General features: G+C 34.5%; 1 long non-coding RNA gene across 1 annotated transcript; it reads right to left on the bottom strand.

Annotated features, from left to right (window-relative positions):
- Positions 1-24105: 24105 nt before the first annotated feature.
- LOC141553507 (uncharacterized) lies at positions 24106-57742 on the bottom strand. The gene is made up of 4 exons (XR_012485483.1): positions 57561-57742; positions 29673-29756; positions 29415-29577; positions 24106-24398 (listed from the first exon to the last, which is right to left on the bottom strand). It is a non-coding gene; the product is annotated as an uncharacterized LOC141553507 (long non-coding RNA).
- Between the last annotated feature and the right edge of the window lie 14347 nt (positions 57743-72089).

Below are 72089 nucleotides of genomic sequence, written 5' to 3' on the forward strand. Positions count from 1 at the left end.
TTTCATTGATCATATATATATATCACATTTATATCTGTATCTATATAGGAAATTGCTTTTTTCCATTTATTCTTCCTTAATTCCTCCCTCCTTCCTTCCCTCATTCCTTCCCTCTCTTCCTTCCTTTCTTCCTTTCCTTTTTCTTTCATTCCTTCCTTCCCTTTTTCCTTCCTTCTTCTTTTTCTAACTTCCTTCTTTATAATTCAATAAAATAACCATAATGAGAATAATTAGCTAGCATTTATGTAGTGTTTAAGACTTGCAATGCACTTTATAAAATGTTGTCATAGTTGATAATCACAGCAATCTTGGGGGGTAGATGCCATTGTTATCCTCATTTTACAGAAAGTAAAAAAAGAGGCAGAGAGGCTAAGTGATTTTCCTGGGATCATACAGCTAGTCAGTGTCAAGGCAAAATTTAAATCTAGGACTTTGTGACTCAAGTATTCACTACAGTACTGAGTTGTCTCAATCTAATCCAATAAATTTTTCTTAAATGCTTTTACTATGTGCAAAGCCTGAAGGTACTATGACTGTAATAATAATAATAATAATATAGCTTTAATCGTTTTAGTCAGAGACTTTTCTAAGAACACACTGGAAACTTTTTGGATTCCAGTCTGTTAGAGAAATAAAAAGGAGAATTAAGAACCACAACATAAAAAGGTTGTCAAACATGACTCAAAAGTTTTGTTTTTACTAAGTTTTAATAGTGCATGTCCACCCCCATGCTGTATCTCTGTGATGTTTCTCAAGTTGTAATTAGCAAGCTGTTTAATTTGACAGAAATAGAGATGTTTTCTGATTATCTGTAAATTCCTGCAGTGGGTAAGAGTCGGGACATTTAAGTGGCAGAGGCTTTCATTTAAGGCTAAATCACTATGGATTAATCTAAAGCTGCATTATCTTGTTGGTCCCTTTCTCTGTTTTTGCTCCATCCCCTCCTCTTTTTTTCCTCCTCCCCATCAACTTTTCAACTGCTTAGGTCCATTCACAGTGATTTGTGGAATGGTTTCACAATGAGGCAAACCAATACCAGAAACTTGAAAACAAAACAAAACAAAACAAACCTTTAAACTGAAACTCAATCAACAATAACAAAACAAAACTTCAACTCCCAAATCCTTCTATGCTCCCCTGTCACTTTTATGTGAAAACCTAGAAGCCTGGAGAGTTCTTTTATGTTGGGTTTTTCCAAGTTACAGATGAGTCAGTGAGGAAATTGCAACTTTATCTAGTGCCTAGAAACCTAAAATTACATTATAGAAAGACTATTGACTCTAGAACCAGAAAACTTGGGTTCAGATCCTGATTCATGTGACTTTGCTCAAATTCCTTAAAGTCCCCTGGGCCTCAATTTCCTTTTGCGTAAAAGGAAGAGAATTGGACTAGATCGTCTCTAAAGTCCTGAATACTAGAGCTATGATCCTATAAACCCTCAAAAGGAGAGAAAAAAAATTTAAATCTGTGAATCTTAACCTCCCTTATTAGTTATTATTAATCCCACCCCATTAGTGTCTCTGGCATCTAGCATGGAATCATTTTTATATATCCTGATATTATATATCAGGATAAAATTAATTAAAATTAATGGCTGTTCTGATGTTCACAGCATCCTGACAAAGTCATATACAAGCACATTGGGTTTTGGATGTAGCCAAAAGAAGGAACTGGGCCTCAAGAATTAGAAGACTCAGGTTTATTTGTTCACCAGGTATAAGGGTTCTTTAAATGGATCAGCACAGCTCAACAGGAGGTTTGAGTGTCCTGGAAATAATTTTCTGTGCCTAGGGACTGCCCTGTGTCATATCAAGATACCTTCCTAACGGGAGACAGTTCCCTCTCTGATTGGCTGTGTGTGTGTGTGTGTGTGTGTGTGTGTGTGTGTGTGTGTGTGACCTTACAGATCCTTTTTAAGCCCACTGAAGCAGGAGGCCCTTCTCTTTATCCTGGGGTAGCTGACCCGAGTGGATGGATAGTGGAGAGAGATAAGGAGCTTGATAGTGAACATGTGGGTCTCCAGACCACATGTTCAGTAGGGAATTAACAAGTCAGGGCATTATATGAGCAGGTATAATAAAGACTTTAAGTTTGCACATGGCTGTTCTTGAGCATGCTATCAGTTATTAAACTATGATTCAAGAAATCGTAGCCAGAGATCTCTGAAGGCCTCAGAGGAGGTGAGCTAGGTGGAATTAGTTGACATTGCAAAGGTCAGTGGCCAGAGATACCCTAGAAATTAGGAAATACTGAGTAATTCTAGGGATTTCACAGATGAAGTGATTATTCAGGGCTAAGTAATAAAACAATATTTTATAACCAGGCAATTAAGTGGGCAGAAGATTGTGGGAAGATGCATGAGGATGGAGAAGTAATGGTCCCTGCTTTCCTGGAGTTTGCTATGTAAGACTGGGATAACTATAGCCCACAATCATATCTGATAGATATACTGCCTGGTAAAGACAAAATGCCCTGTTCTTGCCATCTCTCTATTACAGCATTTGAGATCAAAAGGCAGAGTTCTAGTCTGATTTTTTTAAACCTAAATACAGAGCTTTAATTTTATCTCAGTGACAGTACTACTATTCATAATTTTTCAGAGAATAAAATTCCCTGATTTCAGCTTCTCTTTATGCATATATATATATATTATTTTTTATATATATATATATATATATATATATATATATATATATATATATATATTTTTTTTTTTTTTTTTTTTTGTTCCATTCTTTCTAGTCAGAAGATAGAACTTCTTAGCTTTCTTCTTGAGTTACCTTCCTAATCTGTTCCCTTTTTCACCATGACCTGAAATCCTGATTGGTAAAGCCCTATTTGAAGACCATCATTTCAAGAAAGGCTATAGTCATGTTCACTTTCCAGCTCAACTCAGCATCCAGATTACTCCATTTCCTAAGCAACCAATTTTTCCTTTCTCCAAAATGTTTTGCAAGTAGTTAAATCCTTAGCACTGAAAATAAGTTGAGCTGTTTCTGTTATTCTTTGAAAAATCAGTTCTACAAGTATGTGTTGGAGAAGACATAACTTTTCAACAGTCTAAGTTAAAAAGATCTATAAGCTTTGGTGGTTTACAACCTCAATACTCCCTTCATGGCTTCCTAAGTTTGTAAAGTAACAGAGAATACTAGGGATTTATTTAGGTTATTAGCTATGATGATTGAGTTTGCTATGCTTGCATGGTCCAGGTCTCCTGATGTTTCAATCTGCATAGCCAAAGTCCCAACATCTTTTCTGTGCCCAGAACATTATACTCATTGAGCAATTTTTTCTTTCTCTTTTTCATATCTAGGTCTTGGTGTTTGGCTACATATTTGATGTTGCTCCCCTCTTTTTGCTTTCTGGCAATAGGACATTTCTCCATTTAAAAAAATTCTTGTTTAATATTCTTCAAGGCCAAATTCATTATTAAAAATAGCATTGGAAGATCTTCTCATCAAGGTTCATCCCTGAACTTGAGCCAACTTCTCTATGCCTTACCCATTTAAACATTTTAGAAATGTAATTATTTGGGCTACAATAACACTCTTAAGATTAAAAATAAAGATTTAATAGTTTGGCATAGAAGCCAAAACAGCATCGTGAAGTAAATGATAGCCATATAAATCCACTTTTTCTTTTCTTTATATGAAGAAATACTCATGTTCATTTGTTTTTAATATTAATAATAACAAAAAAGAAAAATTTAGTATATGCAGCAAATTATTTCTTTTCTTTATATGTATTCTATTATATGTGAGAATATTTATTTCTCACTTTTGTATTTAATAACTGATTATTGACCAAGGTTTTTCTCCTTTTCTACTTCCTTATCAAGAAACGAACCCATGTGGGAAATCTCTCTTAAAGATTTATCCAGGCTAATAACCAGTCAGTAAAAGAAATTCTTAGTTTGGTCTAAGAGCATATTTCTGTTCATTGTGTTTATTTAAACAAATCTGTGGGGAAATATTTATTTTCCTTTTTTGTCAGGACAGGTGATATGGAAATTGATGATTCTTTGACGAAGATTTGGATACCCCAAGTTCCATTCCCAAGATCCTTATTTTATATTGCCCACCTCCCATAATCAGGATTGATTGGTACCCTTTAGGAACACCTACTTTTTGAAAGGCAGATAAATTGTGAGTCCACTTTAATGAAAAGCCTTTGGTTTAAGAGAGATGTCCAAATGACCATCATTTTGTTAATAATGTGCTGGCCTTACTTTTTGTTGTTTTTTTATTTTTTAATTATAGCTTTTTATTTGCAAGATATATGCTTGGGAGGGGGCGGAGCCAAGATGGCGGAGAAGAAACACACAACTCTGTGAACGTCCTTACTCCCTCACAACCAATTAGATAAATCAGCCTCAGAAATAGCGTTGGAATGATAGATACCACAAGGAAACACGACTCACCAGCTGAAGAGAATCTGGAGTTTCAACAGAAAAGGTCAGTTCCCAGGGGAGGAAGAAGAGAGGCCAGCACAGACGGCTGGGTGCTAGCATACTCTGCCCATTGCGCTGGGAAGGGCTCTGGGATCAGAGAAGCCACTGAGATAAAGGAATCTGGCACAGGCTGTTAGCTCTTCTATGCTTATAATACAGCAGTTCAGAGGAGAAATCTAAATTACTTTAAAAATTCAAAGATAGATTAGATCTTCCCGGATCCTGGGGGTGATTCAGCAGGTCTCAGCACTGGGGGGTGTGTCCCCTAGCTCCCACCTGAGACTAGTTAAGAGATTGAGAAGTGGGTGGATACAGCCCAAGGCAACACACACTGCCTAGCTCAACTGGAGTGTGTGGACCTCAGCTCCGGAAGTCCCAGAGAACCAGAACCTTTGAACTAGGGACCGAGGTTTCTGGCAGACACTTCCAGTTTGAGCACAGGGGCTTTTCATGTCACCTGATACTGACATCCATGCACCACCGGGATGCATAGGCCGGGCTTTGTGTCGCCTTTACTGTTCAGTCTCAAACCTCAGGGAGGCCGCTAGAACACAGCGCCCTCAAGGCACAGCAGTGTTAGTCACCTCTGAGGCACTTCCAGGGAGGGGGTGGGGAACTCTCTCCCAGAGCTCTCTCTTAGCTCAGGAGTGGGAGCCGCTGCATCCATCCGGTCTGGGAGGAAGCTGGTAAAGAAATAAATAAATAATTTCCTACCCCAGGGACAGACCCCAAAAGATTTTTCAAGTATGAGCAAAAAGCACAGAAAAATCATAGATTCCTTCTACACAGAGAAAGAGCGGGTATCCAACCCCGAGGAAGTTAACAGCAGAGAGTCAGCAGATAACAACCTAAAGGGGAATGATTCCTGCCCCACATCACATAACTCTCCTAGAAGAGACTATTAAAAAGTTAAGAGAATTTGAAGAAAAATGGGGAAAGGAAAGGGAAGCTATGATAGAGAATAACAACGTCCTGAAATTGGAGTTGGAAAAAATAAAGAATTCACAGGAGATGCAGGGAAACAAAATTTGTGAATTAGAAAAGGTTAAAAAATCACAGGAAAGTAGGATTTCTGAATTGGAAAAGATAAAAAAGTATCAAGAAAATAGAATTTCTGAATTGGAAAAAGAAAATAATTCTCAAAAAAATTAGGGAAATGGAAAAAATTCAATAGAGCAAAATAATTCATTTAAAAATGAAATTGGGCATTTACAAAAAGAACTAAAAACTGTGAAAGAAGAAAATAACTCCTTAAAAGTCAGGATGGAACAAATAGAAATGAATGATTCACAGAGAACCCAAGAATCAGTCAAACAAAACAACAAAAAAAATGAAAAGCTGGAGAACAACGTCAAATACTTACTGGGAAAATCTATAGACCTGGAAAATAGATCTAGGAGAGATAATCTGCGGATCATTGGACTTCCCGAAAACTATGACCAAAAAAAAGAGCCTAGATTCTATTTTACAGGAAATTATCAAAGAGAACTGTCCAGAGATAATAGAAACAGAAGGGAAAGTAGATGTGGAAAGAATTCATCGAACTCCTTCTGAAATAGACCCTAAAAAAAGAACACCACGGAATATTGTGGCTAAGGTGCAGAATTACCACACAAACTTGCAAGCAGCTAGAAAAAAACAATTTAAATACCAAGGTGCCACAATAAGGGTCACTCAAGATCTGACTGCCTCCACATTAAAAGATCGAAGGGCCTAGAACCTGATATTCCATAAGGCAAAAGATCAAGGACTGAAACCAAGAATGAACTACCCAGCTAAGTTTAGCATCTTTTTCCATGGAAGAAGATGGTCATTCAATGAAATAGAGGAATTCTATATGTTTCTAAGAAAAAAACCAGACTTAAACAAAAAATTTGATCTACATCCACAAGACTGAAGAGAAACAGAAAAAGGTACACAGAACCCTTGAGAACTGTAACTCTGTTGTGGGTATATAAAAAGTACTCATGGATAATTTGATTTTACTGATATAAAAGAAAAAACGGGGGGTGTAGTAAAGGGAAGGAGGTCGTTTCAGAAAAAGGGGAAGGAATGATAAAAAGAGGGAAACTACATCCCAGGAAGAGGCATAGAAAATACAGCATATCTGAGGGAATTTAGTGAGGGGGAGAATCATTGTGTGAATCTTACTCTCATCAGAAGAGGCTCAAAGAGTAAATAATTGACATATTTGTTTTTCAGAGAATTTTCTCTCACCTCATTAAAAGGGAAGAGAGGAAAAGGGAAAAGGAAAAGGAGAATAAGTGAAGGGACTTTGAGGGAGGGGGGAGGGATACTAAAAAAAGGGAGGGCTGCGCGTCACAAGGGCGGTCTGTAAATTAAATATCGGGGAGGGGGTTCGGGGGGTCAAGGGAAAAAGCATAATCTGGGGATAATATGATGGCAGGAAATACAGAATTAGTAATTTTAACTGTAAATGTGAATGGGATGAACGCTCCCATCAAACGGAGACGGATAGCAGATTGGATCAAAAATCAGAACCCTACAATATGTTGTCTGCAGGAAACACACTTAAAGCAGGGAGATACATACAGAGTAAAGGTAAAAGGTTGGAACAGAGCCTATTATGCTTCAGGTAAAGCCAAAAAAGCAGGGGTAGATATCCTTATCTCAGATCAAGCAAAAGCAGAAGTTGATCTAGTTAAAAAAAGATAAGGAAGGAAACTATATCCTGCTGAAAGGTAGCATAAATAATGAAGCCATATCAATACTAAACATATATGCACCAAGTGGTATAGCATCTAACTTTCTAAAGGAAAAGTTAAGAGAATTGCAAGAAGAAATAGACAGTAAAACTATAATAGTGGGAGATCTCAACCTTGCACTCTCAGATTTAGACAAATCAAACCACAAAACAAATAAGAACGAAATTAAAAAAGTAAATAGAACATTAGAAAAACTAGGTATGATAGACCTTTGGAGAAAACTGAATGGCAATAGAAAGGAATATACTTTCTTCTCAGCAGTTCATGGATCCTATACAAAAATAGACTGTATATTAGGACATAAAGATCTCAAAATTAAATGTAGGAAGGCAGAAATAATAAATGACTTCTTCTCAGGTCACAATGCAATAAAAGCTACATTCAGTAAAAAGTTAGGGGTAAATAGACCAAAAAGTAATTGGAAACTGAATAATCTCATCTTAAAGAATGACGGGGTGAAACAGCAAATTATAGAAACAATTAATAATTTCACCTAAGATAATGACAATGATGAGACATCATACCAAAATCTGTGGGATACAGCTAAAGCAGTAATAAGGGGAAATTTAATATCTTTAGAGGCTTATTTGAAGAAAATAGAGAAAGAGAAAATTAACGAATTGGGCCTGCAACTTAAAAAGCTAGAAAAAGACCAAATTAAAAACCCCCAACCAAAAATTAAACTTGAAATACAAAAATTAAAAGGAGAAATCAATAATATTGAAAGTAAAAAAACTATTGAATTAATAAATAAAACCAAGAGTTGGTTTTATGAAAAAGCCAATAAAATAGATAAACCTTTGGTAAATTTGATCAGAAAAAAGAAAGAGGAAAATCAAATTGTTAGTCTTACAAATGAAAAGGGGGATCTTTCCACCAATGAAGAGGAAATTAGAGAAATAATAAGGAGTTACTTTGCCCAACTTTATGCTAATAAATTTGATAACTTAAGTGAAATAGATGACTTCCTCCAAAAATATAGGCTCCCTAGATTAACAGAGGAGGAGATAAATTGCTTAAATAGTCCCATTTCAGAAAAAGAAATAGAACAAGCTATTAATCAACTCCCCAGGAAAAAATCCCCAGGACCAGATGGATTCACATGTGAATTCTACCAAAAATTTAAAGAACAATTAGCCCCAATGTTATATAAATTATTTGAAAAAATAGGGGATGAAGAAATCCTACCAAACTCCTTTTATGACACAGACATGGTACTGATACCTAAATCAGGTCAGTCGAAAACTGAGAAAGAAAATTATAGACCAATTTCCTTAATGAATATTGATGCTAAAATCTTAAATAAGATATTAGCAAAAAGACTTCAGAAAATCATCTCCAGGATAATACACTATGATCAAGTAGGATTTATTCCAGGAATGCAGGGCTGATTTAATACTAGGAAAACTATTAATATAATTGACCATATTAATAATCAAATTAATAAGAACCATATGATCATCTCAAGAGATGCAGAAAAAGCATTTGATAAAATCCAACATCCATTCCTACTAAAAACTCTTGAGAGTATAGGAATAAATGGACTATTCCTTAGAATAATCAGGAGCATATATTTAAGACCGTCAGTAAGCATAATATGCAACAGAAATAAACTGCAACCTTTCCCAGTAAGATCAGGAGTGAAACAAGGTTGCCCACTATCACCATTACTATTCAATATAGTACTAGAAACGCTAGCCTCGGCAATAAGAGCCAAGAAAGAAATTCAAAGAATTAGAGTAGGAAATGAGGAAATCAAACTATCACTTTTTGCAGATGACATGATGGTATACTTAGAGAACCCCAAAGACTCTGCTAAAAAGCTATTAGAAATAATTCAAAATTTCAGCAAAGTGGCAGGATACAAAATAAATCCACATAAATCCTCAGCATTTTTATATATCACTAACAAAATGCAACAGCAAGAGATACAAAGAGAAATTCCATTCCAAACAAATGTTGAGAGTATAAAGTATTTGGGAATCCATCTACCAAAGAAAAGTCAGGAATTATATGAGAAAAATTACAAAACACTTGCCACAAAAATAAAGTCAGATTTAAATAATTGGAAAGACATTCAGTGCTCTTGGATAGGCCGAGTGGATATAATAAAGATGACAATACTCCCCAAACTAATCTATTTATTTAGTGCTATATCAATCAGACTCCCAAGAAACTATTTCAATGACCTAGAAAAAATAACAACAAAATTCATATGGAAGAATAAAAGGTCGAGAATTGCAAGGGAACTAATGAAAAAAAAACTCAGAGGAAGGTGGTCTAAGTGTACCTGATCTAAAGCTATATTATATAGCAGCAGTCACCAAAACCATTTGGTATTGGCTAAGAAATAGACTGGTCGATCAGTGGAACAGATTAGATACAAAGGACAAAAAAGTGTACATCTATAGCAATCTAATCTTTGGCAAACCCAAAGATCCCAAATTTTGGGATAAAAATTCATTATTTGGAAAAAACTGTTGGGAAAACTGGAAATTAATATGGCAGAAATTAGATATGGATCCACACTTAACACCATATACCAAGATAAGATCAAAATGGGTCCATGATTTATGCATAAACAATGAGATAATAAATAGATTAGAGGAACAGAGGATAGTCTACCTCTCAGACTTGTGGAGGAGGAAGGAATTTATGACCAGAGGAGAACTAGAGATCATTATTGATCACAAAATAGAAGATTTTGATTACATCAAACTAAAAAGTTTCTGTACAAAAAATACTAATGCAAACAAGATTAGAAGGGAAGTAACAAATTGGGAAAGTATTTTTAAAGCAAATGTTCTGACAAAGGTCTCATTTCCAAAATATATAGAGAACTGACCCTAATTTATAAGAAACCGAACCATTCTCCAATTGATAAATGGTCAAAGGATATGAACAGACAATTCTCAGATGAAGAAATTGAAACTATATCCACTCATATGAAAGAGTGTTCCAAATCACTACTGATCAGAGAAATGCAAATTAAGACAACTCTGAGATACCACTACACATCTGTCAGATTGGCTAAAATGACAGGAACAAATAATGATGAATGTTGGAGGGGATGTGGGGAAACTGGGACACTGATACATTGCTGGTGGAGCTGTGAAAGAATCCAGCCATTCTGGAGAGCAATTTGGAACTATGCCCAAAAAGTTATCAAACTGTGCATACCCTTTGACCCAGCAGTACTACTACTGGGCTTATATCCCAAAGAAAGAGTGGAAAGAGACCCATATGTGTCAAAATGTTTGTGTCAGCTCTTTTTGTTGTAGCTAGAAACTGGAAGATGAATGGATGTCCATCAGTTGGAGAATGGTTGGGTAAATTATGGTATATGAAGGTTATGGAATATTATTGCTCTGTAAGAAATGACCAGCAGGAGGAATACAGAGAGGCTTGGAGAGACTTACATCAACTGATGCTGAGTGAAATGAGCAGAACCAGAAGATCATTGTACACTGCAACAACAATACTGTATGAGGATGTATTCTGATGGAGGTGGAAATCTTGAACATAAAGAAGAGCCAACTCACTTCCAGTTGATCAATGGTGGACAGAGGTAGCTACACCCAGAGAATAACACTGGGAAGTGAATGTAAATTGTTAGCACTAATATCTGTCTGCCCAGGTTACATGTACCTTCGGAATCTAATGCTTATTGTGCAACAAGAAAATGGTATTTACACACATGTATTGTATCTAGGTTATATTGTAACACATGTAAAATGTATAGGATTGCCTGTCATCAGGGGGAGGGAGTAGAGGGAGGGGGGGATAATTTGGAAAAATGAATACAAGGGATAATATTACAAAATATATATATATCTATATATATATATATATATACATATATATATATATATATATATATATATATATATATATATATATATATATATATATATATATATATATATATATATATATAAAGATATATGCTTGGGTAATTTTTCAGCATTGACAGTTGCAAAACCTTTTGTCCCAACTTTTCTCCTCCTTTCCCCCACCCCTTTCCCCAGATGGCAGGTTGACCAATACATATTAAATATGTTAAAGTATAACTTAAATACAATATATTTATACATGTCCATACAGTTATTTTTCTGTACAAAAAGAATCGAACTTTGAAATAGTGTACAATTAGCCTGTGAAGGAAATCAAAAATGCAGGGGGACAAAAATAGAAGGACTGGGAATTCTATGTAGTGGTTCATAGTCATCTCTCAGAAGTTCTTTTGCTGGTTCAATTCATTACTGCTCTATTGGAATTGATTTGGTTCATCTCATTGTTGAAGATGGCTACATCCATCAGAATTGATCATCATATAGTATTGTTGTTGAAGTATATAATGATCTCCTGGTCCTGCTCATTTCACTCAGCATCAGTTCATATAAGTCTCTCCAAGCCTTTCTGAAATCATCCTGCTGGTCATTTCTTATAGAGCAATAATATTCCATAACATTCATATACCACAATTTATTCAGCCATTCTCCAATTGATGGGCATCCACTCAGTTTCCAGTTTCTGGCCACTACAAAGAGGGCTGCCACAAACATTCTTTGTGCTGGCCTTATTAATAAAATGATTACATTACCCTGAAACTACATCACTTGGAATTTTTTGTGATAGTACCAAAATTTAGAGGTCACATATAATATTTATGCTACTTCAGAAACATTTAAAACAATTGAATTAAGTACCTAGCTAGCAAAAATCCTCAAATATTCCACTGGATCAATGATTTCACCAATTTGGGAATGTCTCAAGTATTCAGATAGCAACCTAGCCATGATTGTGTATCTTGCCAATTTTGGCCTATGTCCTATCCAAATAGAGGCCTCTTTTATGCTCTCCTAATATTGTGAGATTACTATTATTCTGGCTGACTCATGTCACCACTTATTCTTGGCACATGACCAGACTATCTTTTCTTCCTATCATAAAATTCCTTTTTGAAGAAATATTCATATTATTTGGCATTTTTATTGATCATTTGCCATATCTTACTCACATTTATCATGAATTTCTGCATTTCCATCTACTATATGATATTTAAGTTATTCAATGTAGTTATATGCCATATCTTGTAGCCATAGGATGATACTGTCAAAATTAGAAAGTATTGAAAAAATGAAAAGTTAGGAAGTGAGGAAATAGTATACTTCTATCCATGGTAGGGTAAGTATACAATTCTTTCCTACACAGAGCCAATAATTGCCACTCCTGCAATTGTTTTATGTTCTACAGTTTCTGTCTCTAATCCACTTTCTACTGCCCTGGGACATGTATTTTAGCATTTCTCCATACATCTCCAACCCTCAATAAATATCTCTTAAAGAGTACATTTGAGGGCATAATTCCTATTGTTTGCTTAGAGAATTTTTATGAATCTGCCTCAGGTGCCAAAAGTACTTACAGATTTTTCAGGCCCTCTGGCCCCAATTTTTGCCCTGACAAAAATCCTTTCAAAGTCAAAGGTCATTTGATTTCTCCCTCCCCTGAGTTCTTGCTATCTTTGTAAACATTACAAAGATTGCTCATACATGGCCTCGTGATATTTTTCCTGCTGCTGACTTGTACTATTATTAAACCTTTCACATTTTTATTTCCCTCCTTTCTGTTAGACTGTAAGGTTTTTTGAGGGCAGGGACTGTCCTATATTTCTCTCTGCTCCACGGAAAGCAGAGGCCAGCACAATACTAGGCAAATTGTAGATGCTCAGAAAATGTCTGTGAATTTCATCTGCTCTAGATTTAAGAAAGCTGGCATTGGAGATTCAAGATCTGATCATATGATTGAATGCTAGGAAATGGGGTAGATAGTAAGATGGAGTTAGGGTAATGTATAAGTTAAAATAGCATTTAATTGGTTCAGCCATTCTGGAAAGCAACTTGGAACCATATCTCCAAAGTGTAGTTTGAACTAAGTGATATCACTACTAGGTCTAAAGCCCAAAGAAATCAAAGAAAGAGGAAAAGGACGTATAAGTACAAAAGTATTGATAGCATTTTTTTTTGTGCTGTTGTGCAGTGAATTGTATGTTGAGGGGGTACCCATCAAATGGAATAGTTAAACAAACAATGGTATAAATGAATGCGATGGAAAACTGTTGCATTGTAAGAATAAAAGAAAAGGTTTTGGAAAAACCTGGGAAGATTTCTGTGAACTCATGCCGAGGAAAGTGAATAGAATCAGGAGGACTACTTATACAATAACACCAATTTAAAAAGAACCAACTTTAAAAGACAATGCATTTGATCAATGCAATGGCCAATCATAATTTCAAAAGAATCATGATGAAACAGGCTATCTAACTTATAGAGAGGTAATGGATCAGAGTACAGATTGAGATGGGAGAGGTAAACTGTAGCCAATGTGGGAATTTATTTTGACACTTGCTTTTTTTACTTGAGAAGGGAGGCAGAAGAGAGCACAATCATTTAACTTAATTATTCAAAGCAGTACAATAATCCAGGACAATTTCAAAAGGCTAATGATGAAACCTACTCTCTACCTCCAGAAAAAGAACTGATGCTGTTTGAATTTGAACTGAAACAAGCTATTTTTCACTTTCTTTTTTTTGAGGCTTCTTACATAAAATGACCAATATGAAAATGTTTTACATAACTATACATGTATAATCTATTTCTGATTGTTTATTATCTCAAAGAGAGGGAGGAGTGGGAGGCGGGGAGGAATAAGATTTGGAAATTAAAACTTTGAATAAAAATATTTTTAAAATTTAAAATGTAGCATGTAAGTCATTGGCTTAGTTGAGCATATTGAAAATGGAACCCCTTAATTTAATCTTACAGTTCATAAAATCATTTTCCTAAATTCAGTATAGGGAAGGCACAATTGGACAGCAGTTTTTCTAAAAGAGATCTGGGGATTTTAGTTGACAAGGATCAATATGGATAAGCTATGTTGTGTGCTATGACATACACACACACACACAAAGCCTAATGTGATCTTGGGCTCCTTTAAAAGAGGCAAACTTTCAAGACGAAGGAGGCAGTAGCTTCTCCATATTTTGTCCTAATCCTACTAGATCCAGTGTATCATATATACTTATGGATATCATAATAAAAGAAGTATATTAAAAAAAACTCATAATGATTCACAGGTTGACAACTAGAATAGGCTTTGAGTCAAGTAATACGAAGATAGGATGCAGGAAGTGGGGTTACTTAATCTGGAAAAGAGAAGACTAGGGATGGGCGTAGGATATGATAACCATATTCAAATATATGAAGTATCATAAGGAGTGTGTGTGGGGGACTCAGATGGCAAAACTAGGAATAATGAGTAGAAATTGCAAAGAGATAAATTTGGGCTTTAACTTTCTAATAATTAGAGCTGTCCAGAAATAAAAGATACTGCCTTGAGAAGTGGTGGAAGTCTAAAAGGCAGTCTTCAAGTAACATTTGGATGAATGTTTTTTATATGTTATAGTAGGTTATAGTATAAATAGTTATAGTAGAAATTCCTTTCAGGTATGAATTGTTGAAGTCCATTCTCACTCTGAATTTTGTTATTCAGTAATTTCTTGTTAGACAAGGAAAGTCACTTTAAGAGTATGTAATTCTAAGAAGCGTCAGGTGGAGGAGGATGGTTTAGGAAAGGGATGTTTAGGATCAGGTAAATGGCCCTGTGTCCAGATAGCATGGATTTCAGACAGACAATGCTCACCCCAAACAAATCTGCATTTTAGGTCTCAATGTTCAGCATTTTGTAATAAGTTTCCTTGGGTCAGCAAAGTATAAAAGAAGAAAGTTATTAGGTCCAAATCCTTTACTTTGATGTACTCATGAATAATTCAGGCTGATCACATATTCCCATTGAATTAGTCCTTGCAACCTCAACTGTCACTCAAAGGTAACTTCTTGTACTGAAATTTTGCTTTACTTTTTCTTTTCTCCTTTCTCAATGAAAATCTTTTCATAGGGGGTAAAGGCCTCTTCAAGCCAATCACAAGCAGACACCAAATACAACAGGGTTCAGAGTCCACAGACTTGATGGGAATGTCACAGCTGCCTAATCTAGCTGTCTAATCCTAAGGGGGAGATCTACTGAGAAACATGAGTTGATTCTACTTCCTTTCTTTCTTGACTCAATTAGTCCATGTAGCTAACTTTTTAGAAAGTGTTTTGAAGTGCACATTAGAGTTGATCTTTTATTCTCCAATGATTGTCAGGTTTTGACAACATGAATACATTAGAATTGAGCAAATTTTAAAAAAATAACCAATCATAAGGGTAGAGCTTCCAATAATAGATTAAAGTTTTTTGAGAATGTGTTTATATTCCAGAGTGATGTTTTTTCATTTAAAAGCCACATATAAATAAATTCATCATTTTGAAAGTGTCCATTTGATGGGAGAATTTGAGTATCACAGAAAAACTGATACCCATTTCCTGATTCCAGGTGGACACTTGCATCATGGATATTAGAAGGGAAAATGGTTTGTTTTATGTTTAATTCATTATGTGAATCAGAAACTAGAACCATTAGCTAGAATTCATAGAGCTAAATGTGTATTGAACATATAAGGAAGAGCTTTCTAACATTCAGAACTCTCCACAATGGAACAGATTGGAAGTGCTCAAACAGTAATGTTGAAGAGACAATTCCTGCATGTGATGGGAAGGTTAATTTTTTTAGCTCAGAGTTTATGGATAAACTGCCATTTATGTTCCAAAGTATTTAAAAAAATTTTTAAGGTCATTTTTTTTTCTGTAATCATGAAATTAGCGGTGAAGGTTAGTCAACTGAAAGCAGGAAAGGTCAAGTTCAAGCATCCAGAGCCTCTTTCGGTATCCTTCACTGTGTCTGGCAGCCCTAGAAAAAGGAATATTCTAAAGAAGAAGGGAACTTAATTATCCTATCCTAAAAATAAGGCATCAGAATGCAGAAAATCTTTTCAATGAAGAAAATTCTTTTTAAACACTTAAAATTTATTTATTTAAATACTTAATTCATTCATTTATTAAACTTCATTTATTTATTGTATTCTTAACTTAAGAAATAAAACAAGTATTTCCATAGCATAGTATAACAAATAAAAAAGATCATTGCATATGAAATTGCAAATCTATTGATACAACTTGCTATTCCTTTTAAATACATAATAAAATTATCATGTAACTTTTGTCCCCTTCTTTTTGTCCCCCTTAGAAGTGTGCATAGAATTATTTACATATATACACATATTCTTCCTTCATGTGCCATTTGTAATCAATTTGTATATTTGTAATAGTCAAAATGACTTAATCATTCTAAGTTGTTCTTTAAACTACATTGGCTTTTGCCATATACAATATTCTCTTGGTTCTGCTCAATTTATTCTTCATTATTTTGTGCAAGTCTATCCTTATTCTAAGATTCTTGAGTTCAACATTTATCACACAGCAGAACTCTAGCATAATTGTACATCACACAGATTGTTCAGTTATTCTCCAAATGATGGGCATTCCCACAACTTCCAGCTTTTAAAAAAATTCTGAACTTAGTAACAAAAAACATTTCTATGCACACAGAAGAATATGAAGAAGACAGTTGATTCCATATAAATCTGTTAAATTCTGTTTCATATGCTTTCTTTTTAGAAATGTGTGTAATAAATTTTATAAACTAATTATCTTGTCCTTCTGGGCTTTCTTTTGAACTTTCGTTTGTTCTCTTTTTTGTATTTAAAAATCTTACAATGGCCTCCTTGCATGAGGGAATAATTGTTACTACTCCTATCCCCAATTAAAACCTCAGAAAAGGGCAAAAATCCTTTTTTAACAAGCAAAGTTAAGCCAATTTAATGCACCTTGTAGCCATGTCCAAATATGTGTTATCTTTGTACCTTGTGTCTATCACCTTTCTGTTAGGAAATGGGTTTCATGTTTCATTATTGGTCATTTGGAAATATGGTCGGTCATTACATTAATCAAAGAAAATTCTTTCTAAGTTGGTTTTACAGTGTTGCTATCCTCATATCAATTGTTTTCCTGGACCTGCTTACTTCACTTTTTTTTCCCCCTGAGGCTGGGGTTAAGTGACTTGTCCAGGGTCACACAGCTAGGAAGTGTTAAGTGTCTGAGACCAGAATTGAACTCTGGTCCTCCTAAATTCAAGGCTGGTGCTCTATCCACTGCACCACCTAGCTGCCCCTGCTTACTTCACTTTTAAAGACAATTTGTATTATCCACAATTTTTGAAACAATCTCTTTTGTCTTTTCTTAAGATGCAATAATATTCCATTATATTCATATATAATAATTTATTCAATTATTCCTCAATTATCTAAGAAGTTATTTGAAGAATTCCCTTATATTTTAGTTATTTTCTCTATTTCTTCCTTCTTCAGGATCAGGAAGTTTATTTTGCTTGTAACTACTTATTCACTGGTATTGTCCCTCCTCATAGCCCAACCTTTCATCTCTCTCCCCATCCAGACTGATTTTCCAATTGAGTTTGATATAATCTTATAAAATTTTTATGTATGTGTGTGTGTATGTTTGTGTGTATGTGCATGCATGTGTGCTCACATAAATATCTGTTCAGTTCTCCCACAGTGTTCTATTGCAGATAACAATGGTTCCCCCACCTTTTCCTTCAATTTTTATGTGATCATATATATCCCAAGAAATAGCAAGTTTCATCTCTTTTTTTTCCTTCAACAATAATATGTTCCTCCTTTTTCTATCCACTTCTCCTCTTAAAATCCTCAAAACATAACCAATACACTTTCAGGACCTCTGCTTTTTTGATTTAATTCTCTGGATATCCTTCAAAGACTTATTAGGTATTCTGAGGGTTCCATTATATTCATATATAATATTTTTTTCAATTATTCCCCAATTATCTAAGAAGCTAAGTAGAGGATTTTGTTTCTCTTCCTCATTAGGAAATTAACGTTATATTATCATACTGCTCCTTCCAATTGTTCTAATATTTACCTTTCTAATTTTCTCTAGACTTTTTTGTATTTATTTTTCAAATTTATAATTATCTCTGGTCTTTTCATTGGAAATACTTGAAAATTCTCCATTTTTTTTTCTTAGTTCCCTGTAGAAACATTAACAGGATAAATTATTCTTGGTTGTAACCTTTTTATCTTCTGTCTTTGGAATCTTGTATTTCAAAATGGCCTCTCATTTTGAATAAAGCAGCCAGGCATTGAGCCTCTTCTTTCTGGATGCTTGTGGTAATTTTTTTCCCTTTGGTCTGAGACCTCTAGATTCTACTTATGTCATTCTTGAATTTTTTTTTTTAATTTCCTTTCATTCATCTGTGTATTCTACCTATCTTTACTTTCTGCTATATTTCTAGTAGATTTGGATAGTTTTCATTTGTGAAATCTTGAAATATAGTGTCTAGGTTTTTTTTTTTTATGAAAGTTTTAAGGACTTCACTGATTCTTAAATTATATTTGACATTTTCCTAACTGGACTAATTTTTTAAAATATTAAATATCTTATATTTTCTTCTTTTAATCTTTTGATTTTGTTTTAGCATTTTTTGTTATTTTATGGAGTCACTTGCTATTTTATGGAGAATAAAATAGATTCTATTTGATCTAGTCTAGTTTTCAGGAATTTCATTTTTAATAAAATTTGTTACTTTCTCTTCAAAGGTAGTTATTCTCTTTCCAATTCTTAAGACTCTTTTTACACTTAAAAAAGTTTTTTGCTTAATTTTTTCCTAGGTATTCATGCTATCCTTGTAAAAAATAATTTGTTTCTTTGAGTTGGATTTTCTTTTTTTAATTTCTTTTTTTTTTTAAAATTTGCATGTTACATATAAAATAACATTTTTTTTGGCTATACATGTACATTCCACTTTTTACATATTTCCATATGGATCATGTTGGGAGAGGATAGTTTTGGGTTTTCATTAATTTTTTATAGTGACTGGTATTTTCTTTGATTTACTAATCTCTCTAGCTTTATTTCCTGAATTGCAGATTTATGCTAAACCCAAGCTCTGTGCCCTCCCCCCTTGCATTTTTGGGAAGGTTAGTAGGCCCTTAGTCTTTTTCTGTGTTCCCTGGGGCACTGCATTAACTTTCACTTTTCAGAGTTAGGCCTCCATATACCTGTGACATTCAGAATTCTGGTTGTTCATTGACTGTTCTGGCATCTCCTAACAGAGTAATAGGTACCTCAGAGTCTGGTTCTGAACTACAATGTAGTATGGGGTTAGTTGCTATTAGCTACCATACCCTAGGGAATCCAGATGCCTCATACTGGGGCTTTCTGATCTCCCTGCGGTCAACAGAATGCTGTCCTCTTAAAGTCTGTGGATACAGAGCTTTACAACTATACCTCTCCCATGTCTATATGTCTATATGTTTTTATATATATATATCTTTGAACTCCCTAGGCATAAGCCTAGCAGTAGTAGAATTATTTAGTGGTGAAATCACATTAAAAATGGTGTGGATAAGTTAATGGATTAAAAACTCCTGGGAGGAAATTATGGTCTTTGAAGATATCAGACTCTTCTGACCACACTCTTTCACTCCCTACATTAACAAATCCCATCAAAGGTTAAGATAAATAACATAGATTGACTGGACATGGGTAGTGGTACTTAAATTTTTTGAATGTGGGTAGCAGTTCACTTTAATTACATGAGATATAGGCTACAGAATAAAGGAAAGTGGAAGGGAGGAAGAGGAAGATTAGGGATAAGCTTGGCTAATAGTACAATTCAATGAAACAAAAATTAATTTATTAAGCTTCTATTATGTACCAGAGGGAAATTGGGAAGCCCCGAAGATAGAGTGTAAGGCCTGGAATCAGGAATCATCTTCATGAATTCAAATCTGACCTTAGATGCTTATTAGTTGTATGAACCACCCTGGGCAAGTCTTTTAACTTTCTTTATTTTGGTTTATTCATCTATAAAAATGAACTGGCGAAGCAAATGGCAAACTACTCATGTATCTTAGCCAATAAAACCCCAAATGGAATCACAAGTCGGATATGGCTACATTCAATTATATGTACCAGACAATGGGGACATAAAAATATCAAAAAGAAAATCATCCCTCCTCTCAAAGAGCTCAAATTCTTCTGGGTAGTTTACTACCTTGGCTCTCTGGCTTATACCAATATAGGAGCAATGATATTCTTTTAGCTCACCAACACCAATTCTCTGAATGCCTTTCTTTGAACTGTATAATTAAGTTTTAGCAGTTAATTCATAAGAATAGCAGGACAATTTTAGAGGCTAACAGGGAGCTATATATTAGGTATAGTATTAATAAGTGCATCATGACAGGAGACTAGTAAGAGTGAGAAAATGAGATGGAGTATTTATCTCTGGTGCCAAACTGTTTTCTTATTATTAAAGACATTGGGGTAACCAAGGAGAGATTTAATGCCTGTCTGTAATTTTATTGGATAATCAGCAGCTTGTGGAGGGACAACCACAAGGGGCTCTAGAAGATCAATGGGGACCTGGAAAATAGCAATAGGACTGACAAGTTTAAAAGTCTAATAACGCTATTAAATGACAAAGTATACCCTAGTTTTTTAGTGTTCCTCCACTACTGTCAGGATAGATGTAGATCTTGGAAGGCTTTTGACTTTATGACTTTTTGATTTTATAATATCTTACTACTTCTGACAGGCACCATCCAGGGGTATCCAGGGTCTATTGGTGCACTGGAGAGAGATGGATAATCCAAGTGATTACACAGAGATGTGAGAATTCACTGAATCTCCTGGTTACTGTAGTTTTGGACAAGCCACATCCCCCCATATTGTGGGTAGGAAAATTCTGGCAAATAATTTCCTTCCTTCATCAGGCACTTATCAGTGCCAAAGTGGCACTGAGGACACAAATTCAAAAATGAAATACTCCTTGCCTTCAGGGAACTTTGATTTTATTATGGGGAAACAATATGTCAACAGGAACATTGTTGTTCAGTTGTTTCAGTCATGTCTGAGTATTTATGACCTCATTTGGGATTTTCTCGGCAAAGATACTAACTTTACCAACTTATTTTAGACATGAAGATATTGAGGCAAACAAGGTTAAGTGACTTGCCCAGATTCACACAGTTAGCAAGAGTCTGAGCCCACATTTGAACTCAGGTCCTCCTGACTCCAGGACCAGTATTTTATCTATTGTGCTACTTAGTTTTCCAAGAGAAAGTAATCTGACTATTGACCAAACAGGATTTGGATAGAAAGATCTAGAACTATGAACTCTGAAAATTAGAATGAGACAAATGAAAAAAAAATGAAAAGGCTGAAAAACAAAAGAAAATCTGAGAGATATCATATAACAAGAACATCTACTCTAAAAAATAGGAAAAGGAGAGATACTGTAAAAATTATTTGAATATCTGAAACCCATGATTAAAAAAAGTTTGGATATTATGTTTCAAGAAATACAAATAAAAACTTCCCACAATTCCTAGACTAGGAAGACAATGTGAAAATAGAAGAGGCCAGAACTTAGAGGACATTTTGAAATGAAAATGTAGGCAGTAAGAGAAATAAAGAAATGTGCATGTGTTTATTTAATTGAAAGGGAACATATGGGGATAAAATATTTACATTTAATAAGGGGATATGAAACAAGTATCTTATCAGAACTCTAGTATCTTTAAGGATCATAAAGAAAGGTAAAAATAATAAGGTCTGAGAATGATCTTGATCTGTTTTAATAATAGAAGGCAAAAATTGGAAGAACAGGGGACTATATTGGAAAAGAAAGATAGAAAAATAGAAACAAAGTCACTTTTGCATAATAAAGGTACAAAAAGATGAGTATATAGTTATGGAAGAAGGAAAAAATGGGAAGAATAGACACTCCATAAACCTCATTTTCAGCTGAACTAAGTAAAGGAAGATTGAATATAATTATTATTCACTATCAAACACATACATAGTAAGATTTTGGGTAAAAGATATATTAAACTGACAAGGGAGAGGGCAGAGGAGAGAAGGTTCTTTCTATATTAAAGCTTTTTGTTTTCAAAACATATGCATAGATAATTTTCAAAATTCACTCTTGCAAAACCTTGTGTCCCAATTTTTTTCTTTCCTTTCTTCCCATCCCCTCTCCTGGACAGCAAGTAATCTAATATATGATAAACAGGTTCAATTCTTCCATACATATTTCTGCAATTAACATGCTGCACAAAAAAAATCAGATCAAAAAGGAAAAAAAATGAGAAAGAAAACAAAATGCAAGCAAACAACAACAAAAAAGTGAAAATGCTATGTTGTGAATCACACTCAGTACCCACAGTCCTCTCTGAATGCAGATGGCTTTCTTCATCACAAGATCATTGGAACTGGCCTGAATCACCTCGTTATTGAAAAGAGCCACATCCTTTAGAATTTATCATAATATGATCTTGCTGTTGCTGTGTGCAGTGATCTCCTAATTCTACTCACTTCACTTAGCATCATTTCATTCAAGTCTCCTCTGAAATCATCCTGTTTCTTATAGAACAATAATATTCCATAACATTCATATACTAAAACTTATTCAACCATTTTCAGCTGATGGGCATCCACTCAGTTTCCAGTTCCTTGCCACTACAAAAAGGGATGCTACAAACTTTTTTGCACATGTGAATCCTTTTCGCTTTTTTATGATCTCTTTAGGATACAGACTCAGTTGAGAGCTGCTGGATCAAAAAATATGTACAGTTTGATAGTCCTTTGGGCATAGTTCCAAATTGGAGAGAAAATTCTAAGAAGGAAGGGAAGATAGGGTACCTTGGCATTTAATAAATATTTATTTATTGACTGAGTCTATACTTGATAAACTCTGGGAAACTGTTTTTGTTTCCCAGATCATAACCTCCCTGGTTGATTAAATCCTGCCTAAAATTTCCCACAATGATTGATGTTTGGTGGAAAAACCCTTTATTACTAATTCAATAATCGGTTACTAATATATGAAAACATTATTTCTCTCACTATCTTCTTATTTATAAAGAGAGGGATAGAAATAAAGAGTGGAAAGAAGACACAATGGATGGAAATGCACAATTAACAATCGCTACTATGTGTATGAATTGGATTGATTTACTTATAATGGAAGAAGTAGAAAGCAGAATATGGTGATTGTTTATAAGAGACATATTTGAAATATAAGTATTCACAGAAAGTTGAAATGAATAGCTGGAACATTTCAGCTGAACTCGCAAAAGTAATGATTTTAGATAAGACTACAGTAAATATGAACAAGACAGAGATAAGTAGAGATTAAAGGCATGTAACATAATAAATTAATACCATAAAACATACACATATATGTATCTAATAGCATAATATTCAAATATTTAAAGGAAATGTTAATTGAATTACAGGGAAAAAAATAGATAGTAAACTCAAATGATCTTGATGTGCCTTTACCATACCTAGAAAAACCTAACCAAAAGATAAGAAAAAAGATAGACTTGAATAAAATGTTAAAAAATTTAAAGATGATAGGTCTTTGGTGATCACTGAATGACAGTTGAAAGAAATTTGACTATTTTAAAGTTGTCTATGGTATCTTTGCAACATTTAAGCATATGTTGGGGAATAAATACTATGCTAAAAAGTAATTAGAGACTATAATTAATGTTATTTTTAAAATTAAGGAGTCAAACAAATTCGAGAAAAAATAGAAAATTTCTTCAAAGAAAGTTATAATGAGATAATATAATAATTTATAATGAGATAACATAACACTTATGGGACATAGCTATAACAATGTTGAAGGAAAAATTTATGTCTCTAAATACTTTTATCAACAAAAGAGAGAAAGAACAAACCAATGAATTCAATATGCAATTGAAAAAAAATTTTGAGTACAACAAATAAAAATGGTTAGCTAAGTAACAAAAGAATAATTCCAAAAATCATAGAAGAGATGACCTAAAGCAGAAATAAGTAAAATTTATTGTGGTTCAGTTCTTTTTCAATTGTGGCCAACTTTTTGTGACTCTATTTTTTTTTTTTTTTTGGTGGCAATGATACTGGAGTAATTAGCCATTTCCTTCTTCAGATCATTTTCCAGATGAGAAAATGGAGGCAAACATGGTTAAAAGACTTGCCCAGGTTGAATAATACAGGTTGCCCAGGTTGAATAGTTGTATTATTCAACTAATAAGTGTTTGAGGTCAGATTTGAATTCTGGAGCTTGAGAGCTTGACTCTTCCTGACTTCAGGACCAGTACTTTATCCACTATGCCAGTGCTGCAACTTCAAGATAAATAAAATGAATGCTTTTAAAAATGAATAAACATATAATAATCATAATACTAAAAAGGTAAAAGAGAGGAAAATCAAATTATTCATATCAAAAATGAAAAATAACTCACAATAATTAAAAAGGAAGTAAAATAAATTATCAGCAATTACTTTGTCTGATTAAATACTAGCAAGCTAATAATCTAGAAGAAATTTATGAATATTAGCAATGTTAACAAAAGAATAGATAATTAAAAAACCCAGTATCAGACATTTTAAAAATATTTTGAATGAACACCCAAAGAGAATAGTTTCATATCCAAATGAGTTTACAAGTGAAATCTATCAAATATTGTAACAATTAATTTCAATACTATAAAAGTTTACAATAATAGGAAAAGAAAATATTCTTCTAATCACTTTTTAATGAACAAATAAATATAAACACAAAGGAGAAAAAGAAAGAACAATATTCTTTATGAATATTAACAGAAACTTAAAATATTAGGATTATGCTAAATCAACATATTAGAAGATGGCATACTATGATCATATTTATTTTATTACAGGAATGAAGGATTGGTTCAACATAAAGACTCTATTCTAAATTATGTTAATATATCAAAGTCAAAGTTATATGATTACTTTAATAGATGATTTAAAGGTTTCTTTCTTTCTTTTTTTTTTTTTTTTGCAAAATGTAACACCAATTTTTATTTAAAACTCCAGAAATCATATTAATATAATAAATAATATTTATCTAAATTCATGAGCAACCATTATGTATTATGAAGAAAAGTCAGAAGCCTTTAAAATGACTAAATATACAACAAAGATGCCTTTTATTACCATCATTTTAATTATTACTGTATAATGTAGTTTAGAAATGCAACAAAATAAGAAAAATAAATTTAATAAGACAAGAAAAATAAAACTGAGGGAGTATGCATAGGAAAAAAAGAAGCAAAATTATAAATTTGCCAATGAAATAAAGGCAAACTTAGAGAAATCTAGGGAATTAATTAAAAAATTAATTAAAATAATGAAATCAACAAAATTGCAGGATATAAAAAAATCCACATAAATCATCATCATTCCTATATATTAATAACAACTATCAGGAAGAGCCAGAAAGGGAAATTCCAAATAGATGCATCCAGGAACTATATAAATCAAAGCATAAATCATTTCATGTCAAAATAAAAAAAGACTTAATTAATTGAGGAAACATTAATTGCTCATAAGTAGACCAAATGAGACCACATTAATTTATATTCAGTTGGTTGGTTAGTTGATTGTTATCCTTCATTCTTCAAGAGGATCAAAGTAACATCATAGTATTAGAGTCAAGTTACAATGTGACTGACTGTGGCTGAATAGATCAATATAACCTTAGAATCCTCTACTACAGGTCAAGCATAAATAGTCTATGTGAACATTTGGGATGTGCATTTAGTGTTTGTTTCTTTTGAGATACTTCAGTTCTTCTCTGTTCATAGAACACAACACATTCTTTGATGAAGGTATGCCATGCTGGGTGGTTCTGTGTCAGTCTCCCATGATGCACAATCAATTCAAAAGTTCTTAAGAGAGACCTTGAGAATGTTCTTATATTGTTTTCTCTAATATCCTTGTGAGTGCTTCCCCTGTCTTAAAATAGTTTTTTTTGGCAATCATACATTTGGCCTTCAAGCAATGTAGCCAGCCCAATGGAGTTGCCTTCTCTGCAATTGAGTTTGAAGGCTTAACAGTTGCATTGATGTAAGGATCTCATGTCTGGTATCTTATCCTGCCAGGTAATCTTCAGAATCTTCCTTCGATAATTCAAATGGAAGTGATTCATTTTCCTGGCATGATACAGGCATAAAACAATAGAGTAAGCACAATGGCTCACCTGGAAGATAGTCATTTGAAAGCTAGTACATGGCTGCAAAAAACACTGAGGTATATAGTATATATGATGTTTGCTAACCAACAACTCCAGGAGAAATGCCAGGAACAGAACAAATGTCTGTACACAATGTTTGTTGATCTGATTAAGGCCTTTCATACTGTCACTAACAAGGTCTTGTGGGAAATTATACTATATAGGTTAAATATATATAATTCTTTTAAACATATTTCCATATTTGTTTTGTTGTACAAGAAAAATCAGATCAAAAGGAAAAAAAACATAAGAAAGAAAAAAAAACAAATAAACAACAGCAAATACAACAACAAAAGGTGAAAATACTATGCTTTGATCCACATTCAGTCTCTACAATTCTCTCTCTGGATGAGTCTATTGGAATTGCCTTGAATCACTACATTTTTTTTAAAAAAGAATCAAGTTCATCACAATTGATCATTACATAATCATGTTATTACTGTGTAAAATGTTTTCTTGGTTCTTCTCACTTCACTCAGCATCAGTTCATGTAAGTCTTTCTGGGCTTTTGTGAAATCAGCCTGCTCATCATTTTTTATAGAGCAACAAAGTTCCATAACATTCATATACCATAACTTATTCAGCTATTGCCCAACTGATGGGCATCCACTTAATTTCCAGCTCCTTGCCACTACAAAAAGGACTGCTACAAGCACTTTTGCACATGTGGATCCTTCTTCCTCTTTTATAATCTCTTTGGGTCACAGACTTAGTAGAGACAGTGCTGGATGCACAGTTGCACAGTATGCACAGTTTTAAAGCCCTTTGGGCATAGCTAATGGAGGTATCTTTAAATCCTGGGGGACAACCTCCTCTTGCCATCAGTCAATTTTTGTATGAGCTGTAATGTACCAATCAAACTACCAAAGGAATATTTTGTAGAGCTAGAAATACATAATAATAAAATTCACCTGGAGGAATAAAAGGTCAAAATTCTGAGGGTAATAATGAAAAAGCGAGTATGAAAAAAAAGTATACAAATATCAAATTTCAGACTATTGTAGGTGTTGTTCTAAAGCCAGCATCTTCTTAGTTCAGATTTAAGGTCGGACAAAATAAGGCACTCAAGTCACTGAGTGTAGAGGGTCATAGTCAGTGGGGAAACTCTGAGTAAGGTATAAGACCTTTCAGCCCAGAGGGAACCTACTAATAATGTCTGGTTCAGCTCCCCATCTCCCCTAAGGGCTCTCATCCTTACTGAGAAATTAGGGGGCAGTGACAACTTGTGCTGTGATTGAAGCAGAGTGATACCAGGTGGAAGTGTGATACTAGGTAGAAAACTACAATAGCAAGTTGTTTATGTAATCCAAAGTACTCAGTCAGAGTTGTTTTTGTTACATTATAAAAAGGGGAAAGCCCTGGAATTAAACGGACTCCATTTTTCCACCCTCCCCAGGAGTCCCACCTCATCACTTCTCCATTAGAAAGGTTTATTTAATCACCCTAGAATGGGGGCTCTAGAAAGCAATGGTACAGTTTGTCACCTCAACTTGGGGGCTCTAGAAAACAGGACACAACAACTGAGCATTTAACTTTGCCTATACACAAGATATATAGCAAGATAGTAATTCATTAGCATACAGCTAATTATGTGGTAGTCTCAGTTATCTACCAAGTCTGAGAAATCCCAAATCATGAAGCTGCATGAAAGAAGTTGGGGCTACTGCAAGGGCCAAGGAACTCAGGGAGTCAGGAAATCTGTGACAGAGAACCATTGGTCCTGTTACATGTACCACAAAGCCATAATCATTTAATCAATTTGGTATTGGTTAAGTCTAGAAGAGTTTAATCCATGGAACTGACGATACACAATACACAGAATCAAATAAACATTTAATAAATCCCAAACCCTAATTATTGGAAGAAGGGTTTACTATATAGCAAAAATTGATAGGAAAACTAGAAAGCAATGTGGTAGAAATTAGGTTTATGTCAGAGATGTTGTGAGGCTTAAATGAAAAAATGGATATAAAATCACTATACAAATCTTCAAGTGCTACATAAAGGCAGTTGTTTATTATTATCATTGATATTATTATTTTTTTTTATCATCTTACAGTCACCAGACCTCATTCCCTGAACCTTCTACTACATTTTGGCTGAGCTTAAACAAGATACATAGATTAATACAGGGGTGTGCTGGTAAATGTTTAACAATAGGGCTCTCCAGTAAAAATGAAATTTATGTCCACATACCTTTCAACTTAATCTGCATTATTAATTCTTTAAAAAGTAATTTCATTTTTAATATGAAATAAAACATGTATTTCCATAACAGTATAATAAAGAAAATAATTATAGGGATGAAGTGGAACTCTTGAGGAAGGTGGAAAAATGGAATCCGTTTAATTCCAGGGCTTTCCCCTTTTTATAAGGTAACAAAAACAACTCTGAGTATGTTGGATCACATAAACAACTTGCTATTGTAGTTTGCCACCTGGTATCACTCTTCCATCTGGTATCACTCTGCTTCAATCACAGCACAAGATATATTTGAATATCTTGCTATTCCTTTTTTCTTCCCTCCTCTACACTATCCTAGAGATGGCCATATCAGACACAAATAATTATATATTGTAATGTTTGGACTAGCTTTTTGGAGGTCCTCTAGAAGGGCCTTGGTCTCAGCAGGATAGACACCATGAGAATGGATAAGAATAGAGTCCAAACTCTTTGTTGTCTCTTACACAGTCTGGGTCTGTCATAGTCTGACCTAGTCTCCTCCAGCAGTCTGCCAATCTGACTTCTGTCTGACTTCCTGTCCCCAGTTCTTATATACGCTATTACAATTACATCATTACAGCAAACAATATGTGTGAACTATTATATCACCATGCTAAGTAGTAAATATATGTAAGCTAGATAACCAAACAAATGAAGATCCCACAAGACAAAAAGGAAAATTTTAATCATATAAAATGAAAAGAAACTGAATAAACAAATACACTGTAGTTAAAATGAGAAGAGCAACAGGCAACTACGTGCCAGGCACTGTGCTAAACACTTTATTCATTTACCACTTATTATTACTTATATTATTATTATATATAGTATTATTACTATTATTTATTAACTCATTTGATTGTCATAACATAGCTTACCTTGGGAGGTAAGTGCTATTTTACTGATGAGGAAATTAAGGCAAAGAGAAATCAAATGATTTGTTCATTTGAATCCAAGCTTTCCTGATTGTAGACTTCAAATTCTTTCCACTGCACTGACATGATAGGGGTATATGCAAATCAGTTTTTACTTCAAGATAGGCTGCAAGAAAAAGAACAAATATGCCATTCAAGATGCCAAAGATTTATTGATCAATTCTTAACTCTAAAAAATTCTTAATTCTAAAAAGTTTGTACCTGATTTAAATGAAAAATGTAGATCTCATTTCCTCACATTCCCCCAAGGCAGTCTCCAAACTTTCATGTATGATGCACTCACCACTAAAGATGGATTGGAGAAGGATGAAACTAGAAACAGAAAGATATTCTACAAAACAATAGTGTTAAGGTTAAATAGTAGGTGAGAAGTGATGACAGTATGGTAGTGTGAGTGATGTGGAAGGTTCAGATATGATAGGAGATACAATGTCCATGGTCTATCAGTTGATTTTCCTCCCTGTTAGCATTATAATCTCCCTGAGATAAATGAGATAGTCCATTGAGACAAGTTACTTCTCCTTGTCTTGGCTGAGATCTCTAGGCTGATGATTTTCAGATGTGTTTACTCAGCTTTTTTCTCACCTTCAGTCTCACATCTCTAACATTACAAAGTCGATGTCCCATAGATACCTTAAATTTCACATTAAAAAAATTAACTAATTCTCTCTTTCTCAAAAGTCTTTCCTTCCTCTTAACTTCCCTATTACTGTTTAGTACACCCATCATCCTCTCAGTCACTCAGTCTCATAATCTAGGTATCATCCTCAACTCCTTACTCACCCTCAAATCGTCTTCCCCCAAGTCTAATCTGTTAGCAAGCTACCTATGTAGCACCTCCTGCATATGTCCCCTTCTGTCCTCTCATAGTGCTCCCATCCTGCAAGGCCTAATCATTTCATGTCAAGACTATGTCCAAATTGTCTTCAGATAAGTCTGCTTGCTTTGTCTTTCCCTACTCCAGTTCACTTTCCATTCCACTATCAAAGCTTACCAAAGCTTGCAACTGACCATGGCACCCAACTCCTAAAATTACAGTATCTTCTGTCATGCTCAGGATCATATACAAAATCTTCGGTTTTGCATTAAAATCCCTTCGTAATCTTCCCCCACTACCTTTGCAGTCTTATATCTTACCACCTTGTAATATACTCTTTAATATAGCAATACTGGTCTCCTTGTTATTCCTCACACAAGACACTTTAAATCCTTTCATTTTCATTGACTCTCTCCCATGTCTAAAATATTCTTCCTCCTCATCTTAGCTTCAAGGCTTCTTTCAAGTTTTATCTAAATTTCAACTTTCTATAGGAAGCCTTTCTTGATGCCACTTAATCCTAATGTCTTCCTTCTATTGGTTATTTCAATATATCTCATAGAAAATTATTTGTATATTATTATTTACCTATTGTCTTCATAACACATTTGTACTATAAACTCCTTCAGAATAGGGATTATATTTCTGCTTTCTTTGGATCACTAGCATTTGGCACAGTATAGACTTCAGAGTAGAAATTAAAAATCTTTATTGACTGATTGATTCTATATTTGATGAAATCTGGGAAACTTTGTTGTACTATTCTGAGGAAATTTGTGCTATGTGTCCAGCAGGCATGTATTCCTCACAGATAGAATTCTCATGGATAGGCTTCTTTGGGAGACAATGGTATATTAAGTGCCTCTTTTAGAGGTACAGTGATTTACTTCTTCCTTATACATAACCCTTATAGGGCTTCTCAAACTACAGCCCACGGGCCAGATGAGGCCCGTGAAGACTTTTGTGAGGCCTGCTGGGTTATGACAAATGGGTTGAGGGGCGGAGACAGAGTGTGAGTTTTTGTGTTTACTATAGATAGGCCAGTCTGAGGGACAGTGAACTGCCCCCCTATTTTAAAAAGTTTGAGGATTAGAATCACTATCTTCCTTTAAGATCCAGCTCAGGTGTCACTTCTATATGACACCTTTCAGGATTTCTCCAGGTTAACAACTCTTTCTACATGATGAAATTACTTTTGATATATTTTGAATATGATTATCAGTACACATTATGTTTTACTCTTGTAAAATGTAAACTCCCCAATGGCATGGATTATTCTGGTTTTTATCTTTATTTCATCAGCATCTAGATCAATATCTTGCAAAGTGAAGGCTTTTGAATACATATTTGTAGAATTGAATCCCTGATTTATTTCTGGAAGTATGTCCCAGAGTACCCTGCCTCAAAAAGCCAGATCCACAGAAAGACAAGTGCCAGAAACCTATTGATGAAAAAAAAATTAGTTTAAAAAAATTATGTACTTATATTTCTAAGAATTATGTTACAACTGCAATATTTCCCAATGCCCAGAAGTTTATGGCTCTGAGTAGCAAAAAGAATTGCTTGTCCCTAAATCATTCTTCCATCCCAAGACTAACTGTGATGAACCAGGTACATCTCCTTCTGTAATTCACAACAATAGTATAGCTACACAGAATGAGGAGAGTGGAAAAAACAATGCTGTGACTTTGCTCATTGTCTCCATTTTTTATTATCAACAAAATTTTAATTACAGTTCTCAGTAAACCAACTACCTTCTGCCGACATTTACAAGGCCATAAATTTGCCTTTCTTTCCTTGTACAATCTGTACCTCCAATAGGGCAGTGCATATGCACTGGAAGATATTGATTTCCCCAAAGAAATTGTAACAGCATTTGTTCTCAAGTAAACACGCAGAGAAGGCTGTTCTAACCCCAAGGAACAGGCAATTGTCTTTGCTTTATTAAACAACACAACACCCAATTGGAAGTAGCATTAAATTACCCAGTGATTGGTTCACATAGCTGAGTGGGAGAGGGACTACTTTGGGATGGAAGATGGGAATAATTTCAGCTCTTTTAAATAAGATATCTTATGGGGGTTGAGACATAGGTCTTTGTGTCCTCTTCTGCCCCATTATGCCCAATAATATTTCTATTTGAAATCATCTTGTACTCTCTTACTCTCCTTCTTTATGTTCTCCACCAAAAGCTCCCATGTAGTGTAGGAGTGGACAGCTCCCTGCTAGGCAGCAGATATGTGAGGTTTTCAGAAAAGCTCTCAAATGGCTAATGGTCCTGTCTGTATTGTGAGTGGGGAAGAAATGGAGATAAATATAGGCTTTTAAAACAGTTACAATCATGTTCCTGGCAAGTGGAAGAAAACAATATATTCATCCATTTAATATAAGAATGAAAAAATTTGTACAGTGCCTTCATTTGCTTTCTAATTTTCCTGAACATATTTCTACACTGAGCTCTTGATCTTGACTTGTTCTGGTTCCTTTCCAAAGCAGTAATGTTAGGCAGCATTGTTTTGCTCTAAGCAATTTTACTCTTAGAGTAAAAGCATAAGTACAGTGATTGTTCTGAAGAATTGAGGCTTTGAAGCGACTCTGTGAAGTCAAACCTGTCAGGATTGTCCCATCCCACTATTGACTTAGCACAACCAGGGAAGTAGGTAGTTGATCGGTAGGGTAGAAAGGTAGCAGCTGTTGCCAATAACTATGGAGGGAATCATTATTTTATAAACTTTATAGGAAACATATGAAGTTTGAGAGAGCTCAGGTACCTCAGGGTTGTGTTTTGTTTGTTTGAATGTCTATATTTTATTTGTATTTTGGTACATTTTCCCAATTACATTAATTTTTTAATCATTATTTGAAATTTCGGAATTCCAAATTATCTCTCCCACCCATTGATAAGACAAGCAGTATTTTGATTACACATATGATATCATTCACAATATATTTCCATACTAATCATGTTGCAAAAGAAATATATCATATTTTTGGCAAGATGATGGAATACAGGCCAGGAACCAGCTGAACTCTCCTAACATTCCCCTGCAGACAATTTTAAAACAATGCCTTAAATCAAATTTTGGAGTGACAAGGTCAACAAAAGACCAATTAGCTATTCTAAGACAACTCAGGAGGTTTGTAATACGAGGGTAAGCACAGACCCAGTGAACAGCAAGAGCAACAGAGTTGCTTTTTGGAGGCAGCCTTGATAGGAGCAGCAGAAACTTCAGGAACTCTCGCCCCAGAAAGGGTACTGGATTAGCAATTGGTTAGAAAGAGATTACAGGAGATCCTTTGTTAGGAATGGGGGCAGCTAATTTCCCCTAAGCAATTCTGGGTTGCAGTTCAGGGGTAGAGAGTAATATCAGTAGTTGGTGTTAAGAGAACAGGGTTCCCTGGTCACAGTTACAGGATACAGAGGGATGCTTGCACTTGGGGGTGCAAGGGATCAGGGGACTTGGTTACAGTACCAGGACCAAGAGGAGCTATAATACTTGTAGCTGAAGAAAAACAGAGACCCTTCCTGGGTAAAAAGTTGAGCACAGACCAGGAGAAGAGTGATCATACTTCTTTCCCTTTCATTTGGAAGAAACAAGAACTTGCAGATTTCCAGAATTAACTGTGAAAAGCACATAGAAAAAGGGTATAGAAGCAAGAAAAAGCCATAAGCTTGGCTCAATAGAACCCCATTGCCAAGTGAACAGAGCCTAAATTTTAACAAAAACTTCAGTCAAGAAAATATGAAAATAACAGCAAAAAAGAACATGACCCTAAAAGCTACTATGGTGGCAAGCAGAACCAAAATATAAACTCAGAAGAAGACAATAATGTGAAAACAACAACCAACAAAGCCTCCAAGAAAAAACTCTAATTGGACTCAGAACCAGTAAGAATTTCTGAAAGAATGGCAGAGGAAAAATTGGGAAAATAAATGAGAGTGATGCAATAAAATTATGAAAAAACATAAGAAAAGCTAGATAAAATAAGCACCAAAAATACTGAAGAAAATAACATCTTAAAAATGGTAAAATGGTAAAGAAGCAAAAAAATTTCCAGAAAAAAATTATTTTTAAAAGAAGAATAGGTTAAATGGAAAAGAAGATATAAAAATTCACTGAAGAATTCCTTAAAAAGAAGAATTGGCTAAATGGAAAAAGAGGTACAAAAGCTTGCTGAAAAAAAATAATGCCTTAAAAATTTATAACTGGGCAATTGGAAGCTGATGAATCCATGAGACTTCACAAGCCAATGAAATAAAGTTAAAAGAATGAAAAAAAAATAGAAAATGTGAAATATATCATTGGAAAGACAATAGACATGGAAAAGAAATAAAGGAAAGATAAGTTGAGAATTATTCACCTACTTGAAAGGTATCATTTTTAAAAAGAAATAGGCATCATATTTCAATAAATTACTAAGGAGATGAAATAGAAATGGAAATAATCTAATCATTACCTCCTGAAAGAGATCCTTAAATGAAAGCTCTCTGGAATAGTATAGTCAGATCAAGAGCTTCACCATAAAGAAAATATTAGTAGGAATCAGAAGAAACAATTCAAATCCAGTAAATCCAGTAAAATACAGTAAATCTAGTAAAATGCAGTAAAAGTAAGGATCACACAAGATTTAGCAGCTTCCATAATATTTTTTTCCCCAATTACATGTAAAGATATTTTTCAACATTCACTCTTATAAGATTTTGATTTCCAAATCTTTTTCTCTCTCCTTTCCTCCCATTTCCCTCTCTGCAATAATCTCTGCAAGATTACCAGAAGTAATCTGGTATAGGTTATACATGTGCAGTCATGTTATATATATTTCCACATGAGTTGTGTTGTATTGTAAAAGAAAAATCAGAACAAAAGGGAAAAAACTACAAGAAGAAAAAAAGTGAAAATATTATGCTTTGAACTGCATTTAGACTCCATGTTTATTTGTTTGTTTGTTTGTTTGTTTTAATTTCTGAATGTGGATAATGTCTTCCATCAAGAATTTTTTGTAACTATCTTAGATCATTGCAGTGTTGAGAAGAACTAAGTCTATCAAACTTAATCATTACACAATGTTGCTATTACAATGCACAATTCTCACTTCTTTTATGATCAGTTCGTGTAAATCTTTCTAGGTTTCTCTGAAATCTATCATCAAGAAATTATCATTTCTTTTATATTCTTATACTACAACTTGTTCATCCATTCCCCAACTGATGGACATCCTTTCAATTTTCAATTGTTGGCCATTATAAAAAGAGCTAATATAAACCTTTTTTTTTTTTTGTAATATAGGTCTTTTCCCCTTTTAAATGATCTCTTTGGGATACAAACCTAGTAGTGGTATTACTAGATCAAATAATATGCATAGTTTTATAGCTCTTTGGGCATAATTCTCACCAGAATTATTTGGGCAAAATATTCACCAGACCTGCTAGATTAATTCACCAACAATGCATTAGTGTTCCAAAATTTTCACATTCTCTACATTTATCATTTCCCTTTTCTGTCATATTAGTCAATCTGATAGGTATTAAGAAATACCTGTTATTTCAATTTTCATTTCTCTAAGCAATAGTTGTTTAGACTACTTGAAAAAGTGGATTTTTAATGAAATAGAGGGCTTTCAAGAATTCCTGATGAAAAGAGTAGAGCTAAATAAAAAATCCAATATTTAAATAGAAATTTGAGGGAATCATAAAAAGGTAAACTCTCATAGGAGATTCAACAAAGTTAAACTGTTACTTTCCTATATGGGAAGATGATATGTGTAACTCACAAGAACTTGTTCATTATTAGGGCAGTCAGAAGGCATCTATATAGACAGAAATCATGAGTGTGATTAAATTGAGTTAGGATGATAATAAAAAAAAAGTGTAGGCATAAGAATAAAGATGCCCTGGGAGAAGGAGGAAGGGAGTAGAAGGGCAAAATTTTTCTCACAAAAAAGAGGCATGCACAGAAGAGGTTTTATCATGCAGAGAAAAATTGTGGTGTGGTGGCAGGCAATGTTTGATACTCACTCTCACAGGAATTGGTTCAAAAAGGAAAGAAAAGGGGAGGATTCTGGGAAGATGGCAGTAGGTTGGTAAATTTTAGGCTCTCCAGATTCCCCCCACTTTTAGCTTTTATATGTTAAATCAACAAAAACCAAATTCAATAGAAAATTTAACATATAAAAGCTAATATGGACAAAGTTTTTATGCTTTTTTTAAACATGGGAAGGTGTGTCATATGTTTAAGATTGACATCACTAATTGGGTAATTCAAAAGAAAGATTGGAACAGAGCTAAGTATGATTTTACTCTAAAAAGCAAAACTGTTTAGAAAAAGATAAAAACAGTGATTATGGTATACAAATGAGGTACAAAGGAAGACCAGACATAGAGGCACTGGGGGGGAAGGAGGGCTGGCAGCTCTGAAAAACTACTCAAATCAGGAATGGGTTAAATAGACAACACTACACATATACTATGAAGGATATATCCTCCCACAAAATCTATAAAGAACTAAGGGGGAGGAAAGGAGGGAGGGAATAGGATAAGGTGGGATATAGAGAGATGTGTGGGTTTGTGGCAGTGGGACAAGGTGTGTAGATTGAAGGATAAGGGATAAAGGAAAGGTGGAATACAGAAGAGTGTTACTGCCCAGCATGGCATGCTCTCATTAGAGAAGATGCTGTGCTCTCTGAACAAAGCAGAATTGAATTAGCTCAGAAAAAAAACATGAGATGTATAAAGTTAGAGAAGCCACTCCAAAATTTCATAGGGATTTCATAGGAACTTTAATAGGGACTTTCATAGGTTTCATAGGAATTTTCATGTGCCCTGCAGGCATACCATCCTAAACTCATATTGATTGGTCTGAGCAGCCACAGTCAAACACACTGTAATTCAATTCTAACGCAGAGATATCATTTTGGTCCTCTTAGAGAAGGAAGGACAACAACCACCAAGCAAACAAAACTTGGATAAGTATAAAAAGGAAAAGAAAAGAGAAGATAAGGGAGAGATCCATGGATGGGTAACAAGGTAAGTTAAGGAGTAGAATAAAAGTAGAAGATTTAGTAGGGTTAAGAGATAATATATATATTTATATATGCAACAAGGATCAGGAATACAGTTTCTCTAAAAAAAAGTAAGGCTAATAAGAACTGATCTTAGACAAAGTCAAATTTAAACATTCATTTTGGAGAGAAATCTACATTATGTGTCATCCATGTTGATATTGCTTTAAATGCATGTTTACATATGGATAAATGCATGTGTATGTGTGAGTATATGTGGTTATGTATGATATAGATCTATATATGTGTAGATATATGTGTGTGTGGGTGGTCTGGGTGAATGTAAATATATGTAAATGTATATATGTGTGTGTATTACATACATACATATATACATATCTATTTATCTATCTATGCTTAACTGTAGCATGTTGGGGAAAGTGGCGGGGAATGAAAAAGGGAAAAAAAGAATAAAGAAAAAAGTATACAGCAGACAACAAAAAATAACCTACAAAAAAGCAAAGAAGATGGACACTCCTGAATATATATTTCTTCTATTATTCTATATGGTCTCTTGAAATGGAAATTTATTGCTATATATTTTAAATTCTCCGTGATGTTCTTCTGGGCACATGACAATGTTTTGTTTTTTATTTTCTTTTTTTAATTTTCTTTTTTCCATTGTTTTTTCTTATTTTGTATTTAGTTCAAGAAATATATTTTATTTAAAGATAAGAATATATATAACATACTCACTTGGGGCGAAAAAAATCTATTCAACTCAATTGGGAAATAAAAGGTTAAAGAGATTAAAGATTGGGAGGAAGGAATTATAAAAGGGAGATTGGATTCAGGAAGGCAATGCTCAGAAGCAAAACAAGCTTTTAAGGAAGGACTAGATAAAAAGAGAAAAATAAATAGAAGAAAATAGAATTCAGGTAAATATACTCTAATCTTAACTGTGAATGTGAGTGGGATGAGCTAATCCATGAAACAGAAGTGGATAGCAGAATGCATTAGAGACCGAAATCCTACAATATGTTGTATATTAAGAGACACATATGAAATAGACATAAACAAAGTTAAAATGAAAGGCTGGCATGCAAGGTATTATGTTTCACCTGAAGTTAAAAAAAAGGCAGAGATAGCAGTCTTGATCTTGGACAAAGCAAAAGTAAAAATAAATCTAATTGGGGCAGTTAGGTGGTGTAGTGGATAGAGCAACCAGCCCTGAAGTCAGGAGAACCTGAGTTCAAATGTGGCCTCAAACACTTAACACTTCTAGCTGTGTGACTCTGGGCAACTCACTTAACCCAATTGCCTCAGCAAAATAAATTTAAAAAAATAAAAAAAAATAAATGTAATTAAAGGAGATTATCAGGGAAACTACAATTTGCTAATAAATACTACAGACAATGAAACAATTTAAATTTTTTTTTAAAAGCAAATTTCTTTGAAAAAGCAAGTTTCTATTTCTCAAACATATAGGAAACTTGAATAAAATTTTTTAAAAAGCGACATTCCCAATTGATAGAAGATATAAACAGTTATTTTTCAAAAGAAGTCAAAACTATCTAAGTCATATAAAAATGCTCTAAGTCCCAATTGTTTAAAGAAAGGCAAGCAACTCTAAGGCATCATTTTATATCTATCAAAAATCACAACTGCTGAAAAGCATGAGGAAAAATAGGTACATTTATGAACTGTTGGTGAGAGTAGTGAGCTAATTCAGCCATTCTAGAGAATAATCTAGAATTATGCCCAAAGGGCTATGAAATTTAGCATAGTTTTCGATCCAACAATACCTCTTAATAGGTCTGTAGTACAAAAAGTTCAAAGAAAAAAGGAAAAGTACGTATATATATATATATATATATATATATATATATATATATATTTACATTAGCTCTTTTTGTAGTAGCAAACAATTGGAAATAGAGAGGATGTTCATTAATTGAGGAATGACTAAACATATTGTGATATGTGATTGTCCTATAATAAATGGCAAGTGGGGTGGTTTCAGAAAAACATGGCAAAACATATATGAACTAAAGCGGAATGAAGTGAGTGTAACCAACAGGATATTGTGCATAGTAATGGCAATGTTGTAATGATAATCAATTGGGATCAATACAATAATCCAAAGGATTCATGATGAAAAGATACCATCTATCTCCAGAGAGTGACCTGATGAACTCTGAGTGCAAACTCAAATATAGTTTTCTTGCTTGCTTAATTAATTAATTAATTAATTCATTCATTCATTAATTGCTTCATTTTGTAATATGGCTAATATGGAAACATGTTTTATATAATTTCACATGTAAAACTAATATATTTTTTTTTAGTGAGTATGAAAGGAAGTGTAAGGAGGGAGAAAATTTTAAACTCAGTTTAAAAAGAAAAATATTTAAAATATAGATAAAAATTTTAAAAAGAAAAAAAGTTAAAATGTATACTTCACTCTGCGGTAAGAGTTTATCAGCTCTGTTTGATTTTCATCATGATTCCTTTTGAAATTATCTTAGATCATGTTTTGATTAGAATGGTTAAGTCTTTTAAAGTTGATCATCATTACAATATTGCTGTTACTGCATTCAGTGTTCTCACTTGCTTTATTTTGCATCAGGCATTTCTGAAGCCATCTCACTTGTCATTTCTTATAACAGTAGTATTCCATTACAGTCATATACTACAACTTATTCAGTCATTCCTCAATTGCTGGATATCCTCTTGTTTTCCAATTCTTTATCATCACAAAAGAATATCTGTATAAACATGTTCTTTTACCTTTTTTTTTTTAATTTCTTTGGGATACAACCTAGTATTGGTGTTGTTAGATCAAAGGCTTTGCAAAGTTTCATGGTCTTTAAGATATATTTCCATACTGTTTTCTAGAACGTTTGGACCAATTTACAACTCCACCTAAAGTACATTATTGTGAAGATTGTTCCTCATCCTCTCCAGCATTTGTAATTTTCCTTTTCTGTCATGTTATCCAATTTGATAGGTATGAGGTGATGTCACAGAGTTTTCATTTGTATTTTTCTAATCCATAATGATCGAGAACATTTTGATGTGAATACTGATGCTTTGATTTTTTCTTCTGACAACTGAATGTTTATATCCTTTGACCATTTATGATCTGGAAAATGATCTTTATTTTTAATAAATTTGATTCAGTTCCCTATATATTTAAGAAATGAGATCTTTATCAGAGAAATTTACTATAAAAGTTTTCCTGCTAGTTTTTTGCTTTTCTCTTAATTTTGAGTGCATTAATTTTATTTGTACAAAACCTTTTTAATTTCATATAATTGAAATTATTCATTTTGTTTCCTGTGACATTCTCTTTTTAGGTGGGATGTTTAGAAACTCTTCCCCCTGGATCTCATATGTGGATCCTTTCATGCTTCCCTAATATGATATATTTTGTATCTAAATCATTTGTCCCTTTTGGCCTTATATTAGTATACAGTGTCAAGTGTCGATCTATGACCAATTTCTACACTAAATTACTTTCAAGTTTTTCTAGCAATTTTCAAAAAAAATTCTTCCTCCCAAAGAATGGATTTTTGGGTTTATCAAACACTAGGTTACTATGATCATTTACTATTGTGTATTGTATACTTGATCTATTACACTGATCTATCCCTCTATTTTTAGCCAGTACCAGGTAGTTTCCATGTTTACTGTTTTGCAATATTGTTTGAAATTTGGTACTTGTATACATTTCCCTACATTGGATTCCATTGATATTCTTGAACTTTTGTTTTTTCAGATGAATTTTGTTATTGTTTTTCTAGCTTAAAAATAATTTAATTAATTTGATAGTATGGTAATGAACAAGTAAATAAACTTAGATAGAATTATTATTTTTATATTGGTTCAGCCTATCCATGAGTATTTGTTTGATTCTTTCTTGATTTGTGTGCAGTTGTGTTTATAGTTAGTCCCTGGGTTTTCTTCGTAGGCTGACTTCCAAATATTTTATATTATCTTCAGTGATTTTAAATGGTATTTCTCTTTCTATCCCTTCTTTTTGAGTTTTGTTGGTTGTATATAGAAGTGCTGACAATTTAGGTGAGTTTATGTTATATCCTGAAACTTTGCTGAAGTTGTTAATTATTTCAACTAGGTTTTTTTAGTTGCTTCTTTAGGGTTAGGTTGCCTAAGGACACCATATCTTCTGTAAAGAATGTTAATTTTGAGTCTATTGCCTATTTTTTATTACTTCTATTTTTCTCATCTTATTTTTATATCTAGCATTTCTAATACAATATTGAATAATAGTTGTGTGTTCTCTGAGGAAACCATGTAAATTGGACTGTGTGATAAGCTATCTTAGTTCTTAATCACAGAATAAGAAGTAAGCAGTAATGGTACCATTAATATTGGCAATAGCTATATCCTTGAAAGTACCTTCTGAATCTTTCCCTATTTCCCTGGATATGCCCATATCAGAAGTTGTGGTTTATGACATAAAGAGAATTCCTGCTTCAGATAGGTGTTCATATTAAATGATCTCTAAGGTCCTTTTCATCTCTGAGGTTCTAGGATTCACTGATAGGGAAGTGATGGCTAAGCTTTTTCTTAGAAATGAGTGTAAGAGAGGTCTTGAGTCAATATGTGAGCATTCAGAAAGCCTGACTTCAAATGCAAGTCAGTGAAGTAAGACTATGGCAGTATAGCACCTTTATTGTGCCAGGACCAGCCTAATAGACTAGGAAGAATGGCAAACTGCCATTCACAATGATGGACTATACATTTGAGTCTCTCCAGACAATTCACAAATCAGTAATTCAGCTGATGTATCTGTTCTCCATAAGAAGTGCCATGATACTTGACTATATGATCTGGTTTTTCCTTGTCCAATCTGGTGATCTCTGATACTCTTTCCCTTTCCTTAGGGATGAAGAACATTAATCTCTGTACAAAACTATTGGAAATCATTAATGGGGAGTGATTTGCATGTGCAGAAGATTTTTTTTAAAAAGATGAAGTTCATTTTTCTTAAAAACACATAGTAACTAGAAGTAAGCTTACAGTGTTGCCAGATAAAGAATTGCATTTGCTTTAGTGGCAAGATAAGATTTATTTATTTATTTATTTTATTCTATATGATTTATATGAAAATGGATGTTGCTAAAGTACATTCAAAAGTATTTGAAAAGCATTATTTAAAGTACATTTTCATTGATATCTTTTTTATATCATCTAAATTTCTTCCTGTATCCTTCTATCCTCACCCTTTCACAGAGCTGTCCTATATAATAAAAAATCTTCCACATGAAAAAAGAATGATAGAAAAAATGAGCAAAGCTCATTAATATGTCAGACAAAATATGAACATATATGGATTTTCATACCCATCGACTTCCTACTTTTGTAAAGGAATTGGTGAAGGGGGAATTATTTTTTCATATAGTCCCTTTAAGTCCATTTTTATTTGTTACAATTTTGCAGTATCCATTTTTGATTGTTTTGTTGTGGTTATTCATTCCATTTACATTGCATAGTTTGTGGACAACAGTTATAATAAACAGAGCTAGGGTAAATTCTCACTCAGTTCTTGCTTAAATGATCACATTCCCTTAAGTAGTGAGGTTTGAATTTAAAATGGTGTTATTGTAAATGACTGTTCCAAGGTTGAATTCTCAGTGCTCAAGCAGATCCTATCTTTCCTGTCTCTCCCCCTAAATTAGTCTGATGATGAAATTTTACAAGTTTATATAACAACAGTTAAAAGAATTTATCATCATGGAGTGGCTCAATTAAAAAAAAAACTTATTTTAGAGCCTCAGAGTGCAAAAGGATATTTAATATTGCAAGCTGCCTGATCTCAGTTTGGTCAATAACTATTGTATTTCCACTCAATACCTACTGAAGAACAGTTCTTTCTCCTTCTATATGGAAACTGTTTCCCAAACATATTCATGTTATACATTAGAATGTATTTAGATATATTTTTTTCAAAATTTTTTTTGAACTGCAGAAAGAAAAGTAGGGGATTAGTTTCAAAAGTGAAAAATTGAGAAACCTAGAGAAGACGTTATGACTGTTACATACTTGGCCACTCAGTCAGAGTGAGATTCAAGTAAATCTAAATGTAGTTTCCAAATGATCTCTGGCAGATACAGCTTTTGCTATTGGTGGATTCGTTCAGTTTAATTTAGTAAATATTTCCCTAGTACCAACTATGTGCTAAGGAGAAACAAGTAAAAAGAAATGAAATTTAGTCCTTTATTTTAGGAAGCTTCCTATGTAGTGAAGAATGCAATATGGTGTATAGAAAGTGAATTGGATTTAACACCAAAAAAGCTGAGTTCAAATCTAAACTCTACTATTTGAAATCATATAGGCTCTTTGAAAGCAATTAATGTTTTGTTATTTTTTATTTTTATTTTTTTTGTATCTCTAATATCTTGCACAGTGCCTGACTCATAGTAAATGCTTAATAAATGCTTGCTGAAATGTTGTGGGATGATCAACTATGAATGATTTTGCTATTCTCAGCAATATAATGATCCATATACTCTGAATGACTTTTGATGAAAAATGCTATTCGTACACAGAGAAAGAACTGGTTATATCTGAATACAAATTGAAGCATACTCTTTTTAAATTTGATTTCCCTTGAGTTTTTTTGGGGGGGAGGGAGGAATGGTGGGGAATTCTATGTTTTCTTTTACAATATTACTTTTATGGAAATGTTTTGCATAATTTCACATGAGCCTTCTTAAAGTGGATTGGGAATGAAGAGGAATGGAGAGAATATGGAACTCAAAGTTTAAAAAACACGTTAAAATTGTTTTATATATAATTAGAGAAAATAAAAATGTTAGATAAAAAAATAAATGCTTGCTGAATTTTAAATATTAACTTGGCCAGTCCTGGGCAGGTTACTTAAACTTAAATCCCAGCTTTCTGGGATTTGTAAAATTGGACTTGTATACTCATCTGACTTTCCTCACAATGTTGTCATGAGAAGAGTGCTTTGTGAACCATAAAGTACTCTAATAATGGGGGTTGTTATAACAATATTAGACAAAATATAACACAAAGGTCAGGGAAATGAAAGCCAAGTACTGAAGGGAATTCAAATGTGAGAGCTGAAAGCCACGGGAGGGAGGGTAGGAAGAAGTACATTTTGTATTTTTAGAGGAGACAGTTGGTCCCTGAAGATTAGCTATAGTTTTAACAGATAGATATAAGGATGAAGAGGAAACATTCCTGATGTAGATTTGTGTGTATTGAGATTTTTTTTAAGCTTATGCAAAGAACAAACAAACAATATGAGTGAGATATGTACAAAGGTTGACTAACAGTCTACTTGTCCTGAAGCACTTGGAAGTGAATAGGGAGAAATAAGTCTGAGGGAAGTTAGGTTATCTATGATCTCTCTTAAAAGTCACTTATAAGAAAGTGGCCTTATGGGGGATGGGAGGAGGTTGGTGAGCAAAGAAGCATTTTCATGATAACATTTCTTATTTATTTATTTTTTAAAACAGCAAATGTTATAGTGGATTATTTCCATTTCATGTTTTCATAACATTTTCCACATTTCATTATTTCCACATTTCACTGTTTCAATCAGCAGATTCTTAAGTAATTGGTCAGGTGATACAAGAGTTCTCACTACCATTTGTAAAATGACTTTATAGAGTGATATTTAGCAGCTTTATTATCTTCATCTGACTTTCACTCTGGTCAAAGCCCTATAAAAGTTGTTTATGACAGATTCTTAAATTTTTTCTACTCTAATTCTTTTTTGCCTGAGAAATTTTCACATGATTCTGTGTATGTAGATATATAGGATAGGTATACAAATTAGACATTTACTGATAATAAACAATAATTTTTCAATCCCCCAATTCAGTTATGTGACTCCATATAGGATTGAAACCTAGTCTTGCCATATTTTTCTGAAACCATCTTCTCTCTTCCTTTCACTACTCTATTCATTTCCCATAGCAAAACAATATTCCATCACAATAATATGCTACAACTTGTTCAACTATTCCTCAATTTATGACTATACCCTAAATTTCCAAATGTAATGAGCTGTCGTCTCCAGAAGCTGCCGGATCGCTCTCTGGGAAGAGATCTGCTGTGTCTACTCAAATCTCTCAGACAGATTCTTCTTCCTGTAACGAACCGTTGTCTCCAGGCAGTTGCTGTTAACTCTTGTCCAGAGAAGTGACTTCCCTTCCTGCAGAGAGCCCCGTCAGGCCTGATGTAATGCAGAGACTTCTCCTCTTCCTGGAGTGCTGTCCTCCAGCCCTTGTCCTTCCCCAGAATTGTGCCACCACAAGAAGAGCTGCCTTAAATATTTTTGTACACATATGTATTTTTCCTTTTTCTTTGATTTCTTTGGGGTACAGCCCTAGTAGTAGCATTGCTGTATCAAAGAGCATCCACAGTTTTATAGCCCTTTAGGTATAGTTTCAATTTATTCTCCAGAATGGTTGGACCAGTTCACTACTCTAACTTTATTTGATGTCTCATGGAATCACTAACTTCAACTTGATCAATTCTAATTTTTAAGGAATTATTTTATTTAGGGAGCTTTTGTACCAAAATCTTTTATTACTTGACAATTCTGATTTTTATGGAGTTCTTTTCTTCAGTGAATTTTTGTGCCTCTTTTATCATTAGGACCAATTCTATTTTTTTTGCCAATTATATTTTTAAGGTGTTATTTTCTTTGGTATTTTTTGGTGCTTCTTTTATCAAGATGCTAATTCTCTTTTCTTTTTTTTAAATTTAATTGATTTTTTTCTGATGATATATGCATATTAACTTTTAAAAATACACATTTCTTAAAGAAAACCATGTTGGAAAAGAAAAATCAGAACAAAAAGGAAAAACTATGAGAGAGAGGGGAAAAAAAGACAGAAAAAAGAAGTGAATGTAGCATGTATTGATTTACATTCATTCTCCATAGTTTTTTTTTTCTAGATTCAGATGGCATTTTCTATCCAAAGTTTATTGGGATTGTCTTAGATCACTGAAGCACTGAGAAGAACCAAGTCTTTCAGAGTTGATCATGGCACTAACTTGCTGTTACTATGTATAATATATTCTGTTTGTTTAGCTCAGTATCATTTCATGTAAATCTTTCCAGGCTTTCTAAAATAGCTTGTTCATCATTTTTATAGAATAATAATATCCCAATTACCTTTGTACACCATAACTTATTTCACCATTCCCCAATTGATGGGCATCTACTCATTTTCCAACTTTTTTGCTACCACAAAAATAGTTGCTACAAACATTTTTGTATATGTAGGTGCTTTTCCCTCTATGACTTCCCTGGTATATAAACCCAGCAATGGGATTGTTGGGTCAAAGAATATGTACAGTTTTATAGCCCTTTGGGCAAAGTTCCACATTGTTCTCCAGAATGGTTAGATTGTTTTACAATTCCATAAGCAACACATTAGTGATCCAGTTTTCCTATATCCACTTTAAAATTGATGGTTATCTATTCCTGTAATTTTAGCCAATCTGAGAGGTGTAAGGGGATATCTCAGAATTGCTTTAATTTGTATTTTTCTATTCAATAGTGCTTTAGAGCTGTTTTCCATATGACTATAAAGGGCTTTAATTTTATCATCTGAAAATTGTCTGTTTATATATTTGATCATTTATCAATTGGGAAATGACTTGTATTTTTACAAATTTGACACAGTCCTATATTTTAGAAATGAGACCTTTTTCAGAAACACTGCATATAAAATTCCCCCTCTCCAGCTTTGTACCTCCCATCTAATCTTGTTTCTATTGGTTTTGTTTATGCAAAATCTTTTTACTTTAAAGTAATCAAATTTCTCCATTTTTGCATTTCATATTGTTCTCTAGTCCATCTTTGGTCATAAATTCAAAGATCTGATAGATAAATTATCCCTTGCTCTCCTAATTTGCTTATGGGATCACTCTTTATGCCCAAATCAAATTTTGATCTTATTTTGGTATGGGATGTGAGATGTGGGTCTGTGCTGAGTTTCTGACATTATTTTCTAGTTTTCCCAGGAATTTTTGTGAAATAGTGAGTTCTTATCCCAAAAGCTAGATTTTGGGAGTCTAATAATCAAATATTAGATTATTATAGTTATTGATTATTATGTCATGTGTATACTAATTCTCTTTTCATAATTTTCTTACTCCACTCTCATTTCTTTTCCTATTTTTTTCCTTCCAGCACTCTTATCTCTTCTTTCTTCTAGGAATTCTTGCTGACCTTGGACCCAATTAGCATTTTTCCTAGAAGCATTTTTTTGGTGATTGTTTTCATAGTGTTGTCTTCTTCTGAATTTATGTGTTAGTATTTCTTCAACTTTGTTGTTGTTGTTATTGTTGTTTGCTTATTGTTTTTAGAGCTAGGTTTTGATATTTCCAAGGTTGTATGATTCTGGGAAAGGTACAGTTACTTTGGACCACTAGTCCCCTACAGCCATAAATTCTAGTGTTCCTATTTGTTTTGGAATTGTGACCAGTGCCCTTATGCCTTGTGACCATGCACCAGCATTCCTCTTCATCCTGATACTATAACCCAGAACTGTGTATAGTTAATAGAGTTGCCAATCAGTGCCAGTTATACCCCAGTGCCAGCAAAAGGATTCCCATAATCTTTTTTTGACCAGTTCTTTGACATTCTCGCCATCTCTGGGCTAAACTTCTCATAGCTGCTGCTGCTGCTGCAGCTGCTGCTACTACTACTACTACTATTGCTGCCCCAGCATATGTAGGCTCTGGACAGACCTCCACACAAGGGTCACATACTTCTCCTACCAACTTCTTAAGTTGTCTTAGTCAGAAAAATGTCTTTTCCTGACCTTTTTTTTTTGGATCTGCTGTCCCAAAATTTAATGTAAAGTGTTATTTTTAAAGATTATATTGATAATATTAAGAGAAAATATATAATATTGTGAATATTCATCTGGGTGACTGCCTCTACTCTGCCATCTTGGCTCTGCCGCAATGATATTTATAGTGTGATTGGACTTCAGCATCAATATTTCCCAGTATTTATGCTGATGATTTCCTGTTTTTTGATCTGATGATTTCCCTGCATGAATAGTCATAACCAAGAATTCTTATAACTGAGGCAAACTCAGTGGAGTAAGGAAAAAACAGTTTCTTTGGGTAGATTCCATTGTACCAGGAGAGTGGAAGATTCCCAACTTTGGTGGCATATATTATGACCAATCAATTTTGATGCTTGAACTTTCCAATAAAAGGCAAAAGAAAGAGAGAAAACAAGGAGGAGAACGAAAACATGATAGTGGGAAAAAGACAGATCTAGAGGGAATTGGTATTCCTGTTATTGGCATTGAATGTCCTGAGGCTGGTAGCAGACTGGGGATGAAATAATAAGTGAAAGTCAGAGGAGTGAGTACAGACCTGTACATCAGTACCTCATACAAAGATCTGATAACATTTCTCTAATTATAGTTTTGCTTCATATAATCACAGAATCTTGGAATTGGAAGGGATCATGGAAGCCATCAAATCTAACTTCTAGATGAAAAGAAATCCTTTCTAAAATGTCTCCAACAAATGATTGTATATATTTTTCCTTTTTAAACAAAGGCTCAGATCATAAATTTAAAAGTGGAAAGGGAGATCCATTTAGAGGTCATTAAGTCCAATTCTTCAGTTTTATAGATGAAGAAAATGAGACAAGTAAGGCTTGATTTGCTTAGGACCAAACAGTTAGTAGGGGTCTGAGGAAGAATTTGAACCAAGGTTTTCCCAACATTGTCTAGCATTTTATCTATTTATCATTCAGACTTTTTATTTAGACTCTTTTTTAAAAATCCTTGTTACTTTGCAATAATTTCAACTCTTTCTCTCATTCCCAATAGAAATAAAACCCTCATTTATCGTTGAATGAATATTGTTGAATATCAAATCAACAAACTGACTCTATTTAAAATGAGGGTTTCATTCCATAGTGAGAACAGTGTATTTGAAATTTTTGTATAAAAGAATCTGAAAACAGTTAATCAATAATAGACAAAGATAATACAAATTCCATCCCTTAATGCTTATGTGACCTTCTTTGGGCAAATCAATTAACCTCTCTGTCTATCGTTCCATCATCTGAAAAAATGAGGAAGTTATGTTAAATTACCTCTAGAGTCCCTTAAAAGTCTAGCTGAAAATCTCTGATCCTGTGATTTTTGTTCCTCTGATGCAAAGGATGAGATGTGCTTCAGTGTTAGTCCTTTGAAATTACCATTAGTCACGGTATTTCTCAGCGATCTCAGTGTTGTTTTTCTTTTTCATTATTGTGCTTATCTTCTCATTCTGCTCATTTTGCTCTGAATCAATTTATGTGTTTTCCTAAGTCTCTCTGAAGTTTTCATGTTTGTCATTTCTTAGAATGTAACAATATCCCATTATATTCACATATACCACAATTTGTTCATTCATCATCCAATTGACTACTTACTTTCCTTCTAGTTCTTTGTTACTACAAAAATGCTATTTTGAATATTATTGTATATACTTATATGTATGTGTATATATGTATACAGACACACACCTCTCTATCTCTCTCTGTCTCTAGCTCAGCAACAAATATATAAAGAACTAAGTGATGTAGTGAATAGAATACCAGGCCCGAAGTCAGGAACCCTTGAGTTCAAATCTGGCCTTTGTCACTTATAAGTCACTTGGCCACACTGTCTGCTTCAGTTTTCTCATCTGTAAAATGAGCCAGGGAAGGAAATATAACCAACACTCTAGTACATTTTTCAAGAAAACCCCAAATGGGGTCACCAAGAATTGGATATGTTTGAAAATGATTCAACAAATCTATCTAGTAGGTGTATATGCACATGCATGTATAATGTTGTTGTATATGTCTATGTATTATATGATACCACAACTAGAAATATACCTCAGACATGTCTGAGGGACATGGGAAGTTGGGTTTATCAGATGAATCCCCTCCAATCAATTCTTTTGATATGCTTATTATATATGGGATAACTCTCCTTTCAGAATTTTACCTGGGAACACTTTGATCCATTTTAAGTATATAAGAGTACTATATCCATTTTTTGTATGAAAGGATATGAAAACTCAGTTGACTATAGACAAGGACAATACATATTCCTTCCCAGATACACTGTAAGGGCACCCTTGTGGGTCAGGGAAGGGACTAGACCTTTCATTTCACTGATATAGGGAAATCTCAGCTTGGAAACTTTTCCCACCAATTATTCCACCAAAGATTAGCAACTCCTACTAAATAAATAAATAAATAAATGTTTTGCTTTTATGTGATGTTTAAAAATTTACCAAATAAACTTTTGTATCTTTACCTTCATAACACCATTGAATTATTTATTTCCATTTTAAAATGGAGAAAATGGTTCTGTGAGAGGTAAGATAATTTGACCAAGGTCATAAAACTAGTATCAGAAATAGGATCCAAAATCATATCTTCATGTCTAATTCTTCAGGCTGCCTTTCTAAAACTTGGGTTTGGGAGCTCTCATGGGGGAGTTAAGTGACTTACCATAATTATATAATTAGTATTTGCAAGATTTTAATCCAAAACTTCTTGATTCCAAAGCCAGCCAGGGCCATGATGCCTCTCTCTTGTTACCACTAAGGGCATACCTTCCATGTCCAAATCTATTAAGGGATAAAACTTAACACATTTGCTAGGCATACACAAAATCCTATAATTCACATTTCCTTTTGCTTACAAAGCAACATTTGTTTTCACATTAGATCCTTATAACTTTTGCCCCCATAAAATAAGCAATGAAAGTATTATAGTCAACCAAGGCCACTGAATATATGTGTGGCAGTACTTGGAACTAGAACCTAATTATCCTGACTTTTAGTCTGAATCTCTTTTCAATAAGTGATATGAATTGTCACATGAATATGAATAAATGAATGTATGAATGAGTGAATGGAGCATTTATTAAGCACTATGTTTAAAGCACTGTGCTAAGCATTGGAGATATGAAAAGAAAAGTAGTCCCTGTTCTCCAGGAACTCCTATTTTAATGGAAGATTTCTTTTACAAATCCCACAGTGCTTAGAGTGGAGAAACAAAATGACAGTTAATATCTGTCATTTTTAAATGTCATTATTCCCAGGGCTCTTGGGTCCTAAGACTTGGGCTGTCCCCATCAAGGTCCAAGAGGAGATAGTAGTCACAGTGGAGACCAATAAGGGGAAGGAGAACAAAAAATGGGAGGCAGCCTTTTTAAGTGTACAGGCATGAACATTTCTTTAAAAGTAGAGAAATAGTCCTGACCTGGGAGTTAAAAGCCCTAAGTTTTAATCTCAAACCCTGTCCCAAATTTATTATATAACTTCTTCTGAGTCACTTTCTCATAAAAACTTGACATTGTAATCTTGAATCATTCTTTAGTTTTTTTCTTTGTGATGAGAGCAGCAGGTTGAAATAGATGATGAAAGATATTTCTGGATTCAAGATCCAATATCTCTTGAAAGAAACATGCTTTTGGGAAGCTTATAAAAGATAATGGTTTCCTTCTGAGACCAAATTCAGAACCTTTTCTTAGGAATGCATTCTGGTAAGGTTGTTGTTATCTATATGAAACACATACTGTATTGCTCAAAGCAATATGTTTTCTGTAAATGACTTATTATAATAAATGATTTATTATTATTATTATTATAAATTATGATCTTAATTTATTTTTTTCCTCATGGAGGATTTAGCAAGAGATGGGGTATGGGAGATGTCAAGGATGACACTGAAGTTGCAGGTCTGAGTGACTTGGGAAGATAAGTAGTGCCTTCAAAAGTAATAGAGAAGTTGGGAAGAGGTATGTGTTTTGAGGGGAAAATAATGAATTCTGATTTGAACATGTTGAATTTGTCTATAGGAAATCTAATTTGATTCCCTAAGGCAGTTAGGTAATAAAGAATGGAAGTTCAGGATACTAGAAGGGAGAAATATCTGCCTTATAGGCTTAACTAGGGTTGTTTCTTTTCCTCTTTAGGATTGAGCTGTTCATATATGATGGTGGTAGTGTTGTGGAACAAATATGAGGAAGGATCCATCCATGGCTTTAATGACACAACAAATTTTCAAACTAATCAAGGGCACTGTCATCTTTTTAGTCACCCAGATTCACAATCTTAGAGACATCCTGGATCATTCCTTCATCCTCTTACCCCATAGCCAAGCCGATGCTAATTTTTCTTGATCTTCCTTTATAACATGTTTTACATCCATCCTCTCTTTTCAGAAATGCAGTCTCTGCTCTCATTCATCACCTCTATCCTATTATATTGTAATAACTTCCCTCCTTATTGGTCTCCCTGTTTCTAGTCTCTCCTCTCTCCAATCCATCTTCCACACAGATACTAGATTAATATTCCTTAAGTGTAGGTTTCACCATGTGATTTTCCCTTTCAATTAGTTCACTTGCCTCCCAATAGCCACTCAGATGAAATATGAACTCCTCTATTTGGCATTTAGAGAGTTTCCCAATGTACCTTCATACTACTTTTCCAGGATTATTGCTCATTACTTTCTTTCATGCACTCTATTTTCTAACCAAATCAATCTGCTGGCTTTTCCCTAAACACAACTCTTTATTCCCTTTCCATATGTCTTTGCATAGACTGTCCCTTATGCCTGAAGAAGTTTGCTTGGGACTTATTCCCTCCCCTTTACCTTGTAGAACACTGAGTTTCCCTCAGATTTCTTCTGCATGAAGCTTATCCTGATTCCCCCATTTACTAATTTCCTATTCTGATTCCCTCATTTGCTAATTCCTCCCACTAGATATTTCTTTGTATTTATTTGACATGTATTTTATGCTGGTATTTTCTATATGAAGCCTTTTTTTATCTCAACAGTTGCTAGTGGTTAGAGAGCTGAACATTGAAATTGGAAGACCCTGAGTTCAAGGCCTGACCCCGACATATATCTAGCTGGTGGCAAATGACTCAATTTCTCAATGCTCTAGGTAACTCTATTAAGATTTTAAGTTGAAGAGAGCAGCCTGCATTGGTTCTTTCACCTAGGATTTCCCTATACAAGAGAAATCACAATTCAGCTCATATATATAAATTTGATCTCCCTCCAAAGAATACAAGCTCTTTGAGAGCAGGGACTCTTTCATTTTTGTGTCAAGCACAGTACTTGGTACATAGTACCATTAAGTACCAGTAATTAATACTGAGGTTGGATGAATTAATACTTAATGTTGAATGAATGCATAGATGAATCTGTGATTTATCTTGGGACAAGAGCTAAAATGTCTTGGACTATCTCTCCTGATAAATTGATGTGGGTCTCCAATAAACTTTCTTCCTCAGTGCCTTATAATCATATCAGGCAAATGTGATCAGGCAAATGTGATTGTCCTTAAGAAGAGGAGCCCCAAGGATGGAGAGGTAAAGAGGGAAATATTACCTGGAGAAGTTACTTTCCAACTCACTTTTTGACTTTAGTGCCTCTTAAGTATAGTATAAATATACGACTGTTGTTAGGTTTGCTCAGATCTTATTATGCCAATGTAAATTGAGTTATAACATCAAAGGCCTCTTTGTTTAGTGAACCAAGCATTTTGTGTTAGTATCTACATTTGTCCTCGTTATTTTCTGGCAGTTTTGCTCAGTGCTAGCAGTGTGTCCTCAAGTGGAGAGTCATAAAAATTAAGTGATTTATGAAATCTATTATGAACTTCTGGTTAATAGCAAATGTGCTAAATGGCAAATGTGGGGCCATGGTATTTGCACCAGAGAAGACCTTGGGCTCTGCATTCTGCTGTTTAATCTCTGGGGAATTACATTATTAATATCCTTTTTCTTTCTACTCCCTCTCCTGCCCTCATCCCCCTCACCCATTTAGGCCAATAAATGATTTAGGACTTGTCTCTCTACTATATACACATATATTATATGCTGTAAGTAGTTAATGAATGTAGTACATGTCATCTGTAGTGCCCTGAGACTTAAACTTATTACTATTAATACTAACAATATCAAGATCTTACATAATGTAAATTTTTTAAAAAATGTTTTCTGAAGTGATGAAAATTTTTTATTTGTACAGAGGAATCAGACTGGGACATCCTTTATCTTATTTGATCCTTAGTCAGGTAGGGAATGTGATGTCATTCCCATTTTGCAGAGGAGTAAACTGAAACTCAGAGAGAGGAAGTGACTTTCCTGTTACACAGAAAATTCATGCAAGGACAAGACTTTTAAAGCTCAGATTAGGTTTTCTAGAGGTAGGATAGTATGGTGGTTAGAATATCAGCTTCAGACTTGCTATATGATCTTGAACAAATCTTTCAATCTCTCTTGACCTCAGGTACTGATTTGTAAAAAGAGAGCGTCAGAGCCAATGACTTCCAAGGTCCCTTTCAACTCCACATCTACAATCCTGAGTGTATAAAGCTGAATTCTATGGACTAGGAAGTCCCAGACTATGGGTTTTAATTTGAATTCTTGCTACATAGGCATGAACTTTGAAGCTTGCTTAACTGATACTTTCTGGTGATAGTTTAATTCCTTCACCAATTGAGCAACTCAGCCTATTTTTTCCATAGCTTCTCCTTGACTTAATGCCTACATTCTATAATTTTATCTAGAGAAGCTGCTTCACCTTACAAAGAAATGCTAAAGAACCTTTAGCATAGATTTAAAAACTGATATACATCTGATGGAAGTGGAAATCTTCAACATAAAGAAGATCCAACTCACTTCCAGTTGATCAATGATGGACAGAAATAACTATACCCAGAGAAGGAACACTGGGAAGTGAATGTAAATTGTTAGCACTACTGTCTATCTACCCAGGTTACTTATACCTTCGGAAGCTAATAATTAATGTGCAACAAGAAAATGGTATTTACACACATATATTGTATCTAGGTTATATTGTAACACATGTAAAATGTATGGGATTACCTGCCATCGGGGGGAGGGAGTGGAGGGAGGGAGGGGATAATTTGGAAAAATGAATTAAAAAAAAATAAAAAAAAAAAACAAAACTGATATACAAGCTATATGGCAGAAAGGGAAGGATTTGTGGCTGACTGACAGATTCATATTGCTGCAGTGTTTTTGGGTTTCCAAAAGCATCTCTGTAATAGACTTTGTAGATTAGAAACAGACACAGGTTTCATATCTTTCCCTAAATTTATTGTTGCTCAGTCATTTTAAGCTGTGTATAACTCTTCATGATCCTATTTAGGGTAGTATACCCTTAATGAAGGGTTTGCCTTTTCCTTTTCCAGTTCATTTTACAGGTGAAGAAGCTGAGACAAATAGTCACAAAAATTCTTAAGTTAGTCTGTCTGAGGTCAGATTTGAACTCAGGGAGATGATTCTTCCTGCCTCTAGGCCTGACACTATGCACTATGGAGCTATATAACTACTTTTAACTAACTTCCCACAAAAGTATTTAGAAGTTTATCTGAATCTTTTCTGAGCAAGCTTCCCTTTTTAAATCTGTCCATACTCCTAAAGGGTAGTGAGGTCCATGAGATGATTTTGGTATGACAAAATTCATTTATTTCTTTCATTAGTCCCTAGAAAATGGGAAAGAAACCAGTATTATTTCTGCCTCTCCATATCTTTTGAGAATTTGTAAATTTTCAAAATTATAACATCATCTTTCCAGACTAAAGAAATCTTTTCCCCCCAATTGGTCCTCACAATACTTTTCTTTCTCAAATTCTTTATCTGGGGAATTTCCTGTTGGAGAAAGGGACATCAACCCTCACTGACTGTTGACCAGTTGCCACTTACAGGGCATTAGCAAGGTGCCCCAAGAGAGAGATAGCATCAGCTTGTGCCAAGAGAGGCAAACCTTGATGCTACCTGAGACCTGAAGGGAGACCATTCAAGACCCTCAAAACAGAACCCTTGGGAATGGCTGCACCCTTTAGACCACCAGTCCTGCTTCCAACTCAAAGAAAGGGTCTTTTTCAACTTGAAGAGAAAGGGTCAGTCATTATCATTAGCTACTAGCTTTGGGTTTAGCAATATCCTCCAGAATGTTGTCCTGATTCTGGTACTGCCTTCTAGCTATCCATGAGGGAGAGAGATCATAATGGAGATGGGGCTCATCTTATAATTATCGCCACCATTAACTGCTGACCATACAGTCAGGTAACCAGAGCACACATCCTACTTCCAGCCCAATGTTCCTATACCAACATCTGAGAAAGCAATCCCATATTATGCATAGACGCAGCTTGGTAATTGCTTCTGTGGTCATTGCATCCCAAACTATTGGAGATCCGTAAAAGAAAGTTTTTGCCACTGTAACAAAACACTTGAATAAAAAGTTCATCATTAAAGATTGATATGATTTATCATGAAAGTGATATTAAAGAAGATACATTATATCTTTTGACCACAGTACCTTAAGAACCCTGGGACCTTCCCATCTGAGTTGCAGCTGAAATCTATGTGTTTTCCCTTCATTATGATGTGAGCTTCTATTGAATGTGGATCAAAGCATAATACTTTTACATTTTTTATTTGCTTTTTTTTTTTTGCAGTTTTTCCCCTTTGTTCTGATTTTTCTTTCATAACATGACAAATATGGAAATATGTTTAAAAGCTTAGGACATGTTTAATCTATATCAGATTGCTAGCTGTTTTGAAAAGGAGGAGGGAGAAAAAAATTTGGAACACAAAATTTTACAAAAATGAATCTTGACCCTGGGCAAGTCCCTTAATCCCAATTGCCTCACCAAAAAAAAATCTTAAAAACTATCTTTATATGTAATTGGATAAATAAAATGCTATTGAGAAAAAAATAAAATAAAATTTTCCATTATAAAAAAGAGTGTGTGCTCCTTTTTAATTTTTGTTCCCATGCTTAGGATAGTGCTTAATAGTAATTACTTAATAAATTTTTATTCATTCATAATCTAGAGACATTTCCTAGGCCTAGGATATCTATTAGGAGTTATAGAGACCAGGTCTGATGATAGTATTATATGTTCAAGGGTACCTGGTTTTGTTTCTTTTCAGAGTTTCAAGGAATGATAGCATTAGATTTTTTTTTAAACTGACTTAAATGCATGCTATTCCCCCAGCCACTTCTGAACAAGGCTTATGTCTTTACTTAAACAAAACACCATTTTTCTTTGCATTGTGAACTCCATGTAAAATTTAAAGATCTTTATCTTAGTCTCAATAAATGAAAAAAAACCTTTGTTCAATGCTCCTTCTCTAATTTCCCAAGAAAATCAATCCCCCAAGTCAGAAACATGTAGTCTCAAGATGTCACTTACATCAATACCTGACTGGAGCAAGGGGCCATCAGCTAGATACCACGACATCCTTGTGGGAAGGAAAGAACACTGATTCTTCAATATGCTCTGACCTGTGAACTTCCTCTGACTTTGTAAGTCCAATAATGCTGCCTCCATCAGGGAGCTGCACCCTTGAGAGGTGCCCCTAGCTATTCAGCTGATGTAAGGAGGTGGCCTGGAATCTATAACTGATTGCTTAGGGTGCCGGTTTAGTTAGCTTGGTAATTAAAAGCTAACAAAGAACCAAGACCTATTCAAATCCCTACAGGGTCAGAATGTAAATAAGTAATGGTCAGCCAATTTTTTTAAATAGGCAAAGAATTCAATAAAGAAGATGTGGAACACAAAGTAGTGACAGCTTTGAAGAAAGACTGAAGGAGAGTTTGTTCACTGAGTTAAAGAAAGCAAATGCTCACATCTTAAATTATTTTTAGGATCCCAAAGTAGTTTGTACTTCCCATCCTCATTGTTGTTTATTCCACTGGTAAGATATAGCCACCCCTGAGCAAACAGGCCAACATCTAGCTGGAAGCCTGTATCCTGTATTTCATTTATCACTTTTGTTGATGCTTTCAGGTTATTTTTGTACTACAGTCAATTCTTCTTTTTTATTTTAAATGAAATTCTGCACTGGATTACAATTGTTGAATTAATTGAAATTATGCATATATACATATATCTATGCATACATATATATATAATATATATATATATCTTGAGTGTAGAAAATAGTCATTTATTTGGAAAAATAGTGGGAAGTAGTGGGAAGTCTTCCTTACATAAAGGAAGTTATGAGTTTTGAAATTCACACTGAGTCTGACATTTTATTCAAAAATCTTTATAATATAATCTCTGAAAACTATCAGATGACCTTAAAATAATTGATTCATATAAACTTCACTATTCTGTCCCAGTGACTTCTCAGGGTCCCTCCATCCCACCTGGTAGAACTTTTCCTTACAGCAAAGGGGTCCAGGTAACCAAAACAGACCAGCACACTAGTCCTAATTGACAAATTACACCATTCTAAGAATGGGAAGGAGGGGGAGATGAAATCCCATCTAAATGTTTTGCTGCTTCTTGTTTCAGTATGTATTCCCAGCTTCTAGAATTGTTTCTGGCACATAATGCTTGGCTAGTGGTAGACTCTTAATAAATATTGTTGTTTGGCTGATTGATTGAAACCTGTGTTGGGCAGCTCCAGCTGTGTGAATTGCAGACCCAGGGACTGAATTTCATTTTCCAGACTGTTTCAATGTTAGGAAAAGAAAACGATGCTTTTCTGGGAAAAATAAAACCCTTCCTTTTTTTTCTGAGCTTGGGTCCTATATTTTGGTTTGGGAACTAGGGTCACCCCTTCTCTCACTACAGACCATTCCTACTTCCTTTCTACTCTCCTTCCCTTTCCTCCCTTCCTCCCTTCTTTCCTTCTTCCCTCCCTCCCTTCCTCCTTTCCTTCCTTGTTTTTTTTTTTTTTTTTTTTTTTTTTTTTTTTTTTTTTTTTTTTTTTTTTTTACCTCTCACTTTTATCTCAGTGGTCATTTAATCTAGTACCTATTCAAATAATAACCCCTACTGTAATTTGTAATATTATAATCATCTGACAGTGGTTATCCAGCCTTCAATGGAAAACCTCCAGTGAGAGAAACTCAGTCCAAGGAGACATATTTAGGCTTTATAGAATAAAAAAAAAACAAACTTTCAAAATAATTAGAGCCTTCCAGCTTTTTTTTTTTTTTTTTTTGTGGTAGCAAAGACCTAGAAACAAAGCAGAGATCTATCAATCAGGGAAAAGTTAAACAAAGTATAGTAATTTTTTAAATTAATTTTTATAATTATAACATTTTTTTTTACATTATCCCTTGTACTCCCTTCTGTTCCAAATTTTTTCCCCTCCTTCCCTCCACCCCTTCCCCTAGATGGCAGGCATTCCCATACATATTAAATATCTTATAGTATATTCTAGATACAATATATATGTGCAGAACCGAATTTTGTTGTTTTTGTTGTTTCAAAGGAAGGATTGTATTCACAAGGTAAAAATAATCTGGGAGGAAAAACAAAACAAAACAAAACAAAACAAAACAAAACAAAAAAACAGTGCTCACAGTTTATACTCATTTCCCAGTGTTCCTTTTCTGGATGTAGCTGATTCTGTCCATCATTGATCAATTGGGATTGGATTAGCTCTTCTCTATGTTGAAGATATCCACTTCCATCAGAAAAGTATAGTAAATTAATGTAATATAATATTCATTGTAATAGAATAATCAAATCAAAAAGGAAGAGATACTAATTCAAAAAAACTAATGAATACAATAGCTGAATAAGTAACATTCCATATCTATAATTCCCCACCACTGCAAAAAAGTAAGGCAGGGGCATTTTATCATATCTTCTTCAAGAACAAATTGATTCCATGATCTTTATTGGGGGTTATTTTTATTTTTATGTATATCAGGGATCCTCAAACTTCTTTGATCCCATATCCCTTGGGTTTCGGTAAACCATGTACCTCCTACTCAATATGAAAGGAAATAAATTCCTAAATTTACCTTGCATATGTGCATAAAATAAAATTAACTAAATTTTCATAAAGTAAACTTATTTAGCACATAACATTTATTTAAAAAAAATCTTTGTTACAACAGATGAGTGAGTAGGGAAAAGGGGAAGTGACTTGCTTAGAAATAAAATTATGTAACAACAAAAGATTTAAAATTGAAATAGAAAATAATTAAGGCTATACAGAAGTGAATTGCTTGCCTTAGGAAATAGACTTATTCCCTGTCAGTACACATTTTAAACCAGAGGCTGGATGACCATTTATTGACAATCATGGATTCAGAGCTAGAAGGGACAATCCTCTCATTTTATAGATTAAAAAAATGAGACCCAGAGAGACTGACTTGCTCAAAGTCAAGTAAGTAGCAGAGGAAACATCTAAACCAAGTTTCTTTTACTTTAGTCAGTTATCTGTCCATCATATTGAAGAGGGAACCCTGAAACTGAAAATCTTTAAAGGAGAAAACCTCCTTCATGCCTCAGTGAAGGGACTCCACCCCAAACATAAACAATTTCATCTTTGTTACCTGGGTGAGGTTGGCTAGATCCTGAAACCCTTTGAATTCAATTTAAATTCTAGCCCTAGCTGAAACCCAGCAAGGAGCCAACCTGGGACTCAACCCACAAGCCCCCTTCAGCTTGTAGCCAAAGCCCCCTATTATAAAAGAACCAAACTAAAACCCTCTCTTTGCAGAAGTTCCAAACATGCCAGATGCTTGGCACTCCAAGGAGCTTCTTCTGCCCACTGGAATACTGTTTCCAAAGCCCTCTTCTCTCTACCTTCACCTATTTCTTTAACTAGATTTTAACCTTACTTCCCATAATAATACCCTACTTCCCATAATAAACCTCTTTTATCAATCTAGGTTTTTGGGTCTGTAAATTCCTTTACAGAGAACTGCACCTCCAGAAAGGGAATCCTCAGAACTCCCTACCCTTGTGCCACCACTAGACCTTATTTAACTCCTTGACCAACAGAAACCCTAATTTCATTTGGGTACCCCAAAACGAAAACTCATCAATATTATGTTGGATGTTACAGAGGAATTCTTGTTTAAGTATGGGTTGTACTATTTAACCTCTTTTCAGAGTTGTAAATAGAAATTCAAGTGCCTGAGGCATATAGACACATAAATATCTGGAGCAGGCTACCAAGAAAAGCTTCTTTTTAAAAACCAACTTTTTAATCTGAATTCAATTGAGAGGGAAGAGTTTAGTATTTAAAGGATTTTGGCAGTGAGAAGATCTCTAAAAGACCACTTGAATTTTGGCATATGAAACTTGAAGAAAAAATAGATCTCAGGACATTGGACCCACTAAGCAGAGACTGGAATATTGAGGTGCACTGTTAGGCATGCTCTTGTTGGCGGAGGCCACTACTGGAGGAAGAAGGAGGGCAAGATAAGTCTAAGAGGGAACTAACCTGGGCTAATGACAGTATGTGTGGTGGGAAATAAAAAGCAGATATCTGGTAGTTTTCTATTTTAGTTAGTCTTGCTAATTAGGCACTAAGTTGAATTACTTTTTAAACCTATTGAATATAAAATAAGTGCTGCAAATGCTTTTTAAATTTTGGTGTCCTAGTTCAAAGTCCAGATTGCCTTGTACTAGTTATGTTTCAGTTTTCATAGGTTTTTTTCTAGTGCTGAGAATCTATGATTCTGCTTCCCATTTTTTTTTTTTTTTTGAGTAGGATTGATCCTAAACATAAGATCTGTTTTTGGTGCTATCCCTGTTCACTTCATTATATATTCTTTTCTGCCTTTCTCCTTGTACTGTATTTTTTGGAACCCCCATTCTATAATTGACAAATTCTTTTTTATCTTTGGTCTCTTCTTTCATTTACATTCTACCTCTGGGAATTAACTGAAATCTTGCTTTCCCTTTAACATATAGCACCTATAGTCAAGCCCTTAAGAGATAACTGTTCCTTTTCTAACTCCCTTACATTCACTGAGGAAGAGTATCCCTTGATTGGAATACTCATTCAGTATTCCCCCTTCTAGATTACATCACTCAATAACCTGTACTTTGAATTAAATCTCACAAGATTATACCATCCACTCTCAAGCTTGTTGCTGTCACACTTCTACTTTCTGGTTTCTCTCCTACCTGTCTTTATGATTTTTGCAGTTGACTCAAAATCTTTCTTACCACCCTTTCCTCTGCCACTATTCTTGAAAACTTAAATATTAATGTTGATAGTTTTTCTAATCTTTTCTCCTCAAAATTTCTTGAAGTCAACAAGCTATAGTCCTTTGGAGTTTCTCCTATTCAAATTTATTATTCAATCTATATTCTTTTGGCCATTATCTCTTTTCTAGCCTCACACTTAAATAAGGCCAATCATTATAAACATTCTCTTCTCCCCTTCACCTCATTTCATAGCTCTATCTTCTTATTTCAAAGCCCCTCAGTAGTCCCTCTCCTAACATTTCTTTCTTTACTCCAACCTATGAAGATGTCTTCTTTCAGAATTAAAGAAAAAGAGAATTTAAAGACATTTTAAAGAAAATATGATTTCACCAATGCCAATTCCTATATATCTACCCTAGATCACATTTCCTCTTATTGTTTCTTCTATCATTATTCCTCCCTGATTCTCCTATCCCCAGCTCAGGAAAATTATCCCATTCAATGTAGAACTTGGATGGAACAATCTCCTTTGTGATTATTTTACTTTCCCTCTTATTATAGCCCTTTCTTCCCTCCATTTGACTGTAAGTTCCTGAAAGGTAGGGCCTCTCTCTCTCTCTCTCTCTCTCTCTCTCTCTCTCTCTCTCTCTCTCTCTCTCTCTCTCTCTCTCTCTCTCTGTCTTTTTCTCTCTCTTTGTCTTTTTCTCTCTTCCTCTGTTTCTGTCTGTCTGTTTCACTCTTTGTCTCTTTGTTTTTGCCTCTGTCTCTCTGTCTCTGTCTCATTCTGTCTTTATGCATCTGTCTCTCTGTCTGACTGTCTTTTTTCTGATTCTGTCTTTCTCTGTTCTCTCCCTCTCAGTGTCTTCTTCAGTGTCTCCTCAGGGTCTTCCACACAGTAAATACTTCATAAATATTTGTTGAATAAAATAGAACTAAACTAAATTGATTTGCTCTCTGATCTAGCATCTGAAAGTTGATCTAAAGGCCTATGTTACCTCCCTCATCCTCTGTAAATATTTTTGACCCCTTCAATCCTTAAATAATCACTTTCTTTTCATATGGAAGAAGCATTTGTCCATTCCAAATACTTATAAAAGTTTCAAGTCAGAGAACGCATCCTCTTTTTGTACTGATGAGCTGTTCAGATCCCATTGCCCAGATGCTCCTTTTCCAGTTTATGAAATATTATATAACTTTTTTCTCGGAGGAAGCTAAAACCCTCCAAAACATTGGCCCTGTCAGAACATGGATTATGAAAGCACAACATCTGTAAAGGACATTCTAGAAGTTTGTATGTGGGGAAGGAGGTGGTACTAATCAGTAGATGGTCTCATCAAAATGAACCTCATTAAGTCTCTCTAAGAGATGTGTTTATAGAAGATGTATATTGAAATGTTTTCTGTGTTTCTCTGGTGCTCCTCAGAAGTTCTGGGGGAAAAAACAAAGCAAAATGAAGGCTGACCTGGTGCTCCATGTATTTTTTATTAATGAAATTTCAGGCATCTTGGAGCATATTTCTTGCCTCTAGTCATTGGCAAAAATGTGGATGCTTTCTTCTGCACTTGTCTCAGAACTGGTCATCTTTCCATTGATGTCTCACCTGCCATCGACCTTGTAGAAAGGATATAAATAGCAGTAGGATGGGTTTTAAGTGTCTCCCTGCTAAAGTACAAAAACTTGATGACAGTTCAGTGGAGGGGAAGAGACCACACAGATTGGGGCTCTTAGACCTGCTTAACTTTGATGGTAATGCAGAAAGACACATGTTTTTGACAGCTGGTCTAATGGGCCCTCCTGTTGAGAAAGGATCAGACCCAGGAATTCTTTCCATTCTACTGTAAGTATCCACATGGCTGTAAGGTGACAGACCACATGCTGCAGGCTGAGAATTGAGGATGGTTTTCATTATTAAATTCCAGTCTTGATGCACAAGCTGAGGTGCTACCAGTCCTACAAAAGTTCCTCTTCTGTTTATCCCAGACTATATTTTCCATTTGTTAGAAATGGGCATTTAAATTATTGATAGGAGTTTTAAAATGATTCAGTTCAATTTCTCCAAATATCAAACTATTCATAATTAACAGAAAACCAAAGGTCATTTCAGTGGGTAATAGTAGAGAAGTCAAATTTATAGGAAAGAGGCTGTGTTCTAATTCTAAGTTAAGAATTATTCAGGGATGATTCTGAGAATAGCAGAGGATGAGCCTTCTGCACAAGGAGAAAACCTTTGTTCTTAAAACCAGGCATTGACCCAACAGGGTGTGTACCTTTGAAAAACAAGCAGTCTGGGAATAAATGAAGTAACCAAAGACTCCTCATCACACAGGTGAATAAGTTTTTGCCACCTCCCTGACAGTTGGAATGCAGATTAAGTACTAGACTGAAAGTCAGAAAGATGCAGTTTGTTTTCCACCTTAGAAATTTTCTAGGTAGAAGGATGTCCCATGGATGTCCCATGGATGTCCCAACAACTCTTGCTCTTCTTAGCTGCTTCCTAGATTGCCTTCTTCAGATGGTTGAACAAAGTCAGTGCTTTGGGATATATAAACATAAGCTTTGCTCCCATGACTGTGATTAGTGATCAAATATAGCAGTTTGTTCAATTTTTCTAGCATGACTGGGCTGTGATGTACCAGGCAACTTCCAATAAAACTTTCAGCTCTTTATTTTTTCAACTTTTGCTTTGTTTTGAAATATTGTATGTGTCACAGACCAAGATGGTTACATTGTTAATAAATATCTTTGGAATGTTCACCTTTTTTCTATATGTTTTAGTACCTCTAGTGGACCATTCACAAGTAGAGACTTTTCTTTATTACAACACTCTACTTTAGCCCTCTCTTCCCCTTTCACATTTAAATGCTTTTAATGAGTAAGGGGAACTGGATTTGTGATTTCTAAGGTATAAAGAACTCTTTGGATGCCAACGCAAGGCACTGTGTTCTTTGTAACTTCTGGTCTTTAGAGAATTACCCTGAACACTAAGAAATTTAGAGATTATGGATCACATAGTCAGTGTCAGAGATAGTACTTGAATCCAGATTGTCCTAACTTTGAGACTGGCTCTCTATCTTCTATGCCATATTGATGTGTTTGGGGTTCAGCCCCTAGATATTAAGAATGACATAGGCATCAAATGTTAGAGTACAGTCATGTGAAGAATTCATAGTGGTCATTTTTTTTTTTTGCCAAAAGATATATACTAGATACCCAGAATGGTACATATGAAGTAGATTTGAGAGAGTGTATAGTTGAGCCATGGAGGGGGAGGATAGGATAAGGAGAAAGGCATCTAGAAGTATGGTGGGGGATGAGAGGAAAAACACCATGAACTATAGGGGAGGGGGAAGGAGAAAGACGTCAGATTGCTGTGGCAAGCTTAACCCAAAAGGAAATCAGCAAAGATGGCATAGGCAATGGATATATTTATAGAGGAAATTTAATTTCAGGGGTTTGATATAACTTGGATTTCTGACTTGACTCAGCAAGATAGAGCCACCCATGACCTCTACAGAGGGTGGGACTATAAGTCCCTATCAGTATCCCTTCCTGCTTATCTCAAGGAATAATCTTATCAATATTTCAGGCTTTCTGTGCCAACCCCACTGACCAAGAACATCATCAATATTACCTGTTCTGGGCCTTGTATAGATATGCTAAAATTTAAAAAAGGAACAAAACCAAAAGAAATAACATGGCATGAAAGTGTTTTTTGCTATTCATCTGGCACTTTTTGTCATTTGCCTGGCACTAACTAAATTAATTTGCAGTGGGCTGGACCTTGACTATGGTAGGTAAGAATCTCTTCTTTCAGTACTGTATTATAAACTTCTGCATATATGTACCGTAGATTTGCCCTAAAGAAGAATTACTTGTAGTAATGAAAAGTACTCTATGTAGTAAAATACAGGTTTAAGTGTACTAAGTATCCATTCAAGAGTTAACTGTTATTTAATTATATCCAATTTTGTGACCCCCTTTCAGGTTTTCTTGGGAAAGAACTGGAATGGTTTGCTCTTTCCTTCTTCAGCTCATTTTACAAATGAGGAAACTGAGGTAAACAGGATTAAATGCTGAGGTCAGAAGTGAACTCACAAATAGGAATCTTTCTGACTTCATATCTCTCAGTTCTCTATCCACTGTGCCATTTAGCTGCCTATCCATTCAAGAGTGGTATAGTGCAAATAGGGCTGAGTTTGGAGTCCAAGAACAAGGGAGACTACAGGATAGAATTGGAAGGGACTTCTGAGGCCATCTAGTTTATTCTCCTTCATTTGCTGATGAGGTTCAGGGATTTTAAAAAATCCTAAATAGTTTCAAATCTAATAAATACCAGTAAAATCTTCCTGACTCCAGGTTTGGCATGCTAGCTAGGATATGAGTTCAAATCTTGACTTTGATACTTATTGTATCAATAAGCAAGTCACTTAAGCTCTCTAAGTATCACCTGTAAAATGAGGGGCTTAGAATAGATAACCTTGAAGGCCTCTTCCAGTCCTATATCTGTGACTTTATATTCCAAGTTAAAGTCCTCAAATCAAATGAGGAGTTACTGTAAGAGAGGAGGGTGCAGAGTGAATTCTTTTATCATATATATATACATACATATACATATATATATATATATATGTATCTTATATTAATAATCAGAGGCAGTATGGATCAGTAAAAAGAACATAGGACTTGGTTCTAGTCCTTGGTCTGATCAAATTGTAGGATCCTGGGAAAGTCACTGCCATTCCCTGAGCCTTTATTTTCTCATGTTTACATGAGAATAAGGGGATTAAGTTAGATTATTTCTAAGGCCCCTTTTAACTTTGATATTCCCTCTCTTTGAGAAGCCCTATAGATTAGGAAATATGGTGATGAAATCTTGATTTCAAATTCTACCTCAGACTAATTATGTGACCCTGTGTAAAGAAATTAACATCACCATGCCTCAGTTTCTTTATCTGAAAAATGTCTGCAGAGAGAGAAGGTCAAACTTGATTGTCTCTAAGGTTTCCCATACTCCCTTTGTGTATATCTATTTATTTAATGCCTAATGGGAAGGACTTTGTATGTAATCATATGCTCTCTACCAGAGGAGATGCAAAACACTTCATGATGTTCCTATCATAAGAGAAAAGGTTACAGCACATACAAATCTACTGTACTACACAGTAATTATAGTGCAGAATAGAGTGGAATAATACATAAGAGATATCCTTTTTGAGGGTGGAAGAAAAGATAATTTCCTAGTTGAAGATAGTGGAAGGAAGGTATTATGGAAGAGGCAACATTATAACAGAATAGTATTTTATGAAGTAGAGATGACTGATAATGGAAGAGAGAAGGCATAATACATATGGGCAAGAGCATGGATAAAGGCATGGAGGCTAGAAATTGTATGAGGGTGGTAGTCTAGTTTGGCTAGAATATAATGCATGTATAGGTTTTCGTGGGAGAAGATAATTGTATGAGATCTTATAAATGGGCACCAAAGATTGACTCAACAAATGACTCTATAGGCTGAACTGTCATAAAGCCTCTCATGTCTGTATTCAGATATATTAACCACCTTCTGCAATGAGAGGTGACTTTTCTTTCCTCCATTTGATGTCTAAGAGGGTAGGAATTATCTTCCTCCTAGCATGTAGTTGGCCATTAATAAATGTTTATTGAATTGTATTGAATTTTAGGTGACATACTTAGCTGTAAAGACTCACTCTCATTCAGTCAAACTGTTTCCCTTTTTAATCATTCTCTTATTGTTCATCTCCTTTATCTAGAACTTCATCATCCCACAATTCAATGATTTGCCATACCTTCTCTATTCTATATCCACAGTTCTCTCACAGTTGCTCCTTCCTCTGTTTTTGCTATCATTGCCCTAAGTAAGGGCCTTCTTCACATCTCTCCTTTGTGACCTAACACAAGTGAAAATTTATACTTCTAATCTATACTTCCCAGTTCAAAAATCTGTAGCGACTTACCACTGCCTTCAAAATAAAATCCAAACTCCTGATCTTGATATTCAAGAGTATCCAAAATCTAGCTTTACAGCTTTATCTCCCTTGTCACCATTTCATATTCATGGTTACTGCTCTATGAATGTTTTGTTCTTTCCTGCCTTTAGATAACCTCTTCTTTGATCATATCATATTCTATATATGAAAATCAATCAAATAATAAACATTTAATAAGTTCTTACTATATGTCAGGCACTATGGTCAGAAAAAAATAATACAAGGATACTCTCAAAGTTTTTCTTAAGAACTTTAGAATGCATTATATGACATGGGAGTCACTGGAGCAGGACTACCTATCATGACAAGCCCTCATCAGAGAGGTGCTGTGCTCTATGAGCAAAGCAGAATTGAATTGGCTCAGAAGAAATGTGAGATATGCAAAGTCAGAGAAGCCACCTCAGATGTTCACAGGAAGTATTTGTGCTTGACCTTTGGCAGAGAATTCTGAGCTCCTGTTGGTCTGATCAGCTACAACTGGACATACTAATTTGACTCTAACAGTGATGTCATTTTGGTCTTTTTTAAGAGCTAAGGACAACAATGAACCAAGTTCTGGGGATACAAAAAGAGATAAAAAATACCTCAAGGAGTTTACCTTCTAATAGAGGAGACAGCATCTAAACAAATATATACAAAGCATGATATATACAAAATGTATGGGAAATTATTAACAGAAGGAAGGCACTAGAATTAAGAAGTTTCCTGTAGAAGATGGGATTTTAGTTGGGACTTAAAGGAAGCCAGAGAAGTCAGTAGATGGAGTAAAGGAAAGAGGATATTTCAGGTGTGGGGTGGGGCAGGATAGCCTAGAACTGTGAAATGGAGTGTCTCTTTGTCTTACCCTTATCCCTCCTCTTCCCTTTGTCCAAGTTTAAAAATCTTATTCATCCCCTATTTAAGATCTTTGTTGTCCAGTTCTGAGCAATCCTTTTTTTTTTTTGTATTAATAGTTTTTATTTACCAGATATATGCATGGGTAATTTTAAAACATTGACAATTGCCCAACCTTTTGTTCTACTTTTTCCCCTCCCCACCCCAGATGGCAGGTTGACCAATACATGTTAAATATGTTAAAGTATAAATTAAATACAATATATGTATACATGTCCAAACAGTTGTTTTGCTATACAAAAAGAATCAGAATTTGAAATAGTGTACAATTATCCTGTGAAGGAAATCCAAAATGCAGGCAGACAAAAATAGAGGGATTGGGAATTTTATGTAGTGGTTCATAATCATCTCCCAGAGTTCTTTTGCTGGGTGTAGCTGGTTCAGTTCATTACTGCTCTATTGGAACTGATTTGGTTCATCTCATTGTTGAAAGTGGCCACGTCCATCAGAATTGATCATCATATAGTATTGTTGTTGAAGTATACAATGATCTTCTGGTCCTGCTCATTTCACTCAGCATCAGTTCATGTAAGTCTCTCCAGGACTCTCTGAAATCATCCTGTTGGTTCTGAGCAATCTTGAAATCATGATTGAAATACCTAAAAAACAGTAGTGTTCTAAGGGATGTGTGTATGTGTATGAATGTGTGTATGTGTGTGTGTATTAGAGAAGACTGAGATAAAATAGTGAAGAAAATGAGAGAAAAGCTCACCCCCTCCTCCCACCCAATATTTGCTTTTGACCTTTGTAGCTTAGGAAGTTCCCTTCTAGATCCAAGAAAATGGTTGATAGGTAAAAATAATACTGGGGCTGGGAAAAGAGAACATCAGACTATACATCTATCCTGATCCAGTCCATTGTCAATGATAGAGATCTGTTCAAAGGTAATGGGGGAAGTCAGTAACTCTTATTGCTCTTAGAAGTTTGTGGGAACCATAGTGTAAGGGGAGAGCCTTTAAAATGGAGCCTTCTGGTCTGGTAACAGTATAAGTCATAGACAACAGGGTTTTCCTTAGTCTAGAAAATGAGCAACTGGGAATTATAGACAGCTAGCAGAAGTTAAACTGTTAGAGAACAAAAGAAAGGAAGCTCAACAGAGTCACTAGTAGGAATTTTTGCACCTGGAACAAATTCAGTGGAAGTGGCTGAAGAGGATAGGCTGTGGCACTTGATGGGACAGTCTATCCTGGGAGTAGTTATGCCAAGAGAGAGAACCCCGAGATGAGTCCTGACAAACCTGACAACACAACTGAAAGTCAGTGACACTTCAAGGATAAGGAAAAGGTTGGTGAATAGCAGCTCAGAAAACACTGGGAAGGCAGGATCCTGGGATAAGTGGCTTGGGGTTGGGCAAAAGAGTGGGTAGTTATAAAGAGTAGCAATGATCAAAAAAGTTTATGAAGAAGAGACATTGCATGAAAAAGCCATGATCTCCTGGACTCAGATGTCAAGAACATTCAATCATGAATAGCCCAAGTGGGGTATTTGGACATGAACTGGACATGACTGAAACTGAACAACAATAACAATATCACAAATATCATAAGGGGGTGTTATTATTTTCTGAGCTTAGATAAAATACAAAGGTTGTTGAACCTGGAGTCAAAACACCTGAGTTTATGTCCTAGACCTGAGTTATTCCTTAGCTGTGTGACCTTGAAAAAATTATCTTGTTTCCTCGAGCCTCAGTTTCCTCATTTCTAAAATGGGATGATCATAATACTTATAAGTATTACTGACCTTACAAAATGTTGCCAGAAAAGTAGATTATTAATTTCAAAGTGTTGCAAACAGGTGGTCAATTTTTATTCTTAAGTGTTATTCTTAAATCCTTTGTCCTCCCTTGAGTTTATAGCTTTCATATGAAATCCTCTGTACTCCCACCCCCATTATCAAGTCACATCTTACTTTCTTCATACTTGGTAAGTAGAAGTCCTTTATTTTGATACCTCCTTCAACTGTGACCTTTCCAACTCCATATTAAATTTAAAAAAATACATCAGACTATTCCTTATGCGTAGAGAGGTACACCTTATTTTGACTGAATTTTTGTGAGGTTTAGAAGGAAGGAAGAAAGGGAAGGGGAGGAAGGAGGAGAAGAGAGGAGGAAGGAAGCCTTTGGGCTCTTATAATAATGAGCCAAAGCTATTACATTCATTTTGTAAAGACTTCTACCTCTGTCTATTCAAATTGTTTGCACACATTGGTTATTGCTGTATATAAATTGAGGTCTTGCAAGGCTAAATAAACAATTAATGGGGAACATCTCAAATCCCCTTGAAAAGAGAAATTTAGTTTCAGATTGTTCTTACTGGAAAAGCACAATTAGGAACCATGTGGACAGAAAAGTGTCAGGAAGTTAGGTGAATCCTTATCTATGAGAAGGTTAAACGGGCAAGGCTTCTTCATATATCAAAGTCATAATTGTCAGAATTTTGTGAGATTATTTTTCCTTCTTTATTCTTCTCTGAGGAAAAGTCATCTTGCCTCTCAGGGAGGGCAGAGTATGTGATTCCCTTAAGCACGTGAAATATAGACAAAAATTGAGTTTCTGTGTTATCTTGTTCTCTGTTATTCCTTGTCATTTCAGTTGGATCTTCATAATTTTCTTAATATTTCTCCTCTCCTTATCTCCATCCTTAAAGCAACCCGTCTAACTCAGGTCTAACACTTCTTGCTTAGATGTAATTGTAATGATTTCTTAACTGGTCTCCCTTCTCACTAATCTCTTTCATTTCTAGTCTTCCAGAACAATCTTCATATAATAGTGATTTCTTCATATCACTTTATTCCTCCCAGAAAAAAGGAAGGGGAGGAGAAGTATTTTTTTTAACATTTTTTTAATTATATATATATATATATATATATATATATATATATATATATATATATATATATATATATT

Source organism: Sminthopsis crassicaudata, chromosome 2 (assembly GCF_048593235.1).
Source record: "Sminthopsis crassicaudata isolate SCR6 chromosome 2, ASM4859323v1, whole genome shotgun sequence".
NCBI lineage: Eukaryota > Metazoa > Chordata > Mammalia > Dasyuromorphia > Dasyuridae > Sminthopsis > Sminthopsis crassicaudata.